The sequence below is a fragment of the Corapipo altera genome, unplaced genomic scaffold, assembly GCF_003945725.1.
Source record: "Corapipo altera isolate COAL_440 unplaced genomic scaffold, ASM394572v1 64, whole genome shotgun sequence".
NCBI lineage: Eukaryota > Metazoa > Chordata > Aves > Passeriformes > Pipridae > Corapipo > Corapipo altera.
In genome coordinates, this window is record NW_020884893.1 from 9,071,223 (window position 1) to 9,139,522 (window position 68,300).

Genomic DNA, 68,300 nt, shown 5'->3' on the forward strand with positions numbered 1-68,300 from the left:
TCCCTCTCCGTGTCGGCCCCGCCGGGCCCGGCCCGCGGGGGAGCCCCGGCCGCCTCCCGGGGATGGGGCGCGGGCCCCGGGGGGTGACAGGCCCGGGCAGTCGTGACAGCGGGGAGGGGCTGTGAGGGGACGCGGGTGGCTCGGCCGGGGCGGGAGGTGACAGGACAGAGGTCCCCGCGCCCCGGAGGTGACAGCGGCGCCGGGCAGAGCTCCTCACGCCCACTGACCCCCGGACAGGGGACACCCCGGTCCCCCCAGGCACGGCGAGGGTTCATTGTCTGCCAGGCACGTGCGGGTTCTTTTCCCTTCGTGTCAGTGCCCGGGAACACGGAGGAGACGGATGGGGTAACGTGCCTCGAACAGAAACTTTATACGCTCAAAAAGCCTCGTCTGCGCCTGGTCACAGCCATGTGCGGCAGGAGTGGCGGCTGCGGGTGAGGCGATTCCCTCCTGGAGAGCCTCGGGGTGTCAGTCGGTGTAGGTGATGGGGATGGGATGCACCGTGTCCCTCCGGAGCTGCCCGGCCGTCAGCAGTGCCCAGGGAGGCAGCGGCTGGCAGGGCTTCACCTGCCACGTGCTTCCCTCCCGGGGAAACCTCCAGCAAGGGTGATTCCTCTCCCTCCCTAGGAAGCCTCTCCCACTGCTTCCTTGTCTTTGTTCCCTGGAAGTTTTTCCCGGCGACTCCAGTTCTGCCTGGAGTTCATGGGAGAGAGTACAGCTCCTCTGACAGCAGCAGGAATGGCAGTGCCCTTTGGCATCCGTTGTCTGTGCTGGCCTCATTGCATCTCTGCTGGCACATGGCTTGTGCCAGGGCAGCAGCTCCCTTGTCTTTTGGCATTCCTTGCACTGGAGCTGTTGGTAAATTATTGATGATAAGTGGAGTGGACCGATGGGTGACCAGGCGGTTGGTGCGTGGCACGGTGCCTCTGTGGGGATGGGACTGGGGCAGGAGTCCCGGCCGGAGAACTTGCGGTCAGGACTCGTGGGTGACGTTCCCCCTGGCAGCCACAGGGATGTCGTGGGACTGTGAGAGGATGGCAGCCGTCTCTGGCTGCGTGCATGCTCCTGTGGGCCTGATCCGAAGGCAGGCATTTCTACATGGAATTATTTCCGCTTTCCCGCTTTATGCCCAATTTTCAGGCTGTGCCCAGCCCTCAAAGCCTGACAGTTCTGCAGGAGGGATTTGTCACAGTGGGAAAAAACCTGTTGGGACTGCCACTGGCTGGGATGTGGCTGTCCCTTGTCACATCCCACAGAGAAGCTCATGGCCATGCCGACCAGGCTGGGCTGCTGGTTGCTTTGGAACAGTGCCTTTGGTTCCCAGACTTCACTCCCCCTTCCCACAGCCATGGGTTTCCTCCTCACCCTTGCTCCTAGCAGTGCCAACTTGACCTCTACTCATCCTGCGCTGGCTTCTGTGTTGACAGAGGTTTTTTTATGTGGAGCTGGATTGGGATGCTTCAAAAATATTGCCACAAACTTCTAAAAAGTTACCTAAAAAGAGCTGGAGGCTTCGTAAGATGCTACCAGTCCCAACCTTCCCGCACCATATCCCAGCCCTGCTAATGGCTAGGATGTGCCAATACCTTCTCTTCCCATTACCAGCAAAAGGGTTCTCACTTTTGGTGAGAAAAACCTTAAGGAAAGCGTGGAAGGGCACGGGTTGTTGCCCATTTCAGTGTGTGTTACTCAAAAATGAGTGAGAAGTTTGGATATTACAAAAAAACCCCACAATGGCTTTTGCTGATTTTTGCTCTCTTGCTCTGAGACAATTCCTCTGTGATCCCTGGGGTCGTATCGGTGACCGGGGAGCAGAGTTTGGCTCTTGCTAAATGGTTTATAGGATTTTTATTTTTCATTTAATCAAAAAACGAGAAGGAGAAAAATTCAAAGAAGTATTTGATGTGGAAAAACAAAATATTCAGAACCCCTTAAGCTGGGCAGAGAGGGTCTCTTTGAGGGGATGGATGTTTTAAGGGGAATGAGAAGTGTCCAGCTGCTGGAGCTGGGCTGAGCTGGGCACTTTGGACATTTTGGGAAGGGATTGTTGGTGTGATGCTCAGTGGTGTGTGGTGCCACAGGGTGTTTGGGGTGCAGGAGGTGGGCCATCAGCAGGGTCTGCCCTACCTGTCACGTCTTGCGTGTCACCTTGAGCTGCCCAGCAAGGTGGGCACAGAGGTTTTGTGCTCCGTCACCCACTGCATTTTGGCACTAGGATAAAGGTGTCCCTGGATGCATAAAGGTGTCAGCCGTGCAGGTTTCCCCTCGGTTTTCACCTGTTTTGAGCACAGAGATCTTGTCTTCAGCTTTCAGTTCTCTGGTCTTTTGTGAGTCTCTTTTTTTCCCCTGTTTTCTTTGAGCAACTTGATTAAAGATTGCTCAGAGGTGCCAGGAGGCAACATGGGAAGGAAGGGGGCTGGCACATTTATCCCTGGAGAACTGGGGACAGTAGCAGTGCCCACATTAGTAGGAGTGGAGCAACAATTTGGGAAGGGGCTGCAGGGAACCCTCTCTTTGCCTGCTCCAGGAAGGAGCCGCTGACAGTCAGGCTGCAGCTCCTTCCCAGCTCTCCCACTGAAAGAGCCCAAATTAGCTGAATCAACGATGCCCATGTTCAGCACCAAATGCCACAGAACCTGTTGCCAAGGCTGGAATTTCTCACTTGATCGGATTAACCTTTTCGTCCATGCAACCAACCACATACGTGTCACCAGCTGAGCTTTTGCCAGTTCTCTTCTCAGAGCATGTGGGATGCGTACGATGTGCAGTCCCTGATCCCACACAGAAAGTCCCCGGGGGCACCTCAGAAAGAGCTGCTGGACCCTCATGTCCCACTTGTTGGTGGCATGGCTGGCAGCCTGGCTATGCAGGAGATGCTCCCCTATTCCTCTGGGCATGAGAACAGGTGGAATGAGTCTGGATGCTCTGGGAATCAACTCTGTTGAGTTAAATGACGCTGAACATGATCCTGTGGGAGGAACTGGGAGTGACGACTCAAATCCATGTTTTGAAAAAGCCTGTGGGTGAGCATCAGCATCACGTCCCAGCCAGGGTATCAAGGCTGTAGTGGTCTGGGCAATCGCTTCCCAAGGAGCTGATGCTCTCATTGTGAGGGTGTGGAGGAGTTCTTTCCCCCAAATCCTTATGTGGCATCTCCCGGTGCAGCCCCCATCCTCTGACATGTCTTTGCTTGTGCTGTCGGGAAGGGAAGACAGAACTTGAAGCCAGAGACAAAGGCAGTCATTCCATGGGCTTCTTCCTGGCCCCGCCAAACGGAGGGGTGTCTTGCTTCCTTCAGGAGCGAGAGTGGGCCTTCTGCGATAATTCCTGATGTTCATTATTTATAGAGAAGCCAAATTGAATTATTAATACAGAAAATTCAGATAACATTAACAATTCTCAGTTTATAACGGTTTCCCATTAATAAGGAAAATTGGAAATTTATCACTACATCTGTTCATTAAAACTCACTATTTTTTTTTTTTTTTTTGCTTTTGGTGTCTTAAATGAAAGCAGAGAAATAAACGAAGAGGGAAGGCCATTTATTCACTACTTCTCTTGGCAAAGTCAGCCCATAATTTTTAATAAAGTCTTTGCTGTTGTACGTGGAGGGGAAGCCAGGCTGTAATGAAAGCAGCTTTCCAGCCATGTCTGTGGCGTTCCTTGACCGTAGAACAAATACTCAGAAGCACGTCCCGTTTCTTCTCTTTGTGGGAATCTTCAAGCTGCGTGATAGTTTGCTTGTTTCCCTCCCTCCCCAGCAGCTCTCCTTGCTTTCACCATGTGTTGTTCCCGGCTCCGAGGAGTGAATTTTAACGCCTCCCCTGCTTCTTTCAGAGATGGCGGATTCCTATACCTGCAAAGGTGGAAGGAAAGCTGCAGGCTCTAACAAACCTGCTGCCAGCAAAGAAAGCAGGACGGAGACAAGGATAAACCCACCGGCAGAGCTGCCCAAGCTGGGTAAGGAACTGGTTTGTGCTTTCTATGGAGGCAGATGGGGCGGAGGGGATGAACCCAGTGGCAGGGGTTGGGGAGTGGCTGCCAAAACAAGGGGGTGTGGATGCACTGGGTCTTGGGGTGTCTCTGTTTCTCGCTTTAACCCACCAGCAAGAGCTGTGCTGGCCAAAAAAGCCCCAGGTCCTGGGATCTGCAGGGAGCTGATCCTTGGGAGCGGGAGAGGAGGGATGGAGGTGGTCTCTCCCTTCGGAGAGGCGTGTGTCTGGCTTAACGAGATGGGTGTCTCGCCGCCTATTTATCGTGTTGGTAGCTAAGTGTTACATCAAAGGATGGAAAGGCTTAAATGAGTTCAGACCATCTGCTGCCTCCCGTGTCGCGGCCCCCAGGATGGAGGCTTGCGAGCGTATGAGCCCCGGGGGACCCTCACGCTAAGGGCTGTCACGCTGATGGATGGCTGATTTCTCTATCCAGGAATCTCCAGGCTCAAGGAGATTTTTTTTCTTCTGTCTGTTTATTCTGGGCAGATCCCCTCTGCAAGAGGCTCTCACTGCCTTTACCTTGCTAACAGAAGCCCCAGACACCGAGGGGTGCCTGCACCGCAGGAGAGGGTTGGACCCCAGTGATGTATCTCAGACCAGGCTCCCAAAATCAGTGACCTTGTGGGGAAATGCATGTGCCCTAAATGTTTCCCAGATGCCACTTTTACCTTGAGGGGATTGAAGCCATAATTACTAGCAGAGGAGGATAATTTATTGCTAAGGGGAATGAACTCCAGCTGTCCGCAGCATGAACGCGCCTGTGTTCAGGAGAGCGTTTTTCCCTGCGCCACATCTTGTCAGGACTTCAGTTGCAGAGGAGCTGGACTTGCCTTCCAAAGGGGAATCTCCATCCTTGCCAGGGCAGGGAGTGGCAGCCCAGAGCTGAGGGAGCTGGGGCTGGGCACCAGGATTGCCAGGACAGCAGCTCCTCCAGCACGGCTGGTGATGTGTACTCCGTCTGTTTGCAGAAAATGCGACCAGTGACAAAACTGAAGGCAGGAAGAAAGGACGACCCAAGGCCGAGAATCAGGCACTGAAAGACATCCCTGTAAGACCCCTCCCCAACCCAGTGCCCTCCCTGCTTCACTCCCTCTGACTTGCCCTGCACTGCATGCTCCAGCCAGCCCCACTCTGGGGTTAAACCTGCCTTCCCGGTGGTTTAATCTTCAGAGCAGCCTTGTCTTGGGCTGAGCAAGATCTTGGCCCCTCAACCCGTCCATGCAGGCATCCTCCAAAACACTGGTTAGGGAATGGTACTTCCCTCCAGCGTCCCCTTCCCAGGGCCATGCCCAGATGAGCCACATCCTGTCACAGCCATGTCAGATTTGGCTAATGATCCAACAGCCATGGCAAAGGGGTGATTTATTCCCTGCAGGGTTGTGCAGTTTAATTCCTGCCCGTTAGCATGGACAACACACAGAGCAGTTTGTCATGAGAGCACGGGCATGGGGTGATTTACGGACTAGATGAAATGTGGGGTGATTAAATCACCCGGGCGACTTCAGGCCTGATTTATTCCCCCGCCTGGCAGGGAGTGTGTGTGTACTCTGGGAGGCACAGCAAGGTAAATCCCTGGGAGGAATCGTTAGCCTGTAGAGCCTGCAGCATCTATCCCAGCACCTCTCACTGGGAGCATCGCTGCACTGAAACACACCCCTGGGTCCACTTTGTGGCCGTGTTGTGGGAAGGGATTGGATGTGAATGGTCAGAGGTCCCATGTGCCCTCCAGGCCCCTTTGGGATACGCTGGTACACAGCTGAGCACACAGTGCTCTGAACTCAGCTGTCTCTTGTCTCTCCTGTTCCCAGCTCCCCCTGATGAATCAGTGGAAGGATGAATTCAAAGCCCACTCCAGGGTGAAATGTCCCAATTCAGGCTGCTGGCTGGAGTTCCCCAGCATTTATGGCTTGAAGTACCACTATCAACGCTGCCAAGGGGTAAGCAGACCAGAGAACTGCCTGTCCTTTCCAGTGACCAGCTCTTCCATTACCATCTGCAGGCCAAAGCCCCTCTCAGGCCTTAAAACCCAGGAGAAACGTGAGGTTAAAATGGGGAAACGGGGAGGGCAGAGATGGGCCAGGAGCAGTTCTTGAGGTATGTACAAGGACTAGGGTCCCTGCAGCTCAGCGTGAGGTCTGGCCCAGGGGGACTGTGGACCCTTGATAACTGTTTGGAGGGGCAGAAGGGTATTACACAGGGTTTGTGTTCGTGCCCATGCCAGAAAAAGCCTGTCTCTTTTATGGTCTAACATCCGTGCTCACCTGCCTCTCCCTGCTCCGCGCAGGGTGCGATCTCGGAGAAGCTGACCTACTCGTGCTCGTACTGTGAAGCTGCCTTCACCTCCAAAACCCAGCTGGAAAAGCATCGGCTCTGGAATCACTTGGACCGGCCAGTGCCAACCAGCAAAGCAGAAAACAAAGTGCCCAAGGCCATTGGGAAGAGCAGTGGAAAGAAAAGGTGCCAGGCTGTGGCTGGGCTGCATGGCAGTGGCATAGGGATGGCTGGGAGAAGGGGAACGTGCCTGCCTCCGTTCCTATGACCTGGGCTGGGAAGGGGGGAGAGGTGTCAGGACACTTACCTAACAACCCCTCTTTAAACAAGCCCTCTGTGCTTTGCCCTAGAGCTGCTGAGAGTTCAGCTTGCCCCACCATCCATCCCAAACAGCCAAAGACGGAAAAAGCTGTGGCCCAGGAGCACACGGAGAATGGCGAGTGCCTGGCGGAGAGCCGGGAGAGCAAGGAGTTCCAGATCGCGGCGGCCGAGGCGATGGCGGCCGCCACCCCCACGGCCAAGTCCTCGAGCGGGAAGGACGCCGGGCAGCAGCGGGGCAGCCAGGCCTCGCTGCAGGAGGAAGACCCTGAGAGGATGAAGCACAGTAAGATTAGAGCCCGGGGCTACGCTGGCTCAGGAGCCCAAAGAAGTGTCCCACAGGAAGGGGCTCTGCTCCTGCCAACACTGCTGCAAGTGTCTCTCTGAATCCAAGAGAGATCCAAGTCTTGATTTAACATCCTGATAGTTTCCCCTCACCTCAGCCCCAGTTTCCTGCAGTTTTACTAGGAGTTGAAACCTGGTTGTAGCTGTGGTAGAGATTATTCCTATAGGACCTGTGAGACTGGAAATGGATTGGTTTCCTGGCCATGTAGCAAGCTACCATGTCAGCCTGTCTGTCCTCACTGAGTGTGGTAGGTTAAAGCAGGATTGTTCTGATAAACCCATTTTCCTTGAAGGATTGGAACAGTGAGAGGAAGCTCACTCTGTCCATGGCCACTGCAGAACTGGCAGACAGGGCCATGGTTGTCCCCATCACGGCATGGGGTTCCACTGCTTGCAGCACCAAAGCAAACCACCACAGCCACTGTGGCTGCTGAGGTGTGGAAACTTTGGCTTTCAGCACTAGACAGAGCCACCACTTCCACTCATTGAACTAACCCTAAACAACACATTTATCCTGGTTTTGGGGGGGTGGGAAGCAGCAGCCTGTTGGTGTTTGGTGGGTGGGTGCTTCATCCTGATCCACTCCTGACACAGAGTGTGTGCTCACTCCACACCCTAGGGCTGATGAATCCCCTGGCAGTACAGTTATTTGACCAAATCTCTCTCTCTGCTTCTCTCTTTTGAGTCAGGAAGGAAACAGAAAACTCCTAAGAAGTTTACGGGGGAGCAGCCGTCCATCTCGGGGACATTTGGACTGAAAGGTAATACAGGGACAACTCTGGTCAGCTGTAGGGTTGTACCTTCTCCCTGGGGCATTGCAGGGAAGCCCCTTCTCCAAGAATCCTCCCTGTGGTGGAGCCAGACGGAGCCCGAGGATATCACACTGGGAGAGCTGGTGCTTTCTACCATAAGAGTGTCATAAAGAGAGTGGAAGGCAGCAGCAGAGCTGGGACTGATAACAACCCTGTCTGCTCTGTTCTGGAGACTGGCGCTGGGAAATGAGGCAAGAGAGAGGAAAGGATCCAGGAATGTTCAGCTGTAACACAAGAGTAACGAGCTGCTGACACAAGCGAGATATGAGAAACATCGTATCATCATCGTCCCACCATCCTGGGATGTCACAGTGTTTCCAGTGGCATAGGGAAGGATTTGTGCTGCGTAGAAAGGCTGGTGACGCACCCACCCCTCCGACACCATCCCCACTGCTGGTCGCCCACACTGAAGGGAATGAATCCAAGGGAGAAGAGATGTGTGTTGCCGGGATGTTTTCTGAGAGGGAGCTCAGGAATTTGCTGCTGCAGCCTGACAAAACAAGAGCAAGTGGGACTGTGGTCATGCTCCAGCGGGGCTGGGAAGGAGGGGGAAATCCTGGAGCATCCCTGCTACGAGAGCAACTGGATTTAGTCTGGCTATAAAATACGTTCAGTCGGGGAAATAAAAAGCGGATTTCCAGGCACTGTGGGAGGCAGCACCTTCCAGTACGAGGCACTCGGGGGAGAGGCACTAATGGCTTTGAAGGAATTAAACACCGACAAGCAGGCTGGATGTGGTCTCTGTGATTTCCTTTCCCCTGGCTCCTGGGAAGTCAGCTTGTTTCCCTTAACTTCCCCACAGAGGCACTGCCATAGATTGAAACGTCTGCGGTAGGTTCCTGGAGAACAAGGTGCCTCCGTGACCTGCTGCCTCAGGTGGAGAGCGAAGAAGGGGCATGTGTTTGCCTGTGTCTCCCATGTTAGATGTGACAGTCACTCCCCAAAGACAAGGGTGCCCCAGCCCATCATGGGGTGCTGTCTCCATTCAGACCCTGGGTTTTCAGGAGGACGTGGACCCTCGTGAGGCAAGTGTGGATCTGACCCTGGCACTCGCCACATTGCCTCCAGCACCTTCTGTGGAAGCACAGGCACAGGGCTGCACTGCACATGGATTTGGGGGGGGTGGATCCAGGGGAGTTAAACAGCTTTTCCAGTGCAGGAGCATCAGCAGGAGCATCACTTTTATATCCTGTATTTGCTGTTCTAGTTCCCCCCTTCAGTTACTTGCAAAACACCCTATTCCCTCCTCCCTGGCCTGTCTGCCTGGCTAGAGGCCTCCTACCTCACTTTGCCATGGTGTTTCCATAATTCATAAACTGACTGGGTTGGGGGAAATGATGCTGTTTATAAAACACCACGATCTGTGAGGATATTGCTTGTCATAATCATGGACCTGACCATGCAGCCTTGGCAGACCTACAGCCAGCTCAGTGTCCCTGGGTTAGAGGTAGAGATTTTTTACCTGATAAATGCAAGTTGCTCTGAAGGTATTAAAGCAAGTACTGAAGAAGCATCCTCTTTCTCTACAGGTCTTGTCAAAGCAGAGGACAAGGCAAAAGCCCATCGAGCCAAGAAGTTGGAGGGAAACACCAGTATGGAGGAGCTGAAAAAGAAATCTCCAGGAGTGGCTGTGAAGAAGGAAACTGCTGTGCACCTACCAGCAGGTGAGGCTGGAGGGTGCAAAGCACAGGCAGCAGCTCTGTGTGCAGCTTAGCTCTGCTCAGTCCCCACCTTCACCTGCAGCTCATGGTCCCTGCAACCCTCCTGGCCCAGCGGGTTGTTTGCTGGGCCAGTTTTCTAGCAGGTTTGCCAGGAGAAGCAGTACAAAATCAGAAGTAGGAGCACACTTTTGAAGCACAGCACAGATGTGGGAACGACCACTACTCCTAAAATGTTAATGCAGGCACAGTTTACATCCTGAGGGGCACCTTACCTTCGCTTTGCTGCCAGGTCAGTGCAATGGAAGTGCTGGGAGTTGAGAGCCGAGTTCCAGCTGGCTGCACTGTGACCACAGTTTGGGTCAGCATGTGGGATGATGGCATTTTTCTAACATCATCCCCATGAATGACACCAGTGCATAACTCTAGGAATGATTGCTCCTTCTTTGAGATGCAGCCTACATCCCAGGCACAGGTTGCTTGCTTTCCCTGGGAGCTCTGACAGCAGGAGGAACGCAGGATGTGCAAGATAAACACAGCTGCAGTGCCTTACACTGCTTTCAAATTCAAATAAACGACTCTCTGATCTCACAGCCGTGCAAGAGCATCCAAATAAACAGACTTGGTGGATTTTATTCAGCCCAGGCTTCCCTTGCTGGAAGCCCAGCGCTGTTCTGCTGAGAACGCGACGTGAACTCTGGACCTGGGAGCAGGTTTTGGCCTCATGAATCTCTTATTTTAAGCTTTTTTTAAGCTGGCCACAGTCATTCAAATAAACAGATGCCTGGAAGCCAGCAGTCCCCTAGCTACCTCCGTGTCTGCTGGGAAGAGGATTGCCAGGGAAGTTTTCCAGGCACACGTCCGGATGGAGCCGAGACGCTCACCTTTGTTTCGCTCCCGCTAATTGTTTCATTTGGCAGGGGGAAGTTATTGCAAGCAGGGCAAGATCAGGTGGCCAGGGGCATTATCCTTTTTTAACTCCCAGTGTGCAGGATACCAGCAGGGTTGGAAAGGTGAACCTCTTTTTCCTAGGTCAGCAGGTCTGGTAACTCCATGTGAAGTCACCCAGTGACCCAGTTTGCTCAGGCAGCTGCAGGAGTGTGGGGCAGGGAGAGCTTTTCAGCTTACCAAATCAAGGCTTAGACAGGGCAGTCCTCTGCCCAGCCACTGTTACACCTCTCTCCTCTCCATTTCCAGCAAACCCGGAGGACCAGTGGCAGCGGGAGATCAGCGAGAAGGGGGAAGTCTCCTGTCCAACCTGCAGTGTTATAACCAGGAAAACTATCGTGGGGCTCAAAAAGCACATGGATGTCTGCCAGAAAGTAAGGCCTTGCTTTATTCAATCAAACACATGGATTTTGGAGAGGAACGGATGTGTACACGTGCCACTCATAAATGTGCATTGCTGCTCCTAAAACCAGTTCAGGGCTGTGTTTGATAGAACGCTTGCTGGTCAAGTGCAGATTGCTGGCTGCCTTGCATCAATTCAGAGGGATTTGGACACTGATTCTCAGCAATCCTGAATCCTTCTGTGGTCTGGGCCCCTGGCCCCAGTGTCTCTAGCAGAGTTAGGTATTTCTAGTAGCTAAACAAATAGTTTTAAGGCTGGAGGGATTGTTGGGATTGTCTCTAATCTGGCCTCCTCCAGAGCTCTGGCTGTGGGGTTTCACTGTGTGCTGTGCAGGCCAGATAAATTGTGGTTCCATGAGAGCACGTCTCGGGGAGACTCCGAGCCTGGATGTGCTCAGGCAGGCTGTCAGGATGCAGGAGTTCAGTAATGATACAGTGAAAAATTGTGTCTCTGCCACACCACCATCAATCAGAGCACAGGATTACGTCTTCATCCGTCACCTGGTGCGGTGCAGAGCCGTCGCCACAGAAAGCCAACGTGGGATCGATGCCTCCTGCTTTGAAAATATGTGGCTGGGCTTTGATTCCACATTCATTTTCTGTAAATGCTTCCCCAGCCTTTGCTTCACTATTTATATAGCAGTGGGAGGCTGCTCTTCCTTTCAAACCCTGCACTACAGCGATGCTGGGCAGAATCCTGCCTGTTCTGATACGCTCCTGGCCTCAGCAGAGTGGGGATCTTGACTGTCACTGGTCACATCTCCTGCCCTGTGGAGCATCTCCCAAGCCAAGTTGGCTCCATGTGGGATGCATGGCTGGATGACCTGCTGAGCACGGCTCTGCTGGAGCAGTCAGTGGTGTCTTCCCTGCAAATAGACTAGTGGGTGTTCAGCCAAGGAATCAGGGCTCCAGCCCTTGGAGGGAGTGTTCTGTCACTCTCCTGGGAGGGACAGTCCTTGCTGGGGCTGGCTGTGCTGCTAAGGCAGCTGGGATGCTCTCAGAATCCCAGCCCAGGCAGGACAGTCCCCAAGCTTCAGGTGTGTAACCACAGGTCCAGCTTGAATCATTCCATCCCTGAAATGAACCTGTGGCATGTCCTTAGTGAGGCCACACTGCTACAGGCACGTGATCCCCACCAGAAGCCACCCTGGAGTGCAGGCATCCTCTGGGCTTGCTCTCTGCTTTAATGACTGGTAATGGGGAAAGGATGTGCAGGATCCCAAAACTCTTATAAAAAATGAAAATTGGTTTCTCTGTTGCTTGTCACCAAGCAGTGTCCACCTGTTTCCTTTGGTTTTGGAAAGGAAATAAAGGATGAGGAGGGTTGCAACATGCTTGGGCCTGAAGGAAACAAGGGCAGGTATATTCTCCTGGTGTCCTAGGTGTGAGGGCTTGTTGGAATGTGGACGTGGCATGTGCTAAATTGTTGACCAAAAGAGTAAACCCCAAATTGACTGTCATTGGCGTCTGATGGATCAAGGAGGTGTTAGTGTCCACCTTGTTAGGATCAAGTGCTTGGGTCTGGAACAAGATTGACTGCTGGGAGCACAGGTACCAGTGAGTCACTCCCAGCTGGCTGCAGTGAGTTTATTCTTCATTTCCCCAGAGCTCCAGGATTAGGAGGGATTTGCAGCTCTATCTTCATTCTCTCTTCAGCTTTCAGTCCAGGCTTCATTGAAAGGGAAGTGGTGAAGGTGAAGCACCAGGTGGGAGAAGCAGGAATGCCATCCAGACACTGGCTCCCTGTCATTCGCCTCCTCAGTCAGTAAATTCTGGTCCCTGCCCCAGCAAAAGTCAAGATCTGTTCATGCAGTCTGCAAGTGCCCCTTGTAGCTCGGGGTGTGCAGATAATGCATCTCTCCAGGCACTCAAGAGGCCAAGTTGGGTCAAACAGCAGAGCAGTATGAGGTAGGAAGGATTCTGCTCAGATTGTGTCCATCATTTCATGCAGCCCAGGCACCCAGAAAGTGCACTGCACACCAGCATCTGTCTTAGTTAACAGGGCTGCAGAGCACAGTCCGCTGACATATTGGTAGATCAAAGCTTCTTCTCTTTCCTAACCCTTTAACAGGAAGACCAAGACACCAGGTCCAGATGTTTCCAGCCAGTGAGGCTTTAAATCTACATCCAAAGTGGAATGTTTTCCAAAAATTGGGGCATATGGGTTTGATAACAATATGCAGGACAACAGAGAGAAAGCTTGGACCTGCAGGAAGGGATGGGGAGGCTGTGTTGGCTGCTGGGTCCCACCACTGGGTACTGCTGCAGCAACAGCCACCCACAGGGTTATTCACAGGCAGCAGCAGCCCTTGGAAGGATGAAGGGTGGGCTGTGGCCTCCCTGGTGACTTGTCTTTAATTCCTTCAGCTGCAGGATGCCTTGAAGTGTCAGCACTGCAAAAAGCAGTTCAAGTCTAAAGCTGGGCTGAATTACCACACCATGGCTGAACACGTCAGCAAGGTAAGGGAGGTGGGCTGTGCTTGTCTCGTGCCTTGTTTCTCCATGCAGATGCAGAAGATGAAGCCATTGGCAGTCCTATTTCCATGATCTTTGTAAAGGAGGCATCACAGCAATATCTTTGCAGCGTTTCACACACTGCTCAGCCCAGACAGCGGCCTTCCCCCTTCCCTGCCAAGCAAAGCTTTCCCTTCCCTGGTAGCAAGTTAGGCTCATGTTGATCTTGATAAGTAGAGCAGGAGACTGAAAAAATAAAACAGGATTTCAGATCCCAGCATGGGGGAAGATTCGGTGAGTACGGTGAGGCGGATTTTGAGTGGCAAAGCTCTGCCTCCAAAACCGTGCCCACAAATCTGGGACTGATGGGTTCTGCCTTGCACGAATCTCAAAATCTGGTCTCTAGCTCTCCACCATGCATGGGAGAAGCAGCCACAAAATTTATCATGAATAAAATTTTGCAGGCATCAGTTTAGATGCTGTTTTAAAAATCTGATCGTGTGCATCTCCGGGATACCAGGGCAAGGCATAACCACATATTTACATGTCCCATGCTTACCAGTTGTGACTTGTCTTTTACCTGTGCCTTAATTTCCTGCTCTTCAGTTTGGCTGGTGAATCCTCCATGCAGGAACTGCTTCTGGGTTTCTCAGCTGACCCTTTGGGTGTAAACACAGGAAAAGCAGGAGCAGATCCACCATATAACAGCAAAGCAGTGGGAGATCCAGCTCTCCTAAGGAGAGGTTCCCTCCGGCCCAGGGCAGCTCCTGAGAGGCAGGGGTTTACCACCCACTCCTGGCACAGAGGACATGAGTAAATGGTTGACTCTGTTGCTTCTGTTACTTCCTTGTTTCCAGCCTGTTCCTGTGGAAACCACTGGACTTGGTGAACAGGAGGAGCGGGAAAGGCTGAGGAAAGTGCTAAAGCAGATGGGAAAACTGAAATGCCCCAATGAGGTACAAGAAAGATTCCTTTTTCTCGTTCTTTGAGAAGGTGGAAGGAGTGAGTCCCGTGCAGAGGGGGACATGGCATTCTCCAGAGGGACATGTGCTCTCCAGGCATCCCTTGGCACGTGCTCGACGTTTCCACCTTAGCTCAGCCATCCCAGTCCCCATCCCCCTGGCTCTGTGTGCTCTGGCGACAGGCCAGCCTGGCAGGAGGAGGGTGGGCACAGGGCAGGCTGAGGAGCACTGGAGGGCAGGTTCTGCCTCCTGAAGTCAGGAAGGGGCACAGCCGGCACTGTCCCGGGCACAGCATAAAACCAAAGCAAACCACACCAAAACAATGCCAAGCCGGTTGTAGACAAGTCACCAACAGGTAAGGGGGGGTGTGTGGCAGAGGTTTGTCCCGTGGATGCTTTGCTCTCCATGCAGGCAGTGCCTCCCCAGTGCCTTCCCCTCCCTCTGCCCACCGTGTGTCTGTCTGGAGAGCTCTGTCCATGTGGTGGGGGCAGGGAGTGCCGGGGCAGAGGCTGCTTCCCCCATCCCTCCAGGGCACTGCTGTGTGTCTCTTTGGGGATTGTCAAATCCCCCATCACTCGGATGGGACAGGTTGGTGAATCTGCTCTGTGGAGTGGGCTCCTCAGGAATATTCCTTCCTGGAGCAACAGCATCCCAACCTTTCGGAAATGGGCACGTGAAGCCCCAGAACCTCCTTAACCTTTCCCTTCCCCCCATCTCCGTAGGGCTGCGTGGCCAGCTTCTCCAGCCTGATGGGTTACCAGTACCACCAGAAGCGGTGTGGGAAGCAGCTCACCGAGGCTGACAAGCCTGTTTTCAGCTGTCCACACTGCAGCAAGAAGTACAAATCCAAGGCTGGCCACGACTACCATGTGCGGTCAGAACACACGGCCTCGGTGAGCCCCCCGGATACTTCCGCAGCCCGAGGAGCCGGGCCACCTCCCCCTGGGGGGGACTGCAGAGCTGCTGCGGAGCCCGTGGGCAGGACAGAGCCGGGCAGGGCCGGGCCGGGCAAGGCAGGTGCAGACGTCGGGCTGATGTTGTTTTCTCCCTCACATCACCACACACGTGTGTTGTACCCTGCGGTGTTGGGGGGAACAGGCTGGAGGCCCCTCTGCCCCTCCGAAAAGGCAGGATGCTGTGTTTACAGGAGCGGAGCAATCGCCAGTGTTCCCTTTCCCCAGTGCCCACTGGGCTGTGCTCCAGCCCACCCTCCGTTCATGCTCTGCAGGGAAAAAAAACAGAGCTCAGGCCACTCCCTCACAAGCACCAGCTGCTTGCCAGCGCTGGGGTGGCAGGGTCTGTCCCTGGGGACCATCCCTTTCTGTTCTGTTGATCCCTCCTGACAGTGCATCCAATGCTAATCACTCCCTAACTCTAATAACTGGAGACATTTACACACGCGGGACACAGTCAGTCTGTCTCCTGGCTGGCTGCTGGGCTGAGGGGGTGGGTGCTCCCTTCATTCCAATGCTCTGGCGCAGAGACACAAAGCAGGTCTGGAAATACACAGCCCAAATCCCGGCAGCCCCATCCTGGGGCCGGAGAGCTCGCCTTTTCTCTTGTCATGCCCTTCCTGACTCTGTCTCTGTTGCAGCCTCCGGAGGAGCCAGAGGTGAAGCAGGAGCCTGCTCCCATAGAAGATTTCGAGAGGACCCCGAGCGGCCGCATCCGTCGGACGTCGGCCCAAGTGGCCGTGTTTCACCTCCAGGAGATAGCAGAGGATGAGCTCGCCAGGGATTGGACCAAGCGGAGGATGAAGGATGACCTGGTGCCTGAAACGAAGCGGGTGAGCAGCCTTTAGTTCTCTTGTTTGTACACGGAGATCCCGGGATGCTAGCCTGGCCCCAGCTGCACATGGAGATCCTGGGATGATTGCCTGGCCCCAGCTGTACACAGAGATCCCAGGATGATTGCCTCGCCCCAGATGGCTGAGGGCTCACGTGTCTCCCTTGCTGTGTCTTAAATTAATTAGCTGTGATGGCAGATTTATTGCTGAAGAGCCCACCCAGCACAGGCTGAGCCCCTGTGGTCTGGAGGCTCCCAGCTGCAGACAGCTTTGCCCTTTCCCACTGGGTGGAATGGAGCAAAGGGTGGTGCTTTGGGGAGTCCAGCCCAGAGGATGTTGTTTGTGGAGCAGGGTCAGTTCTGGTCCGTGCTGGCAGCCAAGAGGAGCATGTGAAGAGAGCAGAGATCAAACCTGAAATGATCTCTCTTACACTGTCAGAGAGCAAAGATGCTCCAGGCAGAATTCCCTCCCTTCATTTCTCTTCCTTAACTTCTGGGAGATGCTTTCCTGGAGGTAAAGGGCCTGCAGCATCCCAGAGCAGTGCTGCTGTGAGCAGAGGAAGGTGGAGAGTGGAGGCAGGGCTGAACCCTGCGGGCTCCAGCAGCGATGCACTCGTGGCCCAGTGCTGTGGGGTCTGCACGGGGCTCCAGGAGGTTTGAGCTTTGTGTAGGCATTGGTTAAACCAACCTCCCTCGTGGCTATGGGAAGAAGAGATTATTCCTGGGAGCATCCCAAAGCTGAAATTCCCTCCAGGTGCACTCCTTCTGGACTGTAAAAGAAATGAAGCAGCAGAAAATCGTAAGCCTTTTCAGTGTAAAAGAGGAAAAAAGAGAGGGAATCAGAGTATTTTCGTCTGCCAGAAATCAATGCAAAGCCATCCTGCAAGCCTCTGCTCGAGCTGCAGCCTGTTTCCTGAGCAGGCAACTCTGCAGTTGGGTGCCAGGTCTATTCCTTGCTCTGAACAGTTGGGTATCTCTTGTCCAGAGCTCCAAAATTCGCGCTGGGCAGAATATTGGGCACATTGCAAAGACGGGAGTGAGGATCAGAGGGCATCAGGAGAGCGTAGTCCTGCAGAGACCCAGAGGAGCTCAGCCTGGCTCAGATCCCAGTCTGCACGTGGCAGGCAGCTGGAAAACCAGCACAGAAACAAACCAGCAGCTTCTTTACCCACCTTGGCATCCTGGTGAGGCACTGGCACAGGAGGGGATCCAGCCACAACGCTGCCACACAGCAGAGCTGGGGGTTCTAGGGCCAGAACTGGTTGCAAAGTTTTTATTTCCCCACCGCTTGGTGTTACCATTGTTAGTTTCCAGATGACTTCAGCTGCGATGCATTTATAACATAAAAAAATCAAGCCCAAAGTAGCTGTTTCATTTCAAATACTGCATGAGGAGAGGTGTGCTGCTCTCTTCTCCCCCCTCCAGCCTCAGCTCTTATGTTCCTCTCTTTCCTTTTGGAATTGCTTCCCTTACTCATGACTTTGGATATTTTCTGTTTGAGTTGAAGGAGCAGCCAGGACCCCAGGCCTGGGCAGGGGACACATGTTCAGGCTGACATGCAAAGGAATCGTAAAGGTCTCAGCACTGCTGTAATTGCTCCATGAAATGCTGGTGGGGTTTTTTTATGAGACATCTCTTGTGTTCAGAGTCTAATTGTTTGAGTTTAACTGAGCCCCATCTTGGTGCTAAAAAGCAAGGAATTGCTGTGAGGTTGGCAGAAGCAGTTTTGCATTGAGGATGGGCAAGGGGGGAATTGGATCAGCTCCCAGGTGGCAAAACAAGGATCGGGACCTCAGGCCCTGCATGAAATCCTCCGTGGATTTTGGAGGAAATCAGTGCAGTGGGTGAATACGTTCGTAGCTCTGTGTGTGCCTGTGGGTATGTCTTGCAGTGGCTGTCACGTTCCCTTGACAACACTCCATAATCTGCTCAGTCTATGACATTTTTTCTCGATGAACGGTGCTGGAAGGAGGTGGGAGGCAGGTTCTGCCTGGGGAGGCTGGTGGGAACTTGCTGACTTCAGCACTCTCTGTGTTGCTCTGCTGAGCCGTATCATGTCGCTCAGGACCCCTCTGGGTTTACAAGTTGCTTCAGTTGAGGGCGTGGAGAAAACCTCCCAGCTGTAAGCGCCTCAAACGTGCCACTAAGTGCCCAGTCTGACCCTGTTACAGCCCCAAACAGCCCTTCCCTCAGAAGCCTTCAGCTGTGCTGGCAGGACAGCCCTGTGCCATGTCCCCATGCCACCGCCCCACCGAGCGTGTGTGGTGTCTGTCCCCAAGGGAGCTGACAGCCCACAGCCACCGGAGCAGCAGGAAGAAAAACACCAGTTCACCATGACCAGCATGGCAGGACTGATGGGAAATGGTGGAATTCCCAGAAGAGCTGCCACACCACCACCTCTTCTTCCCTCTGAGCCTTACCCAGCCATTGGGAGTGTGCTGCTGGGTCTGCAGACCCCCTCAGTGGACCTGGGGAGAGGTGGGATGTCAGGGATTGGCAGCAGATTTCAGCTGCTCCTGCCTCTTGTCAGCAAGCCCTGGGGATTTCCAGGATTCATGAGGGACAGATGAGTCCCAGCTCTGATCTGTAACCAGTGGTGGATGGATACACCCAAACAATGCAGCTCCATCCCTGAACTCTTTGAGTTCCACACCAGCAGTCTCAGCAGTCAACATGGATTCCAAGGAAGCTGATGAAGAAAGCCACCCCTCCTCTCCATCCCTTCTCCAGGCAGCAAAACTTTTTCCCAGGGGAAGGCACAGCTCCTCAGCAAGCCGATGGGATACAGAGGCTTACAGCCTTCAGCAGGCACAGCCCCACTGCAGCCCCTGTGCTGTGGCCACGTGGCAGCTGGTCCCAGCCGGGGAGAGGGACGCTGGGTCTGGATCCCGTTGGTGGCCCATGGTGGGATGCGTTCGCCTTTCCCCGGGAGAATGGATTCCTTCACACCAAAGCAATGGCATTAGAATAAACGATTGCTGCTCGATCCCAGGCCCTGCGCTGCCTTCGGTCTGCGCTAACCAAATCCAGCATTTCTAAATATACACTGGAGTCTTATTTTCTCGCTCCGATCTTTATTTGCCTCCGGATAAGCTGAAACAGATGGGGTGTTTCACAACAGCCGCTTGCTGGGCTTGTCAGATGGGGAAGGGCACACCCCTGCTGCTTTTCTGGGAAAAATCCCCTCTGCAGAAGCTCCGTGAAGATGCTGCCGACCCTCTGACCTTCCTCTGGCCTTTGCTGCCTGTGGGCAGCCTTGGGGCTGCCACAGAAGGGGTGAGAGGCTGCAGGGAACACCCAGCTTGGTGGCATAGGCAGGCAATGGTGGGCTCTGGGGATCTAGTGGGGGATGAGAAACAACCTCCTCAAGCAGAGGGAAGAGGCATCTGAGGGGCAAGAGGGGAGAAAATGCCATGGAAATCCCACTGTTTCATGGTGTGATGCCTTCCTGGTGGCGTTGCTTGCTTCAAGGTGCTGGAGATGGTGTTGGGCTCCTGCAGCCCAGGCAGCCACGATCCTGCACAGGCAGGGATGCAGAGCTCCTCTGTGGGATGCAAGAACTCCCCATTCACCTCTCCAGAGCTCAGGATGTGGTGCTGTTACAGGGCTGAGGGCAGCCGTGGATGCTGCACATCCCCATGGAGCCTGGATGCTGTGGGGTGCCAGGGGTTCAGAGCGAAGAACTGCCGTGGGCCAGTTGTAAAGCTAAAGGGGAAAAGTCGTCTCCAGGCTTGAGGTTTTATACTGGAACCAGGATAAATTCCGGAGCAGAAGAGTCTGGCTTGGGTTTATCCCCCAAAACAATGGCCCTGCGATCTGGGCGGGAGCCAGGCTGAGCCCTGTGGACTCGTGTCACTGGTGGGCCAAACCGGATCCCAGCTCCAGCTGCGGGGCTGAGTCCACCCTTCCTCCCCTTGCTCGGCAGCGCTGGCGTGATGTGACCCTCCTGTGGGACCTGGCTGCCATCCAGCACCCTTGGGTGCATTTTGGCTTCACCTCCAAGGCAGCATCACCCACAGCCTCCACGGGGCCCTGGGAGAGCCATGCCTCGTGCTTGAGACCTGGGTGAGGCTTCCAGGGGTGCTCCTTGGCTGAGACATCCCACATGGTTCTCATTTACTGCAATATATTTTGGGGAAGGGGAGAGCTGTCTAAGGAGCAGAGAGGATTGAAATATGAAAGTTAATTAAATAAAACCGTCAGTCAAAGAAAACAAACCTTCCCAGCCCAGCATCCTTCGACTGTTCAGAAGAGATGGGCTGCAGCCAAAACCAGTTGTAGTCGTTTAATGATTTGGCCATGAAGATTTTCACTTACAGGCTGTTTGAGGAAAATAAATGGAAAAGAAAAAAAATATAAAATATTCCATGCCTGGGGCTCCCTCTTAATAGAGACATAAAGATGACTTTGACATTCCCAGAACCGCAGCGCCCCGGGAAGACATGGGATTTGCATGTTATTGTGCAGGGCTGTTGGAGGAGAGCGGGGAGGGATTTTTCTCTGGAGTGGGAAAGCAGAGCAGCAGAGTCCACATCTCTGAACATCCCCCCTCGCCTCCTCCCCGGGGACGTGCGGAGGGAGAGGTTGTTGCTGGGGCTGTGTGCGGTTACCATTAATGTTTGCTCATTCATGGGATTGATTGGGTTTTAATTATGGAGGCCGTTTGGCATCCTGGCTCTCAGTATCAATGGCTGAAAGGGACTCCTGTGTTCTCCCCTGGAGGCGACATTGCCTCCCCCGGGTGGGGGACCAAGCTCTTGGTAGATGCACCATCCCAGAGCTTCAAAGAGCTCTGTTGGCCTCTCCCCCAGCCGCGAAGCACGACAGAATAGCAGCACGCTGGGGCTCGGGGGAGTTTTCCACATCCACATCCGTCTGTACCAGTGTTCGCGGCGCCGTTTCGCAAGGCCCTGTGCCCCTGCCCCTCACATGGAGCCCAGCACTCCACGGGCTCCCTGCTCCGGCCGTGCCCTGCCACGTGCCAAGGGGAAGGCAGCAGGGGCACATAGATCACTCCAGTTTGAGTGGAAATGAGCGGTTGGCATCTGAGCCCTCCACATCCCGAGCTTCCCTTTGCAGGGAGGTTTGGGAACAGCTGGGGGGAACCGGACAAAGGCAGATTTGCAACTTTATCAGCATGTTCAGGAAAAGTCACAGCTGGAAAAGAAATCCAGCCAGCTTCCCACTGCCTCTGAACCACCAGCCCTGGGTCCTCAGGGAATGTTTTAAAAACAGCTCCTGGGTTTGCACCTCTGCTAGCACTGTTTGGCTCTGCGTCCTCTCCATCCAGGGTTGCAGCCATGGCCCATGCTCGGAGGTGCCCATGGAGAGTGGCACGTGCTCAGGTACCTACACCTGCACCATGTCATCTGCGGGCTCACCCAGCCCTGCTCCCACTCGGGGCAAGTTTGGGGCTTGAGACCCAAACAACATCCATCGGCTCTGGCAGAACTCACCGGGGTGGGCTGGGAGTTGTGCTGGCATGGCTGTGCAGGGTGGTGTCCCCTGCAGACCTTGGCACGGTGGCACAGTGTCAGGCAGGGACCAACCCCACAGGTAGGGCCAGGCACAGCAGCCAGGAGGCCCAGAGATGCCCGGAGCTGCAGCCTTGACTTGTGCTGAACATGCAGAACTGGGGTTGGGAAGGCCGGCCCGCTATGCTAACCCTCAAAGTCGTTAGTAAAGTGGTAATTAAAAGCACTTGGAAGGAGCAGCCCTGCCAGAAGGAGAGGCAGAGGCACAAGAGCCTTTCATTGTTTGACGGGTTGTGCCCATTCATCCATGGAAGGCAGCCATGGAGGCTCCTGGCATCATCCCCTCTGCCCAGTGTGCAGGGTTGTTTGTTCCCCTGGTTATGAAACACGGCAGAAGGGCTGTGCCGACACCGTGTACCGAAAACGCCGGGTCTGGGCCTGGCCCTCGTGCCAGGCATGGACCTGAGAGCAGGAGCAGGAGCCTCCCCTCTCCTGTTTGCTTGGGACTCCTCACCGGTGGCACAGCAGTGGGCAGAGCCACCGCTATGGTCTGCAGTGCCCAGGGAGGGGAATGGCACCTCGGGGGGAAGCCTCACAAGTAGTTTTCAGCTCCGATTCACTTCGGGTGGGGACAAGACCTGTGTGAGGAGGCAGGACTCCACCACAGACCAGGCTGGGGTGTGCAGCTCTGCTAATCCTCTGCTATTGTTCACAGCTCAATTACACCCGACCAGGGCTTCCAAAGCTCAATCCCAGGCTGCTGGAAAACTGGAAGAACGAAGTGAAGGAGAAGGGCCGCATCAACTGTCCCAACAATGTAAGGACTGTCTCTGTTCTGCCACAGGCCAGCTGGTCTCATTCTGCAGGAGGAAGGGGGAGTTTTGAGGGCAGAAACCCACCAAAGCAGGTTCTCATTGAGCCTCAGATGACAGTGATGTTCAGGCACTCATTTCACCTCCTTTCCCTGGGCTTGCTGCCGTGTCTCGTTAAAGCACGTCCCACCTTTGGGATCCTCCTGGTGTGCTCACCCTTGGGGACTGGGCCATTCTTGGGCTGATGGTTCAGCATTGCCTAGTTCAGGCTCTGGAGCTGCCTTTGGAAAGCTCCTGAGATCCAGACGGGGCAAAGGCCTCCTGTGCTCAGGAGCCTTTTAATGCAGAGAACCTGCTTTTCCCAGAGTTAAGCTGGGCTGGATTTAAGCCAAGCTTTTTAAAGCCCTGCGACAGGCAGCAACCTCAGGGCATGGTGCAGGCACTTCATCTCTCTGTGAAACACAGTCTTGGCCTGAGCTGGCAGGGAGGTGAACCCCACCCTGGTGCTGGGCCTGGATTTATCATCCCAAACAAAGCCTTGCTAATGGGAGTTCTGAAGGAGGCTGTTCCCACAAGGCCGGGGGAGCCGGGCTGGCTAATTAATGTCATACACAGGCACTCGAAAAAGACGTTGCTCAGAAACTGGTCATGCTGCTGCCCGGGTGATTTGTCCTCTCTGTTAAGCCTCTGCTGTGGCTCCAAGAACTCCTGTAGCCCAGCAGGACCTCCCGACAGCTCACAAATGTACCGTTTTCCACGGAGACATTTAGGGGAGACGTTTTTCAGCCTGTTGCAGAGGGATGTGGCCACATGACTCCCATTAGCACTAATAGGAAACGTGTGACCAGAGCCCTCGGCGCCTCGCAGAGCATTAACCTCACACTGCTCAGCCTGGACCGGTGGCTGTGCTGGCTCAGCAGGCTCCTGGCCCTGGCTCAGAGGAAGGCAGATGAGGGGGATCGTGTCTAACCCTGCTTTGTTTCTTCCTGCAGTTCTGTGAAGCCATTTACTCCAGTGTCTCGGGGCTGAAAGCTCACCTGGCCAACTGCAACAAGGTGGGTCCCTCCTTTTACACTCTTGTCTCAGAGGTGTCTTTGGGGTTTGGTTTTCTCTTCCCCCCCAGCTGCTTTGGAAGGGACAGGCTAAGGGACAATGCACAGGTTGAAGGATGGTGGCCACTGGCAGGGCAGGCCAGGCAGTGCTGCTTGCAGTGAGTTGTCAGCAGGCAGATGGAGGCGGAGAGGCTCAAGCAGAGCAGATGGGATGGAGGGGATGTAGCTGCCATCCCAACTGTGAAACAGAGGTCCCATAACACAAACATCTCCCTCAAGAGCCCAGACCTCTAACACATGGAGTGTCTCAGGGACACAGCAGTGGGACCAAGCCATCCTGCCTCATGTCTCCCCATCCCTCAGTAGCCCTTGCCCAGCTGGTTCCTGCAGCCCCCAAATCATGAGCCCTCGACTACCCAACATGGCCAGCATCTCACAGAGCCACACATCAGCCCCAGCACCTCAGAGCCAAGGAGCTGGGGGTCAGAAACTGAATGTTCCCTGAGGCAGGTGGGAATCAGGAGTCTTCCTCCATTGATTTAGGCAGCCCTGCAACCCATCTGGAAGCACAGCTGAAGGGATCCTGTTGCAGTGCCTCCTGGGATGAGCTGAGGCTGGAAGAGGCGGCCAGTCCATGTAGAGTCCAGTGCTCTCCTGCCTGAGGGAGCAGCCCTGAGCTCCAGTGGCCTGCAGCTGCCACAGGGGAGGGATTGGGAGCTCAGTGTAGGTCCCTCAAATTGGAATCCAGTAAGAGCTGCTAAAGCTTTATACCCTGAAACATTTCCAGCTGCAGCTTCCATTGAATGGAGCTTCCAGGAGGCAGATCCAATCCATATCCCATGGTTATTAAAAACACCAACTTCTGCTCTCCTCCAGTGCTAGCTGGAACAGCAGCCCTTAATGAGATCATTTAGAAAATGGGCTGCAGAGATCCAGCAGGAGAAGCTGGATTTATGCAGAATAAAAGAGCAAACACGGGAGACTGGGGCAGCTCCTTTGCTGTCCAAGAGAAAATGGAGCTGGTTTCTGGCTGGTTCCATGCACAGGAAGCAGCCAGGATCTGCATGAGCATTTCCATGAACTACAGAGCTGCACACTCGGTATCTGGCACAGCTGGGGCTGGGTGCTGGGAGTCAGCACTGGGGGAATTGCTGCTCTGTGGCCCCCACACCGCCATCAGTTGGATTCTTCCCCTTACTGAGGATTTAGTTTGGATACATGTGCCACCAAATTGGGCATAAATAAATCACAACCCCTCCAGAGCTGGCCTGTGATTCCTACTGTAAAATCCTGCAGAACTGGTTGCAATATGTCAAGCCTTAGTGAGAATGGAGGCTGCTCCCAGGCAGCACCTCATCCTCAGTGGGGATTGATGCACCAAGATGATTTTGTATGAGTATTCCTGAAGCAAGTCTGTAGTGGGGCCAGCCCTGCCCTCTCCTGAAATGAGAGACCCATCTAACTCCAGATTTACAGCTACAGAGAAATTCCCAGGGAGGAAATATATTGCCTGGAGGGGCCCATCCATAACCCCCTCGTCAAGAGAGAGCACATTATCTCCCGCATGCCGTGACCTGCAGCAGAGCGGGGAGATCCATCATCCCACCAGGGCTCTGTTGACAGGAATCCAGCAGTCACTGTGGCTCTTTGACAGCGTAAAAGGAAAATTAGGTGAGTGTTGGGCATAAATCTGATGGTGGTTCAGTCCCGGGAGATCACAGATCTATTGACAGTGAGGACACAGGCAATGGCCCCATCAGCCCCGGGACACACCCGATGTCGTTGGTGTTGCTGGGGACACACAGGCTGCAGCACGGGCTGAAGATCAGAGAGAAGATGTGGCTGTGAGCTCCTGGCCTGGCACAGAGGCCAGCAGAGATCTGCTGCTTTAGACACGAGCGTTTATTTTGTGTCACTTTGAGGTCACAGGGGACTCAGGGCCAGGCTGAGGCTGGTGGGGCCACCCCTCTGGGCCGCTTTTGGCTCTGCAGGAGACTGCTCTGTCTTACAGGGAGACCACTTGGTGGGCAAGTACCGCTGCCTCCTGTGCCAGAAGGAGTTCAGCTCTGAGAGTGGCGTCAAGTACCACATCATCAAGGCTCACTCCGAGGTAAGGAAGCAGCTGGAGCTGGGCTGGGATGGTCCCTGCTCCGAAGTGCCCATCCTTGGGCTGTCCCTCTCCATCCATCCATACATCCCTCCGTCCATCCATCCATCCATCTATCCATCCATCCATCCATCCATGTCTGCCAAGAGCAGAGCTCGGCAGCAGCTCCCAGCAGCATCAGCAATGCTGTGACAGGCTGGGGGGGGGTCCTTCCTATCCCCCTTGGTGTCCCCAAAACCCCCAGGCTGAGCACTTTTGTCCTGGGGAGATGATGCCAGCGGGGTGTGGGGCGGCCCCGGCTCGGGTTCTGTGTGCTGGTGCCGGTGCCTGGCCCCTGGAGAGTCACTAACCCCCGTGTCACCCCATGGACACAGAACTGGTTCCGAACCTCCTCAGAGGCCAGCCGGAAAAAGAAAAACAGGGAACAGCTTTCTTCCAGCAAAGAGGAGAAAAAGAAAAGCACAAACGGGAAGAAAAGAGGGAGGAAACCCAAGGAGAGGCCTCCAGAAATGTCTCCAAAGGGCAAAGAAAGCGTGGCAGCAAAGACTAATCACAAGAAAACCCTCGAGCACTGGGAAGGCTCCCGGGGCAGCCCCGAGGGGGACGAGCATGTCACCAAGCCCCCCGGCCAGCGGAAGGGAGGAGCCAGCAAGATGCCTGAGAAATGAGCAGCTCAGAGACTCATGTCCAAGGATTCGTTTACAGCCCAGGGTAACAGGGTGGGGGTCTCTCCCGGTTTTATGTCCTCTCCTTCCCATCCCACCTCCCTTCCCCCCACCCTCCTCTCACCCTCTTTTTACAAAAAGAAAGGAAAAAAAGAAAAAAAAAAAGACAGAAAATACCAATTAACCACTTTAAACAAGTCACGGACCTTGTTTCACACTGGAAAACAAACAGGATCAAGGAAGCTGGACCGTTCTCCACCCCCTGCCTCTGTACATACCCCTCGGTGGGACCCCGCTGCCTCCCCCAGCCCCTGATTCCCCTCCCCTGCGCCAAACTGGTGACGCTTGAGTGAAAGAGAAGTGCAATAGCAGCGGGTCCCGTGGATGGGGACCCTCCGCCAGCAGCTGCGTGCCGGGACAGGTTGCTGCCCGCCTGCCTGGCAGCCTCCAGCGGGCCCCAGCCTTCCAGCTCCAGGGCAATGTTTCCAAAGATGTTTGACCTGGTCGGGCAGAGGGTCCAGCAGCGGATGCCGGGGTGGTCGGCAGCACTTTCCCCGCTGCCTCAGGTCGAGGGTGAATGCGTTTGGCAGGGATCGGCTCCATGGGGTGTCGGCTTTGCAGGGTTTGTCTCAGCGGCAGAGGAGGGAACAGGGAACGCGGGCACGGAGTGTGACCAGGGCTGGGGGTGCAGGAGGTGAGAGCGGGAGGTGGGACTGTTCGGGTTGGAGGGTTTAATGGAAGGTTGGGGGAATGTTGTGGGCACCGTGGAGTGTGGCAGTGCGGCCAAGGACGGGGCGCAATGAGGGAGCTGTGCTCGGATTGTATTTGCAAACGCAGCTGGCAGTGCCGGGGTCAGGGGGAGATGGCAGCCATCAACCTGCCCCCCCAGCCTGGAGGGGCATCCAAGGGTGGTTGAGAGTCCCTTTGTGCTCTATCCAGTCACAGTGAAGGGAGGAATGGGGTCTCGGTTCCCCAGTTGCAGCCGTGGGAGGTGTGTGATGGGGACAGGGACAGCATCAAGTGACAATCACGGGTCCTGCTTTGGGGCGAGCCCAGCCGCTGCCCAGGCACCTCCCGCTCCCCTCGTCCCTCGGGGCCGGGACCCGCTGTGGAGGTAGTTCCTGCTCCCAAAGATGCATCTGAGCCCCCGATCATCCCCCTCAGGATGGGAGGTCCCTATGGTGCCGTCCCTGCTTGTGCTTTTCCCCCGGCCTCTTCTTTGCACCTGTGCTGACACGGTCATCACACCTCGCTCCAGCCCGGAGGGAACCCTCCCTGGACCAGGACATATCCGTCTCCAGACAAAACCAGGCTACCTCGGTCCTTGGGAAACAGGCACGTTTCCTCTCGGTAACAGAACAGAAAACCTTAATTCGATTTTTTCCCTATGCAGAGCCAGGAAAGTGGCATCGGAGGGAGAGCTTCTGCTTTTGCTTTAATCAGTTCAAATCTCAATCCTCTCTATCGCAGGAGTTGCTGCTCCTTGCTGCCCGCTAGAGGCTTGGTATCATTCCCTGGCTTCGAGCAGCGTCTCAGTCATAATTAACATCCTCCACTGGCAGGTTATTCCAGCCGGGCAGGGAGGGGGGGTGGTGGTGGCTGAAGCCAGGGCTTCCCGGGGAGCGAGGTCTCCTGCTCTGTCCACGGCTCCGGCCCCTGGATCCACGCTCTGCATTGCCCAGCGAGCTGGGCACGTGCCTGTGGGTGAGGGAACGTGCTGGAGCACTGCTGGCTGTGCTGGGCCTCGAGGCAATTAGTGACAAAGCTTAATTAGTCACTGCAGCCTGGTCACTGCTTGCTCTTCATTGGATCTGTGTTTGGATGCTGTCACCGGGGCAGATCCTGCCTCCCCAGGGAAGGGGGAGAGCTCCAGGAGGTGTAGGATGTGCACGCTTGGAGCTGCTCATTCTTTGTCACGACAGGGACGTTGGGGGCACTGTCCTGGCAGTGGTGTTCTCTGGTGCTGAGCCCGTGTGCCCTCATCAAAGCCACAATGGCTGGGAGGGCAGTGACCCCCCACCCCAAGAGGGTGTTTGGGGGGCACACTGGGGCTGCTGGGGAGGCCAGCAGCAGCAGGAGGGGGACAGCAGGCAGAGATGGGGACCTGGCACTGAAATCTCTGCAGAGGGGCAGAGGGAGCCGCTGCATCCCAAAATCATGTCCCACCACCGAAGAAAGCCCTTGGGAAAGCTTCATGTCCTGACGCAGGGAGGGGTAACCCAGGTGGCCCAGGCTGCTGGCTTGGATGGTCACCACACAATTCCCACTGCCTCCCCCTGGGCAGAGCCCGGGGCTCCATTCTCATTAATGTGCAGTTAATTAAGATTGATTAAATTAAGAGGCAGCACTGTGCTGCATGTGGGGGGAGCCCTGGGAGCTGCTCAGAGCAGGGGAGACCCAGGGAAAGGCCAGCTTGGGGAGTTGTCAGGGAGTCCACATCAAAACCCGACGTCTGCTTCCTTAACGAGAGTCTCTGCAAAGGAGCATCCTGAGAGGAGCAGGGACAGCTGTGGTGACCTCACAGAGTGACACCAGCCTGGAGGGGACCCCAGGGACCATCTGGGATCTTAGGGTCAGCAGCAGGAGCAGCAGTCCTGGTGCTGTCCCTGTCACCCTCAGACCTGGGAAATGTGCACAGCCCCAGTGAGGGCAGCACTGTGGTCAATTGGGAATTTCCATGAGAAAATGACATCTTCAAGGGTTTTTTTTTTTCCCCGAAAAGGTGTTTTCCCCACTAGTCATCACTCAGAGAGGAACATGTTCCTCCACTTTCTCCATGAGACATCCTTAACTCTCCTGCTTGTCCGGGGAAGGTTCCAGAGCGATGCCGGGACTCCAGCAGCTGCCAGCGAGTGGGCAGGGCTGAGTGACACCACAGTGGCATTGCTGGGGCCGGCGGGTTGTGCCCCTTCAGGTGCTCCCAGTGAGGCAGTGCCAGCTGGGAAACCACCTTGATCCAGAGGGATGGGCAGAGGCTGCAGGACCAGATAGGGGGACAAGGTGTCCTGTCCCCTTCCATCCCCTCATCTGCACGGTTTGGGAGTTTTGTCACTCTAGGGACAGTGACACTGTGGTCCCACACCTCCACTGTTGGGGAAACCCACCCTCCCGTCACCCATGTCCCCAAGGAAAGGGCTAAACCTCTGTGGGAGCAGGGATGGACTGCAACTCCATGGGAAGACCTCATGGAAAGCTTCAGTCACGGGGGGCTGCTGTGGCTGAGGAACCCCTGGCACTGACACCACACCCCGGTGAGGGTGGCTGTGCTGTGCTGGCTCCGGGTGGGAAGCGAGGGCCAAATCCAGCCACAGTGGATGGAGCTGCCTGGGCCTGGAGCATCTCTCACACCCAGGAACCTTGGGAGCATTTTGTTCTTTTCTTTCTCTCCTCGTGACACCCATCCCACGGCATATCCGAATGTTTCTCGTCGATGCCAGTTATTAGTGCATAAGTGTATTTTGGGGAAAAAATGAAAACAATAAAAAAAAAATAGGAAAAAAAAAAGAATTTTCAATTTATCACTTGTAACCATATATATAAATATATAAATATATATATTAAAAAGTGTTTATTTGCAAAAAATAAAATTGTTTTAACGGTAAACTATCTTATAATAAACTCCCGATTTGTGACGATCTGTTCTTTTGTTAATCATTGACAAATCCTCAGTTGGAGAGTACTGTCTGAGCAGCTCCGAGCAGCTGAGCCCCTGCGGAGGCGCTCCCTGTACTGTATGTATGAAACAGCTGTATCGAATAAATGGTTATTGATTTTTTATTAGCACTGCTCTCATCGTTATTTGGCAGTTCGGAGGGAGGGTTGGGCATGGGATCCGATGGGTTTGGATTTGTCCTTCCTGAGGGGACCTCCCCGTCCACTGGGGATTGAGCGTGTGGTCCCTGGCTCAGGGGTGCGCTCAAAACCAGAATGGAGAGGCTGGAGGGAGTGAGGACTAGGGATGCTTCCTGCACCAGCACTTGGCACAGCTGGCAATCCTGGTGATCTCCAGGAGGATCTCCAGAGCCAGAGGATCTCCAGAGCCCACAGCCCAGTGCCCAGCTGCCACAACTCCCCTATTTTAGGAGTAGAAATCCCCCTAAAGCTGCTCCCAGTCCACCCATGCCATCAGCAGATCCAGTGTCTCCCAGCGCCAGGGGCTGCATCCAGCCCAGGACCTCTCCTCCCTAGAGAGCTCTGCAGGACCCGGGCCCCACCTCCCGGTCCTCCCAGCGTGGGAATAAATCCTCTTCTGCTCCCTAATGGTTTTATTGGCACCGAACCCAAGTCAGGGACAGATTTAGACTGATCTCCCTGCTGGCTGAGAATCCAGCCTTTCCCCACAGATGCTCTCGGCTCCCCAAAGGCAGGATGGGGACCCCAGAAGCAGCACTTGCCTTGGCCCCTCCAAACACGTGGTACCACAAACCTCTGCCTTGGGGGACCCCAGACACGAGATGGGAGCACAATGCCAAGGAAAACCAGCGCCCTGGGACCCCCACAGGGCTGGGGTCCCCCCAGCTTCTCCACTCCCCTGTGACCAGTGACCAGGTCAGGGCCTGGGACTACCCAAATCCTGCTGCCCCCAGTTCTTCTGGCAGCAGTAAGGGGTGGGGGGAAAGGGGAGAGGGGTTTGCTTGGGCATGGGGTGCAGAGCTGCCCCACAGCACTCACCCATGATAACAGCACTTATTGCATCCCACAGCACCCACCCATGCCCAAAACACCCACCTGCACCCACTCGTGCCCACAGCAGCCATTTGTACCCAAAGCACCCACCCTCCTCACTCCATGGCACCTACCTGTCCCCAAAGCACCCACCCCAAAGCACCCCACAAAACCCCCTTTGTGCCCTACAGCGCCCAGCCACGCTGCGATCACCCTGCAGTGCTCACCTGCACCCCACAGCTCCCACCCATGACCAGGGCACCCACCTGTGCTCCAACACTCACCTGCATCCCACAGTGCCCCCCCCCCCCCCCCCAGCACCCACTCGTGCCCAGAGCACCCACCCACACTCCGCATCATCCACCTCTACCCCACGCTACCCACCTACCCCCCACAGCACCCACCCGTGCTCCCACCACCGCGCATCACCCCAAATCACTCCCCACGCCCCCCTTACCGCTCCCTCCCGGTCCCGCACTACAATTCCCGGGCATCCCCGCGCCAGCACCGCCCCCGCCGCTCCCCGCCCGCTCCCGCCTCTCCCCGCAGCACCATGGCCGCGGCCCCGGTGCCCGAGGGGGCTCCGGTGGAACCGCACGACAGGTAAGATCCCGCATTCTTTTCCCCGGGATAATCCCTCCGGAAAGGACCGGCACCGCAGTGCCCCGGAGCCGCCGGTTCCCCGTTCCCGCCGCGTCCGGGGCGTTGCGGTGCCGGTCCCGTCCCCCACGATGCCACTTCCGCGAGTGGGGCCTCCCCGAGCCCATCGCACCATTAAAACCCTTCGCCTTTCCCACCAACCACTATTTTTTCCCACCCCCACCTTATACCTTGTTTATTTTCGTCCCCCCTTTTTTTTTTCCTTCACATGATCACCTTTCTCCTTATTTCCCTTATTTTATGGTTTTTGCCCTAAATTTCCCAGCAGATAAACCACAGCTCCCATTTTCCAAGCTTGCTGGTACATGCATCCCCTCCATCAAGCACGAGGAGTGGGACAACCTAAACTTTTACACCCAAAAACCCCATCCAGGGCAATTCTGACAACACACACTCTCTCTCTCTCATGTTTTCCCTCCATTTCCCACCCCCTTTTCCAGCTCAATCCTCAGGGGTTGAGGAGAGTGGCTGCTCCCAAACATCAAATGTCTGGCAATTGGATTTGGAGCATCATCGGAGTGCTGATGATGTGGCAAAGCTTATAGGGATGGAATATCCCTGCATCCCTAGTTGTAGGGTACCAACACCCCACCACACCGACCGACTGACCCCAGAGTGAGTGCCAAACCATCCCGCGTGTTCCAGGAGCTAAATCCGCTGCTGGCAGCTGCCTGTGCCTTTCCTGTGAGTCAATGGTGGGTAGCAGGGAGGATGAGGATGAGGATGAGAGGAAGGAGCCTCCTGGAGTCATGCCAACCAAGCGAGGGATGAGTAACGGGGTTGTGTAACAGAGCCCCTTCCACCGCGGCTCCCGCTCGGTATAAATAGCAGCGGATAATTGAGTTTGAAGAGGGAAATGTTTGTCCTTTTGTGGTGAGGGAGCAGAGACCATAATGGAGCTGGAAGGAAGCGTGTGTGTGTGTGGAGTTGCTGGGATGAACCATCTGGCTCTGGGTGGCTCTGGCCAGGGCAGAGGTTGGTACAAGGCCAGGTAAACTGGGAGTGATGTGATGGGTTTGCAGGATGTGCATGGATATGGCACGGCATGGGCACGGCACGGCGTGACCACCAGGCAGTGTCTTGGTGCCCCTGGATCCCCACTGGCAGTGGGGTGGCAGCCAGGTTCCTCCATCCCATGACCGGGTTCCTCCATCCCTTGTGCAAGTCCCTCCATCCTCTGGGCAGGCTCCTCCATCCCACGGCTGAGGTCCTCCATCCCTCCGGCAGGTTTCTCCATCCCTTGGGTGGGTTTCTCCATCACGTGGGCGGGTTCCTCCATCCCCTGGGATGGTTCCCCAGACAGGCAAGGCCCATCCAAGGGCTGACACACATAGATCCAGCCCAACAAAGCCCAGCTCAGTGATGGAGGAAGCAGATTTGGCCTCCACGCTCCTGCAGGTGCTGCTTGCAGGGTGGGATCTGGGAGCAGGACCCTCTCCCAGGAACAGACATCCCTCTGTTTTGGGCTTGGTGTGTCCACATCTCTTCCACCTATCCAGTGACAATATGCATGACCAAACCAGGAAAAGCCACGTGCAATCCAGCTTCCATCTTTAAATTCTGTGGGAAACCCATTGCTGGGAGGGAAAGGGGATCCTGGCCTTTGTGTCTGGTTTCCTCTTCCTCACAATTTTAAGTCCAGCTCTTGGAGGCTGATTAGAGGAGGGATTTGTGCTTAAAAATCGTCTAGAAGGAAAAAAGGCCAAAACCAGGGACTTTTGGCCTGTGTGAGAGCTCAGCAACCGTGAAGGGACTTGGGAAGCAGAGAGATTTGCAGAGGAGCGTGTGCCAGGAGGAAGGCTCCGTTGCTGCTGAGGTTTGGAGGCAGTGCGGGCGATTCCTGTCCCACCTGGGAATCTGGCGGGGATGTTGAGTGGGATGCTGGGAGAGTTGCTCCTGTCACTTGGACATTTTAACAAAGGCAGGAAAAGTGGCAGCAGGAGCAATGCGATAAGGAACAATATCCCTGGGCAAGGGCTCCTCGTCCCGCGTCCCTTTGCTTTTTTGCTTCTTTAATGAGAAGGAACAGAAATGGCTCCGGAAGAGAATTTTATTTTTAAACTTCTGAGAGAGCTTTTACAGCAAGAGGAGAGTCTGGGCAGAGATCAGAGGTGGAAAAGTTCCTTTGATCATCGCTCACTTCCCTGATGTCAGGGCAGCAGCTGCGGCTCACACTGGGGACAGGTTACCCCAAAACCCTCCTGTCCCTGTCCCCTGCTTCAGGACCAGCCCCTCATCCCTGGTTCCTATCAGGTCTCCATCTTTTGGAGCGATGATCTCCTCTGCAGGTCCTGTTGGTGAGCAGGAGCAGGAGGGGGCTGATGCCCCCCTTGTTCAGGAGGGGTTTGCTGAGGATGGCAGGATGCAGTGTGTGACCCCTGCCTCTGGCATAGCCCTGATGGCTCCAGAAGATGGAGGAGGGGGAAAGAGTCCTCTTCCACTTCTGGCCCCATCTCCAGGTGTTGGTGCTAAGCAAGAGGGAGCACCCACCCCAGACCCCCTCAGCTTAGAGTCCGAGCTCCCATCTCGGGAGGCTGGAGTCTTACTTGGTGACCATGGAATATCATTGGGATGCTCCATGTCCCTGGCAGAGCCTGGCTGCCCTCAAGGTGCCCTCTGCCACCTTCTTCCTTCCTCAGCAGCCAGGGGCTGTGGGGTGGGGGCTGCTCTGCCCCAGCCCCTGCACCCCAGGGCTGGCTGGGATCCCCCTGCTGTGGTGCCCAACATCTCCCACCCTTGGCATGTGTCCTGCCTGTCAGTGGCTGCCTGGCTTCCCGCAGGATACCCAGGCTCCCTGCCCTCCCTGGTGAGCCTGACGCTGGGAGAGGAGCCGGCCGGCCTGGGGGGGGGCAAGGGGCAGCTGGCAGGGGGTGCTGAGGGAGCGGATGGCTGGGCACAGCAGCCAGCAGGACGTTATTCTTAGCTGCCTACAGCTCTGGGGTGTTGAGTTTCACCCACTTGTTTACTTCAGGGCTGAGGGGACAGTGAGGGGCAGCTCTCGGGGAGCTGAGTGACTGGGGAGGGGGGAACTCACAGCTGGACCCCCACCGATGGGAGCTCAGGGAAGGGGATGAGTCCTGCACCAAAAAGCCAGGCACAGCCAGCAGCCCCCTGGCCCTGAGCCCCAGCTGCTCCACCAGCTGCACGTGGGGTACTGTCTGGGTACCCCCTCCATCCCTGCCCAGGGGTCATCCCCTCCTGCCCCCCTGCAGACCCCTCCCCACCAGTGTCAGGAGCCCACTGGGGACTCACCAGTGCCCGTGGATGTGGATGTCACTCACCAGGTGCCCTCCCTGCTGAGCCCCCTCGTCCAGGGCAGTCAGACACCCCCGGTCCTGGGGAGCAGAGGCGCCGGGGGCTGGTGTTTATTGCGTGTGCTGGGGGCGGTGAGGGGAGGTGTCACTTCATCCCCGACCCCCCCGCTTTTTTTTTAATCAAGCCAGTGCTATTAATATCAGGTAATGAACGTAATCTGGAGGTTAAGCTATCCTCTTATGCTGCTGACCGCTGCGCAGCTCCCAGACGCAGACACTCCCCCGGCTCCGCTCGCTTCTCCTGCCTCCATCTTCCAGCCCCCTGGATCTGCCGGGGGTCTGTGTCAGCCCGGCCTCTCAGGACCCTGCAGCCCCAGTGCCGGGGGGGTTGGTCCGTGCATGGCTCCGAGCCCCGAGGCTCGCCCGGCTGCCTTCCCACCCTGGTAGTGCCAGAGATTGGGGACAGGAGCCGAGGTGCGGGCAGGGACAGGGAGTGACACCCTCTGTCCAGGACCACCCCCAGCTCAGCGGTGGGGGGAGATGAGCAGCCCCCCAGCCTTCTCCAGCGTCCGCATCTCGGGCTGCTGGGCCCTCGGGCCGGATGGCGGGTGAGTTTTGCCTCATTTTTGAGTACATTTTACTGGTTTTCACCTGTTTGCTTGCTGGAGCGAACCCTCGGTGGCCGCAGTCCCAGTCTCCCAGCTCCAGTTCCTGTCTTCTAGATGGCTGAGGGCTATGAGAGTGCAGGCAGCAGCCTGGAAAAGATCAGTTTCCCATGGGACACGGCTGTGGCCAGCCAGGCACCTCGGCAGGCTCAGGGGGCTGCTGGGGGGCCCTGAGGGCTGGGAGCTCGGTCAGTGGGTTGTTTACAGGGTGCAGAGCCCAGGACATGCTCTCCTGTCCACTGCCAAGTTCAGGTTTGGGGCTGTGCCATCTTTCCTTGCTGCTGTAGGCGCTGCTGGGACCTGCTGCCTTTCTCAGCCTGGCCCACCAGGGATCCAGGGTGGTCAGGGGTCTCTGAAGGCAGCAGAATGCAGAGAGCTGAGCACAGGGCACAGGGCTGGGGATGGGAGCGCAGTGGGGAAGGAGAGAGGTACCTCTCACACCTCGGTAAATCCATGCTTGGACTAAGCAGGAGCAAAATGCTTCCTTCATTAGCACGGCACGGCAGCAGGGCTGGAGAGCCCTTGTGGGGAGCAGACCCCCTCCACCAGGCTTCCTTGAGGAGGCTCCAACGAGGATGCACCAGCTACAGGGAAGGCAGAGCATCCCCAAAAGCTGGGGACAGCCTGTGGAGAGGCCTTCCAGGTAGGTTTGGCAGGAGAGGGGTTACCAAGCCAGGGTGGTGTTTCCTTTCCTATTTGCCTGGGTGTGGTACTGAGCTGTTAAACCCCACCAATCCACGGCGCTGAAGAGGGTCCATGTGGGACAAGGAATGGCATGGACTCCAGCTCTAAACAGAGTCCCATTCTCTCAGGGCTCTGCAGGTCGGACATTGTGGGAGCTTCATCACTGCTACAGGGAATTTTAAAAAGGGATAGGGAAGAACGACCAGCGGAGATGGCTTGGATCAGCCATCCCTTTGGAGCTGGGAAGAGCCCCTTTCTGGCAAAGGCAGAAGTGGAAAACATCTACAAATCTTGAAGTGTAACACTAGGAGAAAAGGCATGACCTTTGGAGAGCTCTGGGACAGCCCCGCAGACCGCCCCACAGCCCTCCTTCTCCCACGTAAATCATGGGAAACGTGGATTTGAGAGGTGTAGAATATCTGCCTCCTGTACAGGCACCAACAGTGTAGATGATATCGATAGAAATGTGTAGAATTTTGGTGAAAACCCAGAAATATTTGGATGAGACAAGGCAAAGCACCAACTCTTGGAACAGGATTAAAGTGCTGCATTCCAGAGTAGCCCCAGGTGTGTGTGAGGGGCTCTGCTCCTTTCCCAGGGGTGCATGTCCCTACATCCCACAGGAATGTCCCTTCTGTGCCAACACCCTGGGTGTGCTGTGGGCACCCAGGAGAGCAGAGGGGAGGGGTGACACTTGGGAAGGCAGGACAGAGCTGTGGCCATTACCTGTAATTCTGGGCACTGCCAGAGCCATCAGGGTCCAAACCTCCCTGTCCCTGCCAGGAGCTGGATGATGTCGATGCTGGTCAGAGGCAGCCTTGCTCTGAAAAACAGAGCTTTGCCCAACTCGGAGTCACTTTGGGAATGATGGCCTAGGTCAGGATCTGCGATCTGGCAGAGCAGAACTTGTCAGTGTGTGACCCCAAGGAGCAGAGCATCCCAACAGGCTCGCCTGTCGCATGGAGACCGGCGTGCATTCCCAGAGGAAAACCAACCGAGCAGCCCACGGCGCAGCGCCAGTGGCAGAGCTCTGGAGTAACCACGGTCCCAGGAGAGGGACCGGGATGCGGATGAAAGGAACTGCTTTATTTTTCTGGTAAACAACTGTGGTTTTGTCATCTCTGCTTTTATCAAGCCAAAGTGACTTTGTTCATGCACCAGCACCGCCGACTGCTTGTCAGCCCCACTCTGGGAATAGCACCATTGGGAGAGGAGACCCATATATCCCATCAGGGTTTGCTGCTCCTGGTGGACAGAACCATTTTGGTAGACACCCCAGAAGGTTTCCTGATGGGTCTCACTTCCTGAGATTGCTTTTTAAAAGTGATAGTTGGGGTGTTCCTGGCTCCTGGTTGGAGCTGGCCATGTGTGCTGATTGCCTCTGGCAGGGGATGGGGAATTGATGGCTTGAGGCTCTTGTGGGGCACTCTGTGGGTGCACACCTTCAGGTGGGCATCGGTGGGAGAGGTCCTGGCACAGGAAGCTGCAGCCTGCCTTTTGTTAGCAGGAGTTCAGCAAAGTCAGGCAAATCCCTGTCTCCTTGCCCACTCCACAGGGATGTGCTGGTGCAGGAGGTAGGGATGGTTTCCTGGGGGGATCCTGCTGTGCCCAGGGGGTTTGCCAGGGCGATCCCCACTGTGCCCGGCAGGTTTGCCATGTCACTTCATGCACAGATGGCCAGTCTGAAATTTTGATCTTTATCTAACATTGTTCTAAAAGGGGCTCAGGGAGGGAAGGGAATTAACCTTCATACCAAAACAGCTTAAAATCAACCCAAAATCTGTAAAGCCCTGCAGTTTAAGCCCTTTCAAAAGCAAACCGTAACAGAGCGGCAGCAAAGCCCCCCTGGCTCAGCTGGGCTGTACCAGATAGTGCTGGTTTTCAGCCATTGGTGCCCAGATCTCTTGGTTTCCCTTCCAACCCAGTCATGGCTGGAGAGAAGAGCAGCCTGAGCAGGGAGGAGCCCTTTGCACCTTCTCCCAGGGAACAGACATCCCTCTGAGGTAGCAGAGCACAAGCAAGGAGGAGAGGGCACTGGTATAAATAATCCTCCCTGTGCCTGTGCTGGCTGGGCAGTGGCTGTAGCTTATCTCCTGGCCAGAGGCCACTTATCATTTCCCAGCCACTGCTCTCCCACTGCCAAGCTGGAAAGGGCTCAGGAGGGTGTGTTGTTCCTCTCCCTCCCCGGGGCTGCAGTGGGAGGGTAGATAAGGGAGAGGAGCCTGCTCCAGGGCTTCAGGTGAGCTCCGAGCTTGCCCAGCTCCCAAGGCAAAGCTGATGCCAACATCTTGGCAGTCCCACTGCCTGGCTCTGCCCAGCTCACAGGCTTGTCCCCAGGGGCTTCAGGACAAAGGAGTGGGAGAACTAGAGGTTGAGTTGGAGTGCAGTGCTCAGAGTGGGGAGAGGAATGGAATTGGGGGTGGAGGGGATGAGGACAGTTTAGCTGTAGCCAACATGTTTGACTTCTATCCCCAGGAAAGGTCCCTTGGCACATCAGAATGGGTTGTTGTTCCCTGTAACACACCCCTCCATGTTTTGAGAGCTCACTGGGCAGTTTATTTCACACAGACCTTCCCCAGGCAGCAGGACTTTAGGGAGGGAGGTTTGCATTGCCCCTGTTCCAGCTTAAAACTGCTCCTGTGTAAGAGTTCCTCAGGGTTGGCCATGGCCCGGTGTCACAGAGGTGTGGGTGCTGGTAGTGCTGCAGCAGGGCTGTGGCTGCCTCTCCCCCTCTTCCATTGCATCCCTCATCCATGTGGTGTGGGATCCCCTCAGGACCCTGCTCCCACACACCGGGAACATGTGTCCTTCCCTGCTCCCAGTAACTGCTCTCCTTCCTCTCACCATCCCCAGTAACAGCAGTGCTGAATCCCTGGACCGGCTGTATCCCACAGTGGGCTCCACCAAGCCCCCCCGGAAGCGGACCACCAGCCAGTGCAAGTCTGAGCCCCCACTGCTGCGGACCAGCAAGAGGACCATCTACACGGCGGGCCGGCCACCGTGGTACAACGAGCACGGGACACAGTCCAAGGAGGCCTTTGTCATAGGTAGGACATCTCTACACTGCCCAGGCAGCATCACTGCCACCTGCCCTGTGGGTTTTCAGGAGATCGTGGGGGGATTCCTGCCACATTGCCTCCTTGGAATTTTGGGGTTGGCTCCAGCCCAAACAGGAGCAGGGAGAGTCCCCTTGGTTAGCCCAGCACTGACTGGATGGGCTGAAACCAAGAGTGTGCAGAGGGGCTGGTGGATTGTAGCAGACCAGAGTCTTTGTTGTTCCCTCAACTCCTGTTGCCTGGGCTGTCACGAGTTCCCAGGGATTTAGCCTGGGCTGGTTCCCATGCCAGCTCTCACCGTGTTACACAACCATCTAGTGAAGGGTTTCCCAGCTTTTGCTGGGCATGTTGCTGGCAGTTCCAGTACATGCCACTTGACTTTTTCAAGGATAATCTCTTGGAGTGCCTATGATTTCCCTCTTTGAAGGTTCCTCCAGCTTAGTGCAACAGTGCAGGACCTGGGCTCCAGCCTGTGGTGGGAAAGGCTGTGCCCGGGGTTGATGACTCCATTCCCTTTTCCCTGGCAGGCCTGGGAGGAGGCAGCGCCTCTGGGAAGACCACAGTGGCCACCATGATCATTGAGGCTCTTGATGTCCCATGGGTGGTTCTGCTGTCCATGGACTCTTTCTACAAGGTGAGGCTGCACATGGCCCTGGCCAGGCTCCTCAGGCTGCCGTGGCCCTTGGGATAACCCTTGGGTGATGGGGCCCTGACACAGGTTGCCCAGAGAAACTGTGGCTGCCCCATCTCTGGAAGCATCCAAGGGAAGAGGTGACTGGGCACAGCACTGGGGAGGGAAGTGCACAGCCACATGCCCTAAGCTCTGCTCTGTGGCAGGTGCTGACCAAGCAGCAGCAGGAGCAGGCAGCCAGCAATGACTTCAACTTTGACCACCCCGACGCCTTTGACTTTGACCTCATCATTGCCACTCTCAAGAAGCTGAAGCAAGGCAAGAGTGTCAAGATCCCCATCTATGACTTTACCACCCACAGCCGCAAGAAGGAATGGGTATGGGACACTGAGGGGGGTGGGACATGGTGGGGGACGGCCAAGGCAGGGGAGAGGGAGCCAACTGGACCCCTCCAGCCCCTGCCTTTTGCAGTCAGATCTGTGCTGTCACCCTCTGCCCTGTGCCTGGCTCAGGGCACGTTTTTGGGTGAGCTGTCGCAGTCACTCACAATCCAGAGAGGTTCCCTGGGATGAGGCATCTCTGAACAGATGTTCTGTGCTTAACCACATCCATTTTGACTCCACAGAAAACCCTGTATGGCGCCAATGTGATTATCTTTGAAGGCATCATGGCATTCGCAGACAAGGAGCTCCTGAAGGTGAGGAAGGGTTTCTAAGCAGTTCTGGCAGGAGATGGTGGGAGGATGCTTTCTCCTGAGGTCCAGCAACAGGGAGGTATAACCTTCCAGGTTATACCAGCTCCTATAGAACTTCCCTGTGCAGGAGAAACAGGCTTTGACTCTGCAGCAGCAGGGGAAGAGCCCTGGCAGAGGTCAAATGTTTCAGTAAATACCTCGATCTCAGCTATTTGTGCCCAGGAACCAGGAGCTGTGCTGAGTGGTGACCTGGTTCCTGGCAGTGCTGATGCATAAATACAACTAGAAATAGCTCACCTCCACACTGCTGCAGCTTGCATAGCCAGAGGCAAAGTCTGCTGAACTTGTAGTGCACAAACCTGGTGTTCCTATCACGGACTCATCCAGCAGTTCAGGCTTTCTTGGGAATTATTTGGACACATCACAGAATGGTTTAGGTTGGAAGGAACGTTAAAAGAACATGCAGTTCCACCCCCCTGCCATAGGCAGGGACACCTTTCACTAGACCAAGTTGATCCAAGCCCCATCCAACCTGGTCTTGAACACTTCCGAGCATGAGGCAGTCACAGCTTCTTCTTTGGCAACCTGTGTCAGCACCTCACTACCCTCACAGAGAAGAATTTCCTCCTAATCTCTAATGTAACCCTGCCTTCTGTCAGTTTGAAGCCATTCCCCCTTGTCCTGTCACTCCAGGTCCTTGTCCAAAGTCCCTCTTCAGCTCTCTTGGACCCTCTTTAGGCACTGAAAAGAGCTCTAAGGTCTCCTCAGAGCCTTCTTTTCTCCAGACTGAACAGCCCCAGCTCTCAGCCTGTCTCCATAGCAGAGGTGCTCCAACCCTCAAAGCATCTTCACAGCCCTGACAAATGCTCCATCAGACAGTGAGCCATGCACAGACTTAGCCAAATTCTGTTTAAAAAGTTCTCTCCCCTGCCAAACAAGCACTTGGGTTGCACTTTTCTGGAGCAAGGATGACCTCCAGTGGACAGCTGAGTGAATCCCCCAGGAAACTTTCCTCAGCATCCCTGCTCCTGCCTCTTGAAAGTAAGGGCAGAGTCATGTGCTGGCCTGCTGTGCTGGGCTCCTTTCCAGTGTTAATTCCTTGCCTATAGAAAGGGCTTGGAATGAGATGATCTGTAAGGTTCCTTCCAACCTAAACCGTCCCAGGATTCTATGTTTAAGAAGCCAGTGCTCCTGGGTGGACCCTGTTGGTCAGTGTTGTGGACAGTAACTCCTTTTGTCTCCTTGCTCCTAAATAAGATCCAACCAATGTGTTGGAGCTGGTCAGTAGTGGGGACAGGGTTTGGAGCAGGACAGGTCTCAGAGGGCACAGGAGTAACAGGCAGATGGCAGCAAGGGACTCACTGCAGCACCAGCCACCTTCCAAGGAAAAGCTCCTCCAAAGCTGGAGCAGAGCTGGGCGCTGTTAAACGGGAGCTGTGCTGAGCACGGGGGGAAGGTGGGTTGAGTCACACACCTGACCCGGTGGGGTTTGTTCCCTCCCCTCCCACTTCAGCTGCTGGATCTGAAGATCTTCGTGGACACAGACTCGGACATCCGCCTGGTGCGCCGCCTGCGCAGGGACATCAGCGAGCGCGGCCGGGACATCGAGGGTGTCATCAAACAGTACAACAAGTTTGTCAAACCCGCCTTCGACCAGTACATCCAGCCCACCATGCGCCTCGCGGACATCGTCGTCCCCCGAGGTACCTGCCCAGGGCTGGCCTGACGGGCAATCCCTCAGAGACCCCGTCCCTCTGCCCTCAGCTCTGCTGGCCAGTCCACCCCCCTCCAGCTGGCAAGGACAGAGTGGCTGTCCCATGCCAAAGCAAAGGTCCCTCCAGCCAAGTGTCTCCAAACACTGGCCAAACACAGGTTCCATGGGGAAAGTCTGGACTTTTCCCTCAGCCAGCCTCCTGCCCTGCCACGTCCTGGCAGCACAGCGATTGAAGAGCTGGAGGTGACTTGTAGATATCCAGTAACAGATTATTGAATAAGGGTTTAATAAAAGCAGGAATGTCTCCTGCTTTGCTAGGAAAGGGCTCTTTGGGGAAGCAGGGGTACAGTGTGGTTTTGAGCACAGTGGGGAATTTGAGGAAGAAACGTGGAAGAAAATTGGTCCTGACCAAGGTGACTCTCCTTTTTCTGGTATTAAATGACAAGACAAATGGAAAGGACCTCAAGTTGAACCAGAGGAGTTTCAGATTGGGTATCAGGGAAAATTTCTTCACCAAAAGTGCTGTTAAGCCCTGGCACAGGCTTCCCAGGGCAGTGGTGGAGTCACCATCCCTGGAGGGATTTAAAAGATGTGTAGTTTTGGCACTCGGGGACATAATTTAATGGTGGGCTTGGCAGTGCTGAGGGAGCGGTTAGACTCGATGACCTTAGAGAGCTTTTCCAACCTTCACAATTCTGTGATTCTATAATTCTTTTGCTTTTGGTTCACTCCAGGGAGTGGAAACACCGTGGCCATCGACCTGATTGTTCAGCACGTCCACAGCCAGCTGGAAGAGGTAAGAGCTGCTGCGTGGTGAGGAAGGTTCACAGCCTTGCCTGGCAGCGGTGGCGTTGCTGGGAGCTGTGCTCTGGGTGCCCAGGTGGGAATGGCCTGGCTTCCTTTGTGCTCCAGGTGTGGGAGTCTCTGTGAGCTCCTCCCAGCCCTCTCCCTCACTCCAGTGAAGGAAACTGCCTTGTCTCTGTTTTCTGATTAGTCATGGCTCCTCTGCCAGCTGTGTCCAGCAGCAAATTTCTTCCCTACCTGGGAGAGCACATCATCAGGGGACAAATCAACCATCCTTCTGTGATCCAAGGGATGTGCCCCCTTGCCTGCAGCCCTCCTGGGGCAGCATCGCCCCAAACTCTCCACTCCTTCAGCTCTTGGGCTTCTCCTCTTCCCCCCTGTGCAGGTGCTGCTGCACAAGTCTTTCCAGTCAGGAGTCCACTTTTCCACTTCCGTGTTGAGTGCAGGCCCTGGATTTCAAAACCCCAAGTCTTATCAGTGTTTGAGCCCTGATCCAGGCACGTGCTCCATCACTTCCCCACCACTGGCATTAACAAGTCTTCTCCCGTGTATCCCAGGCCAGTCCTGACTGGTGGTTTGTGACCCTGTGATCAGCTGATGCTGTTGTGTGTTGCTGTCATCGAGCAGCACAGCCTCCTCCCACCCCACAGCTGTAGCTTAAGTGATGTTTCAGTCATGGAGTTGCTCAGAGCGATCTCCTGGGAGGTGGAAGAAGCATGACCTGGAGATGGATGCACCTCAAAGTAAAGGGCTTGATTCCTTCGAGTCTTTTGGAGGTCTCAGATGGCAGGAGCTGCTTGGCCTTGGGATGGGAGCTGGCACACCACAGCATCCTGCTTCCCATGCCTGCTCGGGAGGGACCACTCTTGAGCAAAGGTGTCTTGGCAAGTTCCCTCTCCCAGAGCACCTGACTGCCTGGATTCCCAGCACTATGCTCTGGGAGGTTGGGAATGTGGTTTCTAAATCCTTGGTCACAGGAGGAAGGATCAGAGCCCTGGCATTGGTGCTAACACCAGGCTGAAGAGCTCACCCAGCCATGGGACACAGTCCAGGGGAGGGGAATATCTGTTTTTCCCTAGCCCCTGAGATCCAGCCAAGGAGTATCATGGCAAACCCAGCAGCTCCCCTGGGTGCTGCTGCGAGCCAGACAAAGGGTTGGCTTGGGGGAGGCTTTTGCAGACTTGGGGAGGGGAAGAAGGGTAAAAGGCTACATGTGAATGAAGGAAAATATTCCTATTTTTCCTTTTTTTTTGTCTTGAAACGACCCTGGTGTTGACAATGCTTAATACCGGTTGCATTGTGTCTTTGTGTTGCTGCCGCAGCGTGAACTCAGTGTCAGGTAAGAGCCCTCACTCTGTCCTGTCTGTGCAGCCGAGGCATTTCCAATGCCAGGCACTGCTTGGCCTCACCCCGACCTGCAGCGGGACTGACAGCTCGTGTAGCACACGGCCTTGTCACGCTCAGAGGTGACAAAAGGCCACCTTGTCCTTGGCTTTGGGATGGCAGGGACGGGGCTGCTCCCCAGGGATGTACCACCAGCTGGAGTGCAGACCCCTGAAGCTGGGGCAGGGCCAGGTTTGTAGCTGGGGACCCCCAGTCTCTGTGAGAAGGGAGGCTTTGCACCCTGAGATTCTCTTTTATTTCTCTTCATCCTCTAAGATGAACGGTTTTCAGAGCAACTCTCCAGCCCTGATGATTAAACATCATTATATACATAAATTATTAGATTAACCAAAGCATCTTGAAAATGAATAAAAAAATGGGTGGAGAGTGACATTTTACTTGGGCAGATAGTGATAGGACAAGGGGAACAGTTGTAAGCTAAAGGATGAGAGACTTAGATTGGATATTAGGAAGAAATTCTTCCCTGTGAGGGTAGTGAGGCCCTGGCACAGGTTGCCCAGAGAAGCTTTGGCTGCCCCAGCCCTGGAAGTGTCCAGTGCCAGTTGGACAGGGCTTGGAGCAACCTGGGCTAGTGGAAGGTCTGGGGGTTAGAATGAGATGAGCTTTAAGGTTCCTTCCAACCCAAACCATTCTGTGATCTTGAGGGTGGTGGGACCCCTCACCACACACAGGTGCTGTGCCTGATGGCACCCAAAGGAGCATAGCAGCTCCACATCACCAGAGGTACCCCCTTTCCCACTGCATCCAGAGGCTGCACAGCCATTGCTGGAGGACTGAGAAAATCCTCCTGCCCAACTCCAGCAGGATTTCTGATTTCTAGGTATCTGCAGGTAGACGTTATAACATATATGTTGATTTATTTAACCTCTTCAGCATGTGCCTCCAGATGGGACTTTGGCTCTCTTCCTTCCATTAAGGCTTTCAGGTATTTTTGTAGGAAGCAGAGGGAATGCATTACTGCAAATGGGTTTCCATTTAGATCTCCATCATTGTATGGAGATGCATAACTCAAGTAGCCCTAAAATTTACCTTTGGCATACAATGAGCTTTTAAAATACCTGAGATGAACAGGGAAGAGGCCCTGCCTTACTTATTTCTGCTTCAGCCAGTCATTTCTAGACTAGGGCAAGTGGATGTTTTATTTTATTTCTCTTTGCTTGTTTAATACCCTGGGGCCTGACATTTCCATACAGACACCTAAGCTTCCCTCTGTGTCTGGAGGTCCAGGTGGGAAGATGCTGTTTAGTATGGAGAGAAATCTGTTACTTTAAAATATGGCAGGAATAACATTAGCAAAAGCACTAATGTATGGGGGTGGTGGTGTATATGTGTATGTATATATATACATATAAAATTATATGTATATATACATATAAAATTTATATATATATATATATACACATACATATACACACATAAAATTTCCCTTCTCTCCAGGGAAAGGGGCACTCAGTACAGGTGATCTTTTTCTGCACCTTCAAAATCAGGTATTTAATATATCCATAAGGTATTAATAGTTTTATGATAGCAAGTTTGGAAAGGTAACCCTGACCTCCAGAAACACCTCTGTGATCATGACAGCCACAGCCGGTTTTATGTTCCGTTTGAGGCTCATGGTTTCCATTTATGTCTTTGACGTAAAATCTGGAAAAAATTTCCTGCAAGAGCCCAAATATGTTCCTCTGCTGGAGCCTCAGTGCTTTACTGCCACTGCTGTTTCCCCCAGCCCCTCTGTGGCTCTGCAAGAGGAACCAGGTGGATGGAGAGACACAACAAGCAAGATGTGCCTGGCGAATATGGGCTTTTCATCACAAACAATTCCCCATCCTCTTGTCTGGAATGGCTTCTTCTAAATGTCACGGTTGTTGTTCTGATGTCACCACTGTTTGCTGGCGGTGGGGACGCAGGGAGGGCTTTGTACTGGGAGGATAAAACCTGGATGCTCAGATCTGGCCCCAGTCCGAGGTGCTTCTGGAGGCTGTGCTCCAGGGATGCCTTTTCTGACTGAGGGGCTGGCTGGGACAGGCGGGGAGCGCCTTTCCCTGATGAGATCGGTGAATTCTGGGGAGTTTAAAGGAAGTGGTGCCTTCCTTGGACCTACAAGGCTTGTTTTCATCCTATAACTGCTGGCTGCTGAGGAGCTTCACTGCCTTCCCAGTTATTCCCTCAGAATACAGGTCAGACCTTAGCATCCTTGCTGCTGGGATATTTCTTGTCCAGCTTCCCCTGTGGAACTGTGCATGTGCTGGAGATGTAATTCCATACCAGCACTCCCATTCTATTCGTGCCCAGGTGGGTGTTTCTCCTGCAGCCTGGTAGCAGGATTTGGAGCAGCCAGCCCATGCCCTCCAAGGCACAGTGCTCCCAGACCAGCCTGTTCTCCATCCCTCCTGCCACACTCTCAGCATCCAGCCCTGTTCCCAGATCCAGCACTCTTTCCAGCTGATTCCCCTCGCCAATCAATATTCCCCACCCCCAAGGTCCCGATCAGCTTGGCGTGCCCTTTGCCAATTGTGTCTTTAAATATCAACCCGTGGCGCAGTTTAATAGCCCTTGTTTGAAATGTCAGCCCTGAAAGGCAGCCGTGTACGTGTTTGAAATGCCTTGACTGCATCAGCTCCTTTGTAGCTGGATGTCTCTTGTCTGCTTCCTGCTCGATAGCATGTTCCACAAAGAGCTGAGGATGTTCCCTGAAGCCTTCCTGGGAGATGGTCACCCCTTTCTCTCTCTCTCTTTCTTTCTTTTTCTTTCCGTTTTTTTTTTTCCCCTTTAAAGCTTTTGTTCTGAGGGGGAAAAATTGTTTCCAAAATAAGACATTTTCTTGACGTGCTCATGGCTGCTCGTCTGGATGTTCCGTCACAGTCCTGCCAGGCAGGAAGGGGCAGGAGGCATCAACACTCCCTCCTTCCCTCCTGGGATGGGCAGGGGGTGGCATGGCAGTGGTGGGGTGGCTACCAGAGGGGCTGAGCTCTCCCCTCAGCCTGCAGCCCTTCTCCAGGCATGGTGAGCCCAGGGCAGGTCCAGGTGAGCCCCAGGGAAGGAAGATCTTCCCAGCGGGCAGTGATGTTCAGTTCAGAGATGGGTTTCTCCCCATGTTCCCGGTGCTCTTGGCTTTCCAGGCTCTCCAAGGCTTGAGCAGATAATCTCTTCAGCATGCAGGAGGGGGACACCCCTGTGAGCCCACAAGCAGTTTGCCTGGGAGCAGGGCAGGTTGGATGAAGGTTTTGCAGGTTGGACAGAGGTTTTTGGTTTTGAGTGCCTGCACTTGCTCTGAGATTGCAGCGAAGCCCTGGGTGAGGGCTGGGCATGAGCCCTGGAAATGTTCAAGGCCAGGCTGGATGGGGCTTGGAGCAGCCTGGTCTAGTGGACCTGCCCATGGCAGGGAGGATGGAACAAGATTATCTTTAAGGTCCCTTCCCACTCAAGTCATTCTAGGATTCTATGGTTCTATGCCCCTCCGGGCTCCAAGAGCTTCTGTTGCAGTGTGGTATTACCCAGGACAGAAGTGGGACAGTGTCCTACCATGTCTCTGGAGCAGTGGAGCCGGTGCTGTGGAGAGCAGCGGTGACATGACTTGGTCATGAAGGGAGGAGCACTGGTTCTGCACAGTGATGGCCTGGGCACCAGGCAGGTCCAAGAGTCATTGATCAATTAGGGGATTTTTTCCCCCTTTGACTAATGAGAGTGCTTTCTCCTCTGTTTCATGTCCTGTTTGTCCCTCTCCCCTTAAACTCTTGTGTCTCCTGTCTTGTCTCCCCTGAACATCCCTCCCACCGGGTGACCAGAGGAAGCTGCGCTGGGATATGTGAGGAGACAAACGCTTATGGCAGTGTTTTGGTTGTGACACTAATGGCGGGGAGTGGGCAAGGGCTGTGCAGGGTGAGCTGCCTCACTAACCCGGGCTGGGGGTCTTGGGGCAGACAGCTCATAGGGTCCCGCTTTGCTGGGGCTGTGTGGACCAAACAGGGGTGGAGGCACTTGAGAGAGCAGCTTTATCCCAAAAATGGGACCTGTTCCCCCAGAAAGTACTATAGGGACCCCCGCAGCACTGAGTGGCTTTCAAGCAGGATGGCATCCAGACCTCCCTGTCCCTGCACTGCGTGGGTGTCACAGGAAGGTGCAGAAAACTCAGTGACAGAATGCTGACAGCATTTCCTGGGGGCCTGTTGACAGCTCAGAGTTCAGGGGCGGTGTTCCCACCGCTCACGGAACTTGGAGCACTCACTGGTATCTGCAGCAGGGAGCAGGAGCTGGGCTCACACCAGGGCAGGAAAGGGGCTGCCTGTCCCACTGGCATGGCAGGATGCTGGTACATAGACCTGGCAGTGATGGAGGGGAGAGGTGCAAGCTCATTCCTGTGCCCCTGGGTGGGCTCTGGTGGATGGAAGATGACCCCAACAGCTCCTCTGGTTTGGGCAGCAGCAGTTTGTCACCTGGGCAAACCCAGTGGGGGCCATAAACAGGTGTGTGGCTGTTTGTTGAGGGTCCCATCTCTGCCCCCCTAAAGCAGGCAAACAGGCAGCCCCTGTGCAGGCACCATCTGCCCAAAGCAGGGCTCATGCCCTCACCCACTGCGTGGGCACCCTGGGGGGCAGGAGGGGTTTAGGCAGGGCTTTGCCCCCAGGATCTGTTCCCAGACCAGGTCTGGCAGGAGGAGGGAAGGGAGGACTGTGGGGGCAGAGCTGTGGGTGCTGCTGGCAGCACAGCTCTGGTGTGGGAGTGGCTCTGACAGCAGCTGATCCGCGGGGCAGCGACTAACGGGGTGAGCTCGCTTCACTGACAGCAGGCCCGGGGCCTTGAGGGCTGCTTGTCCCAAACCAGTGATGGGCTCTGCAGGCAGCAGGTGAGCCCACGATGGGACTGCAACCCATCCGTGCTCCCCACATGGCTGCCAGCTGTCCTGGCTCTCCCGAGCATTCTCTGCATGGGGGCTCCTGGCTGCTACACAGGACTGGAGCTGGCAAAAGCAAGAAGGAGCCCTTAAGTACCCACAGGCCTTGGGAATGTCTCGTTTGGTGTTGGTTGGCCAAGACCAAGAGATGGCTTTGTGGATGGAGGCCTCAAGTTGCCTAGCTCTGCCCTCCTCCATGCCTACCCATCTTCTCTGTCCTTCTCTCTGCTTGCGTGCCTCTGTGTGCCATTAATCCAGGTTTCTGCTTGATTTCAAATCTTAATCATGCGGTGCTTTCATTTGCTCTCTTCTCCACCTCCCCAACATCTCTCTGACTGGGATGCAGCTGCTGGCACGTGTGTGATCTGACGTGTGGTTTTCGGACCCCAGCCCTCCTCCCAGACAAAGTTACTTGTCCATCCTGCCCAGCCTTGTGGAAACCAAATGTGTCCTTCCTCTCATTATTGCTGCTCTCACAGGGAGAGGTGACTAATGGGGCTCCATTGTGCACTTCCCCAGGAATGGTGTTCCCTTGATCCAAGAATAGCTCCCAGCCCTGTTTGTTATGTGGAATGAGTCACACAGAGCCATTCCTGTCCAGCCATAAAATCTTGAAGCTGTTCCCACTTTGGAATGGACCAGGTACTCTCTAAAATAGTCACGTTCCAGCCATGTGCCAGTGCAACACCTGGCCCTTGTAGGACAGAGACAACCACAAGAGCCCCTCCTCACCCCATGAGTCCAGGATCCATCACCAAATAAGACTCCAGAACAGGAAAAGGTTTAGAGGTTATTTTCTACTTTCTTCCCAACCAGTGAAAATCAAGATGGGCCAACCACCTTCAGAGAAGCTGTGGCTGCCCCATACCTGGAAGTGTTCAAGGCCAGGTTGGACAGGGCTTGGAGCAATCTGTTCCAGTGGAAAGTGTTCCTGCCCATGGCAGGAGGCTGGAACGAGATGGTTTTTAAAGTCCCTTCCAACTCAAACCATTCTATCAACCATGGGTCAGCTGCCCAGCAGGTCCTTGGGCTGCAAGGTCCCACTAACTCCAGTGCTCCCCGTTCATGGGAGCAGGTCCCTTTGCCATGGCAGGGGACCAGGCAGGGCTGGCTGCTCACTCGGCTCAGCTGGATGGGCTTGGTGTGTGTTTGCAGTGTGAGATGATGACATCTGGGAGGATGGCTCTGGCCGTGTGCTGTGCTCCAGCCTTCGGGCAGCCTTCCCCAGACCTTCTGACCGTGTGTTTGGTTTTCAGGGCCGCCCTGGCCTCTGCCCACCAGTGCCACCCCCTTCCTCAGACCCTCAGTGTGCTGAAGAGCACCCCTCAGGTGAGGGGCATGCACACCATCATCAGGTAAAGCTCCTGCCACGGCTCCCAGGGTGAGATGGGGCTCGGCTGCCACTGGGGTGGGCTTGGTTGTCTTTGGGCTCCCCAGTCCTACTCCTGCCTGTCCTCACAGCCTGGGGACACAAGGCAGGGGTGGTGGCCTCTGCATCGAGGAGCTGTGCAGTTAGTGCTCAGTGGTCTTGCCAACAATTTTATGCTTTTTACCTTAAAACCGACACCACAGTTCCAGGCTCAGATGGTGCAAATAAGCCAGAGAGGGGCAGAGGCTACCTCTGAACTCTGCCAGCATCTCATGGGGCACACTTTGGTCCACAGCTTGCGTGCTGTTACCTTTCCCTTCCCTCTAGAAACAAGGAGACCAGCAGAGACGAGTTCATTTTCTACTCCAAGAGGCTGATGCGGTTGCTGATTGAGCATGCACTCTCCCTGCTCCCATTCCAGGTGGGTTCAGGGCTATAGATGCTGGGTTTCCTCTCTAGTTTCTAACCCAAAACTGCTGGGGAGCCAGGACAGCTCTGGCAGTGCTCCTCCAACCTTCCCCATGGATCAGCCCTTTCCCCTGGATTAAAAAGCACCAGGGCTCCCTGAAGCTGTGCAGTGATGGTGTGGCCATGGGTGACAGCTCTTTGTCCTGCCTTGGTGTCCAAGGGTCCAGCCCAGCCTGTGGCTGGGTGACTCCAGGGCTCCTCTGAGAGCTGTGTCAGAGCTGCTGGTAACACTTCTCACGTGGTTTTTGTAGAGTTGCACAGTCCAGACCCCTCAGGGACACGACTACGAAGGGAGGACATACAGCGGGAAGCAGGTAAGTGGAAGCCAAAGCACTATTGAGACCTGCCCTATGGGGGTGCACTGGAAGGTACAGGGAAGGAGCCCCCTGGCTGCCATTAGGCTGGGTTTGGTGCCTGATGTCATGAGTGTGACACCCTGGACCATTAGGTCAGGCATGTCAGTGACCAAGAGTGCCATCAGCACTGTGCCACTTGTGCCCTCCCAATGGGAGGCAGCCTGGACTGGGAGCAGCACAGCCCTCTTGGAAGGGATGTGCTTTGGAGTTACCCATTAGAGTCTCCTGCTGCCAAGACCCAGTGCCATGTGGGGTGGTGGCAGTTCCTACACCATGTGACCACCCCGGCTGTGTGCTGCAGATCACTGGAGTGTCCATCCTGCGCGCGGGAGAGACCATGGAGCCGGCGCTGCGCGCGGTGTGCAAGGACGTCCGCATCGGCACCATCCTCATCCAGACCAACTGCAACACGGGCGAGCCAGAGGTAGAGCCTGGGGCTGCCCAGGACATCTGGTGTTAACCTGCACGTGCTGGGTGACTCAGGTGTTTTCTGAGAGCTCTTCAGTGACCCAGGAGTCGATCTTGGCAGGGGCTGAGTGCTTTGAAAGCTGCTCAGGTGGGCTTTGCCAGCAGGCTTGTGCACACAGGGGCTGCTTCGCTGCCCGAGCGTTTGCGCTGGCTCCAAGCTGACAGCCTGGGTCCCGGGGATAGAGATGAATGAGGGATCGAGAGAAGTGCTTGGGTTACTCCACTCACGTGCAGCCTCTAAGCTGCTCTCTTGTCCTCTGCCCAGCTTCACTACCTGCGTCTGCCGAAGGATATCAGCGAAGACCACGTCATCCTGATGGACTGCACGGTCTCCACGGGCGCTGCAGCCATGATGGCAGTGCGGGTGCTGCTGGTATGCAGGGGGGTGGGCGGGTGGCTGGCTCCAGAACAACCTGCAAAACACCAGCTGAGGGGCTGTGTCTGGAACTGGCTCCTCCGTGGGAAGGATGGTGTCAGGGCACACAGCACAGGCTGAGGTGACTCTGACCCTGAGCTGTCCCTGTGCATTTCCTGTAGGATCATGATGTCCCAGAGGACAAGATCTTCCTCCTCTCCCTGCTTATGGCAGAGATGGGTGTCCACTCGGTTGCCTATGCGTTCCCCCGGGTGAAGATCATCACCACAGCTGTGGACAAGAAGGTGAATGACCTTTTCCGGATAATCCCTGGCATTGGTGAGTATCTGGGTAGGAATAACCTGTGGCAGGGGGATTTTTGGTGCTTCTGGTAGGGAGAGGTGAAGCCCTGGTTGTCAGCAGCAGTTTAGGTCTGGCCTTATTTTACCTGGGAATCCACTGCCCTTCCTGGGCCCTGCTGCCACATGGGTGGGATTGACATGCTGGCTCTGAGAGCTGCCAAGCAGCCATTCCCTTTTAAGCATCGGGTGCCATACCACATAGCATGAGCCTCCTCCAGCCCCAGGTGGAGAAGTCTGGCTGGGACAGCTGGAGCAGCCTTGTGGCACCTCCTTCCCTAAGCTGCCACCTTCTGCAAGTTCACCCAAAACAAGCTCAGCGTGTTCTTCTGTCCTCACCTCTGCTGTGCCAGGAAACACCCTTCCACCGGGTGCTAAACCAGCCTCCAGGCTGCTCCAGTTTTGCTGCCACTCAAGTTTCCGTGCTGTTCAAGCTGTCAGATAAACCTGCTTCTGTCCCCTTGCCTGCTGGGATGAGGACAGGCAGGAGGATGGGTCCCAGGGCTCCTGCAGTGCTGCCCTCTGACTCTCTCTCTCCCCACAGGGAATTTTGGCGATCGGTACTTTGGGACAGATGCTCCTCCCGACTGGAGCGACGATGAGGATGCTCTTAGCACTTAGCTGGATGTGGAGGTGCCACTGGCACCAGGCAGCTTCAGCACCGCACCTTAACCCCTCTGTCCAGTGCAGATTTCTCCTTCCTCTCACCAAGCATAGATATTTTTTTCAAATCTTACATCGGAGATCTAGGGCATATTTTTTCAAAGAAACATAAATCCTAGTTTGACTTTATGGACAGTCGTGTGTCCCAGCATAGAGCAGAGTTAATTTATTTTAATTTAAATATTTGCCTATATAACTTATTGGAGATATTTTATAAAGGACAATAATAAATTTTTTCTCTGGTTTTCTTGAACAGAGCCATTCTTTGTCACTTCCCATGGGCCCCCAATAGGATTTGTGACCCTCTGGGACTACTGTCCTGAGAGGGGAAGATGCCATGAGGAGTGGTGCGAGGTCGAGAATACCACACTCTTGATCCAAGGAAAGACTTGGTGGCGGAAGAGAGGGAATTCCTACTGTCTGCAAGGAGACTGAAGGCTGGATATTAGGAAACAGTTCTTCCCCCAGAGGGTGGGGAGCAGGTCACGTATCGGTCCCAGCACTCTCTGAGCAGAGCTGGGTGACCCTGGTGGAAGGGGAGCAGACCAGCCCCATGAGGGGGGTTCAACCTGAGGAGGCTATGACCCCTCCAGAGCATTTTTCTTTCCTGCAGGATTCAAAGTACCCATGCAACATCTTTGTGCAGGAGATAAATGTGCCAAGAGGAGGAAACCTAATTCTCATCTGAGCATCCCATGCCCAGAGCTGGCTTCTGAGGATCAGGGAAGGCAGCCAGGTGCTGCTGGCACCGCAGGTCTAGGAGGGAGATGGTCAGCCAGGCCCTCACCAAAATGGAGAGTCACCTGGTGATCACTCAGTGTGGGCTTGGGTGTGATGAGCCTGAAATAACCGCCACTGTTCTGCGGCACATTCTGTAAATTCTCAGCTAGATTTAAAAGAAAACACACACCCGAGTTCCTGCCAGCACTTGGTGAAAGAAGGAGCCCCCAGCTAAAAGCCACACTCAGAGCCAGCACTGACACTTGATTAATGTCTTCTAAAAATAGGTCCTTGTGTGGGTGGAAGGAGAGCTCGTGAGCACAAACACGGGAGGACAGGCAGGCATGGGGTGGTTTTGGCTGGGTCAGCAAGTGAGCAGTGGTGGGACAAGGCACGGCAATGTCACCATGTCCATGGAGGAACATATCTGAACCCAGAGTCCTTTGGGCTGCAGCTGCCAGTGCAGGAGCTCGGTGCTGGAGGAGCCTGGTGGCATCTTTCTAGACCATGCTCAATGCCATGAACGAATGCCACTGTCATCCTTTGTACATAAAGCTACAGTAGACCTTGTTTGAGCAGAACTGTGGGTGTCCTTCAGGAAGACAGGAGCATGTGTGGATGTAGAGCTTGGTTTGTCCCCAAAGTCCACTCTTGGGGTGTAGATCGTGGAATCCCAAAATAGTTTGAGTTGGAAGGGACCTTAAAGCTCATCTCATTCCAACCCCCTGCCGTGGAAAGGGACACCTTCCACTAGACCAGGCTGCTCCAAGCCACATCCAACCTGGCCTTGAACACTTCCAGGAATGAGGGAGCCACATGTCACTTACTGGTGGGGGGGATTGCCCCTCTCGTCCCCCAGCGTGGTGAGTCTCTTCCCCCAGATAACAAACAACAGGACAAGAGAAAGCAATTGCACCAGGGAAGGTTTAGGTTGGACATCAAGGAAAATTTCTTCACCTAGAGGATGCTCAGGCATTGGAACAGGCTGTCCAGGGAAGTGGTGGAGTCACTATTTTTCCTTAGCAGATCCCTGTTTTGCCTCAGATGAACACTTTCCCCCAAGAGAGACACATTTTTCCTCAGATCTGCACTTCCTCCTCATCAAATGTGCATTTTTCCTTAGTAGGTCCCTATTTTGCCTCAGAAGATCTGCACTTTCCCTTTCCCTCAGTAGGTTGACATTTTTCCTCAGATCTACACTTTCCCCCCAGCAGATCCCCATTTTCCCTCAGCACATCCCCATTTCACCCCTCAAACCCCATTTTCCCTCAGCACATCCCCATTTCACCCCTCAAACCCAGGTTTGCCACCACTCAGCCTGAGCTCAAGATGGGTTTGGACAAGGCTCTCAGGCACATGGTGGGCTTCTTGGGGTGTCCTGTGCATGGCCAGGGGTTGGACTCTGTTCCTGATAAGCCCCTTCCAACTCAGTGTATTCTATGATTATTTTACCTCATTATTTTACCTCAGCAAACCAACTCCATGCCCATGCCAATGCCTCCCCCAGGGTGGCTGCTCCCACCACTGGCAAACATGGCACCTTCCCTCCCCTCCCGCCCCGTGGGCTGCTCCTGCCACTGGAAAACATGGAGCCATCCCTCCCTTCCTGCCCTGCTCGAAGGAGCCATGGCTGATTCATCAGCAAATGCTGTGGCTGGTGGCTTCCACCTCGGGCGGCCGCCTCGCTGCCACCCTTGCCCTCACGCCATGGCGCCATCTTGGATCCATCACCCTCCCTGTCAGCCCGCCATGTTCCTCTCCCTCACCCCGCCATTACCAGCGCTAACAGACTGAATTTATTTTGTTTGCAACAAACTGCTGGTAGCAAACGCCACGTCGGAAACAGTGTGTGGGTGGTGGGCGGCTCCCTCCCTCCCTCCCTCCCTCCCTCCACCTGTGCCTCGCTGCCCCCTCAGCTGGAGGCAGCGTTCCACCCCCAGGCATGCCGGCCATGGGCTGGGGCGGTGAAATAGAACAAAAAACGCTCTTTTTTTTTTTTTCCAAGATATTGATCTAAGATGTTCTGAGAAGTACAGGCCATGAGGCTGTGCCACAACGGGGTGGGGGATGCAGCTCCTCATCAGCCCAAACCGCCTCGCAAGGGTCACGCTATGATTTAAGTGGAAAAAAGGGAAAAAGTGGTGGGTTTTGAGCCCAGCCAAGCCCAGCGCTCCGCAGACCCTGACCAGGACAGACACATACTGCTCCAGATCCCACCTGCTGCTGACCAGCCCAACCAGGAGCATGTGGCACACAGGGACACCATACAGGGACACCATGGTCACCCTCCCCACTGCCTCCTTCATAACGTGGGGACACTGGGGAAAGGGGCTAAAAAAAAGAGAAAAATCCCTTTTTTCTCATTGCAAACCACACTTCCATCTGTCAAATTAAAGCAGTCCCCCCCAAAAAAATATCCCAAAAGTATTTGATTTATTGCTATCACAGGGATCCCATGGGCTCAGATGCATCCCCCTGCCATCGCTGGGGTCCCACCTCCCATGGCAGGACCCCTGCTCTCAGCAACACCTACAGCTCCCAACCATCATTAGGGTCCCACCCTAGGACCCCCACTCTCAGCAGCCCCCTGCCATCATTGGGGTCCCGCATCCCCCAGCAGGACCCCCACTCTCGACAGCATCAGGACTGCCTGTGCTTGATTTCCTACCTGGCATGCAGAGTGACCCAAACCCTGACTGGTCTGACCCATGACAGAGCCTCTTGAGCACCATCCCCTCATCACCAAAAATAGATCTGAGCAGTTAAAAAAAAAAAAAAAAAAAAAACTAACAAAAAAACAACAGACAAAAAGGGCGAACAATGTCTGCTTGACCATCAAAGAGCAACCACAGTCATTTCGAGGTAGGAACATCTGAGAAGAGGACTTTCGGGTTCTGTTTTCTCTTTCTGCAGCAGATGGGCTGAGTTTTCTCTGAAACAGATGAAATCTCTCCTTGCCCAAGGTAACTGTACAAGGAGCTTCAGTGCTGGCAGCTGCTCCACTTGTGGGCTTGGTGGGGCTGGAAAGAAGCCCAAGGATCAATGGGGCAGAAGAAACGACTCATTTTCCTTTTGAACTTGTTACCTGCTTGTTTCTCAAGGGTAAGAGAAACAAGGGGCAGAAAGAGGTAAAACTTGTGGGCTGAAACCTGGGTGCTCACCCCAATACTCATCCGAGAACTCGGCAATTCATTGCAGGAGTGGACTGTGCTGTCAAGGCCACCTCCTTGACCTGAGTTTGTGTGAGCAACATGCTGCAGCTCTCTGGACCTGGCATCTCCAGCCCACAGCTCTGTAGGAAACAATCTTAGCCAATTGTTAAAATAATGCTGAATTTCCATATATTATAAACAAGAAGACTTTTTGCGAAGAGTGGCTGTTGGCATCAAACACCCTGCTCTGCTCACAGAGGCAGATTTTCAGAAGTCAGTATTGAAACAGGGATGGAAAACAGGGTATTTTGAAGCTGTTGTATGAGGAGTGTCATGCACAGTGATCATGCAAGCTGATATATCCAACACGCTACACACAAACGTGTTTACCTGGTGCTACTGGAAAATTTTTCAGCAGCACCTTCGTACTGTCTGCTACTTAGAGAGATCCTTGGCCAAGCTCACTCACCAAAGAGGCATTTATAAACACCCAAGACATTTAAAAGACTTTATTGGACCTCAGTGCCTTTGGACAAGGGCCTGGAGTGACAGGACAAGTGAGAACAGCTCCAAACTGACAGAGGGTAGAGTTAGGTGGGATATTGGGAAGACATTCTTCCCTGTGCAGGTGGTGAGGCCCTGGCACAGACTGCCCAGAGAAGCTGTGGCTGTCCCATCCCTGGAAGTGTTCAAGACCAGGTTGGACAGGGCTCAGGGCAACCTGGGATAGTAGAAGGTACCCCTCCCCATGACAATAAATTTCCAGTTAACATTTGTTGAATCACAGAATCTGAAAATGGTTTGGGTTGGAAGGGACCTTTAAGCTCATCTAATTCCAACCCTCTGCCATGGGGCTGTGCCCCTCCAGACCAAGAGACATCACTTCAGCTGGACCTGGATCCTTTGAAAGCACCTGTATTTTCACAGCAGGCAGTTTTCCACCTTTTTCTTTGCTCTCCTCTGTTCTACAGCCAGAATAACTCTTCTGCACACACCAAGGATAACGAAAGATAAAAATAAATGGCTCCCCTCCAGATCTGCTCTCTTGAAACCATGAGACAGGGAGCTGCTCTCCTGTCTGGGCTTGGCCACACTGGAGGATCTGCTGTCTGAGCTGGAGTGGCTTTAGGGTGGAATTGGATGCAGACAACTCCACAGCTCCTTTTCAGGACAGGATGGAGCTTTGCCTTGTAACTCCGTTCAGAGAAGCAGCATTTAGAAAACACTTTTTTGATGGGTGGGTGGGAAGGAGGGTCTTCTTGTTGAACTGAGGAGCAGGACCTCTCCATCCCTCAGGGACAGGGAGAGGGAAGCCAGAGCAGCTGGACTGGGCCCTGGAGGATGGTCTGCAGCTCCCACACCCAGGGCATCCCTCCTCACCTCCCTCTCCATCTAACAGCACTTTCTCATTTTCAAACGAGTCAAGAGAACCACTAAAACACAGAGTAGTGTTGGGGTTTCTTTCTTTGCCTCACTTCTCTCTGCCGCCCTGCCTGTCCAGCGTGTAATGGAAATTTTACCACAGTCGCTTGATGAGCAAACAGGAAGCCAGCAGAGAGCGTGGCAGCTCGCTGTGGCCCAGCTCAGCTCAGCAGGGTGACAAGGAAGGCCATAAAAACCAGCAGGGGGGTGGCAGCAGGATGGAGAGTGAGCCAGAGGGGCCAAGGTTGGCAGCAGAGCAGGGGAGCTGGTTCTGGGTTCGCAGGTAAGGCAGGCACTGCCCTGCACCTTCTTTTTCTCCCTTCTGTAAATGATTCCTGATTATTCTGGGGAGTACTTTCTACTGTTTGCTTGGGGCCAGTTGGGAGGATTCTACCACTACCTTATTCTCTGTCCCAAACTTACTAAAATTTCACCTTACTCTGAGAAACTAATTCTATTTGGGGTTTTCCTCTTCTTTTTCATCTTTGCAAGCCCATAATACAAAGCTTAAAACTCCCCAAAGCCACTCAGATTTCCAGTGGAGGTATTGGAGAAGGTAAAGCTGGGCTGTAGTCACACAAAACTCACACTCCTGCCAGAAATATTTTTCTTCCCTTTGCTCCCAGGAAAATCCAGAGTCACTCCACTGAATAGTCATGGCACTGTGGGGGTTACCCAGAGCTGCATCTGGCTCAGTGCACACCACACACGTGGGTGTTAGGACCCAAATGAAGCAAGAAATCCGGAAAGGGACTGAAAATTGATCACAGTTTTCCTTCCTCTGTATCTTTTGCTGACAGCTTTCCAGGCTGGCTCACTCCTTGCATGTGGCTTGTCAGTGACGAACTGGGAAAACCTTTCCTTTTGATTTTCTACTTAGTGCACTCATTTTGATTGATGAGCTTTTAACACTCATTTTTCCATACAACTGCCTGAAAGGAGGTTGTAGCCAGGTGGGGGTCGGTGTCTTCTCCAGGGAAAAAAGTGACAGGACAAGAAGAAACAGCCTCAAATCCCACCTGCCAAGGTTTAGCTTGGATATTACAGACATTTCTTCACCAAAACAGTTGTCCAACACTGGAAGAGGGCTGGACCTGCCCAGGGCAGTGGTGGGGTCACCATCCCTAGAGGGATTTAAAAGTGTGGATGTGGCACTTTAGGACATGATTTAGTGGTGGGCTTGGCGGTGCTGGGGGAATGGTTGAACTCAGTGATCTTAAAGGGCTTTTCCAACCCAAAGGGTTCTGTGATTCCATGATTCCATGGGAGCATGCAGGGCAATATGAGGAGGATTGGAGATAACCCCACCATAAAACCAGAGTCAAGGGGCTGCTTCTCTGCTGTCTCCTCCAAATCCCTCAGAGATTGGGAGGTCTGGGCGCAAGTACACAGTGCGGGGTACAAGGCACACAGCTGGGGGTTTGGCGGCTGCCTCGGTGAGGGGCACCTCGAGGACTGTCTAACCTGAGAATGGTGAAACATCAGGGTCAATCTCAGGTTCGTCAGCCCATGAGATGCCTTCTCCAGAGCGGGACGGGCAGCGCCGGCCCCCACCGGCCCCGTGGCTGCTCATGGGGAAGCACATGTGGAAGCGCAGCGGGGAGCAGGGAGGCACCAGAGCTTCGTCTGCACCCTGGCACAGCTGTTTGTGAGGATGGGGAAGGACCGGGGCGCGTGTCAGCTCCCCAGGGAGAAAAGGGAGGAAAGTGGCCAGCAAATCCCACCTGTTCCTCAGGAAAAACTGCTGGAAGCTCGGCCACATGTTAGTGCCAAAGCTGTCACAGTCAGCGACACAGCAGCTGCCACATGCGTGTTGCTGTTCATGAGAGAGAAGGCTCCGAGTATTAAAAATACCTAATTAGGAACCTCTCTGATTCCCACCCCGATCTGTGCCTCTGTGCGCCAGTGAGCACAGCCCAGGGGTGAGTTTGGCATCCCTGAAAGCATCATTAACACGTCGCCCCTCTCACTCCTGACTAGAGGAAGAGACAGTTACAGCCCCAAAAGTGACGATAATGAATCCCCAGGCAGCACGCAGGGCCTGTCAGCGCTGGATGTGTCAGTAATTTATGAAGGGAGCACAAAAATATAGCTTTTTTTTTTTAATTTTCCAAGTTGAGCTTCCTAAATAAAACACGAGTACAAGACACACTTGTCGCAATCAGTCTTTCCTGCAATGAAATGACTAATCCTGAAGATAAACGGTCTAAAGAGTTACCAGCCCCAGTGCAGGCCATGGGGTAAGGGATGAACTGAGCTGCCTCCCTCTGTGTCTGCTCCTGGCCATGTAGATGCCAGTGCAGGAGCAGCAATCCCTGCCTAGAGCCACTGGCTCACTCCTTTCAAACCACGGTGGCCCCCAAAGCCCCACAGGTGATTCCAGGCAGAGGAGCACCAGCACCCACCAAGTCCTGACCTGACTTCAAGGCGATTCAAAACCATTCCAGGAGCCCCCATGAGCAGCTGGGTAGCACAGGGAAGGCAGTTCCATTCCCCTGCACTAGGATCCAGCCACTGGCGGAGCCTTCTCCTGGAGTTCCTTCTCCTTCTGGGATTTTGGGGGTCTCCTTTGCCCTCAGCCCCCAGCAGTCTGGGGGATGCCCTGGGAGCTGCAGGCAGGGCCCCTGGCAGGAGAGCAGGGCCAGGCTCAGCACCAGTGTCAGGGTGGGGGGCAGCACGGGGTCAGGTGTGAGGGGCAGGGGGGAGAAGCGGGCTCAGGTGGAACACTGGAAATGGCAGCGGATCTCAATGATTCAGTGAAGAAAAGGACTGACAAAGCTCACAAAGCTCACAAAGCCAGCGGGAGGCAGCTGCTCCCCCACCCCCTTCCCTCCCAGCGCTCACTCTGCTGCTGCTGGGAGTTATTCTGCAATTGGGGGGGCACAGGAGACCCCCCCACTTGTCACATCCACAGAGCTCCTGAGTCCTTCCCAGTGACCCTCAGAACGCAGTAGAACCCTTGTTTTTTTGGGTGGCTCCTGCCATGGAGAAGGATGGGGGTGTTCTTACCATTCATTCAAGTTCTACTTAATGTGGGTTGGTTTGGTTTTTTTCCCCTTCTCTTGAAATGTTTGTTCCTCATAAGGGGATTTTAATTTTAGAGACAGCAGCGCTTCTGCAAAGTGAAATGATTTCTGAGATCCGAGGGCCAGGTGATGGAGGTGCCGTCAGGGAGGGAGGGAAAGGCAAATGAATCCCTTGTGTAGTTCCCTTGGATTCTGGGAGGCATCCCAAAGTGTGTGTCTGTGACGGGATCAGGCTAGGGGAAGAACATGCCTTTGTGCTGTGCCAAAGAGGGGCAATTGTGCTCCAGAAGTGCATTTCACTTCTGCAGTGAAGTTTTCATCCCTGTGAGAGCTGGAGAAGGATCACTGGGAGGAGTCAGGAAGGAGTCAGAGCTGCCTTTCCCAAACAACTGCCAGAGGAGCCATCAGGAAAACTTTCCCTGCGACATGAAAGGCTGTAGAGCTCAAGGCCGAGTCCACACACACGGCTGTGCCCCAGCGTGCCCCTCTGCCCTGGGTACACGTGGCCCTGAGGGGACCGGGGGTCTCCATGGGGGTGTCCAGGGCCCAAGTGCCAGGAAACACATCCTGGTGCGATGTGGGAGCGTGGGGCTCAGCCAGCTGGTCCTGCTGCACCCCCAGTCACCCCTGTCACACACAGAGGGTCTGTCACGCACACACATGTACTCACACACATAACCCCCCACCTCTCCCACGCCCCCGGGCTCCCCTCCCACCTCCCAAACCCCCCCCTACCACCAACACACACAGCAACACCCCTCAGACCATTTGTGCCCTCTTGCATGCACACCCCTGCACACCCCACACACCCGCACGGCCCCCAAAACACTCACCCCACACACCCCCAGACTCACACCCCCATGAACGCCTGAGTCCCCCTCCCAGACTCTCCTTCTCTTCATCCCACATATCCCCGTGTCCCCCCAGACTCTCACCCCCACGCACTCCTGTGTACCCCCAACTGCTCCCCCAGACTCTCCGCCCCTCCACCCCCCCGTATCCCCGACTGTCCCCCCGTGTCCCCCCGACTGTCCCCCCGTTCAGCACCGCGGACAGATCCCGGCCCCGCTCCCATCACGTGGCTCCCACCGCCCCTATATAGCGCGGGTGCGGGCGGCGCAGAGCGGCGCGTCCTGCGGGAGGAGCGGAGCGGAGGAGAGCGGTGAGACACGCACCGGGAACCGGGACAGCCACCGCCCCGAGAGCCCCGGCCCGAGGAGGAGGGTCCCGACCCCGGGAATGTCCGGTCCCGGGGAGAGGACGGTCCCATCCCGGGGTGGGAGAGGGTGTCCCGTTACAGGGGGTTCGCAGGTCCTGGGGGTCCCGTCCCAGCTGCCGCGCGTGTCTTATGCCCGGAGGGGTGTCCCATCTGGGGAGAAAGGGTGTCCCGTCCCCGGGTGGGTGGGCTCCAGCCTGCGTGGGGGTCCTGTCCCCAGAAGGGTCCTGTCCCAGCGACGGGGGGTGGAGTTCCCGTCGCGGGGGGTGGGGGTCCCGTCCCGGGGGGCTCCATCCCCAGGGGATCTCATCCCTGGGGCGGGGGTCCCCCATGGGGTGAAGCCCCTGGAGTGACCCCTAACCGCAGCAGGGGGATGTGGGGGTCCGGGGTGTGGGGGGGCTGCCCTTACAGGCACCTGGCCCCGGAGTGGCTGCGATGCGGGTCAGGATGATTTCGGCTGCCTCCGTCCTCGTCCTGCTCTTCCTGCCCTCGGAGACCTGCTCACCCCTGCAGTGGCCCCGGGGTCCATCCCGCAGGCTGACCCTGGCCCCCCAAGCCACCTGGGAGCCCTGGATGGGCGCCCCGCGACCCTCGGTCCCTGCCGCCCATCCCCTGCCTCAAAGACTGTGCCAGCTCCACGGGGCAGAGCCCACCCCGGCCCCCCGAGCCCCGCGGGCGCTGCAAACCGGCAAGAGGCGAGACGGCAAACCCAATTCGTTGGATCTCACCTTCCACCTCCTGCGCGAGTTCCTGGAGATGTCCCGGGAGGAGAGACTGGCCCAGAAGGCACTCAGCAATAAGCTCTTGCTGCAGAGTATAGGAAAATGAGGGACGGTCGCTGAAGGGGGAAATGAAGGAGATCGACCCCACAGCGAGACGCCACGGCACAGCAGAGAACGGGGGGAATGCCGGGGGCTGCAGCCGTGCCCAGGGAGCCCCCACCTTGCCTGGCAGGGTCCCTGTCACTGCGTCCCGCGTGTCACTGTTGTGCATTAAAGTCACCCTCGTACCTGCCCTGCTGTTGTACTTTTATGCATCCTCCCCCCGTCATGAACCTATCACCAAACCAGGTCTCCCCCCAAACACCGGAGCAATCCCAGATGTTATCCCTGGGTGAAAAGCAACAGCATAAAGAGCTCTGAGCGGTGCAGCCTGTGCCTCCTCGGCTGGGAGCTGCACCCCGGGACCCAGCCAGGGCTTCTCCTCCTCCAGTATACCTGTGAACGGCTCAGAGAGCCGCCGCTTCCCGGCTTCGCAGCAAGTCTGCACCTTGCTGTGTCGCAGCTGGGAATTTGGGACAAGGTCTGAGGTTGGCAGCGCTCAGAGGAAGATGAGTATCCATGTAAAAGAATCGGCAGCAAGAGCATTGCAGGCCCCCCAAGGGGTCCTTGTCCCCTCCCTCCCCACTCTGTGTCCTCTCTGGGGCACGGAATCCCCCCCCCCCCGCAGCTCAATCCCCCTCCTGCAATCACAGCCCCGTGCTCAGAGTTGCTGCTCCCACCCCAGCCTGTGCAGGGTCTGCTGCTGGGCACGACGGGGCTGAAGGGGGTCTGGGAGGGCTCCCAGGCACTGACCGTCACTGTGGAAGGAGGGAAAGTGTCCTGGGGCCCTCTGCAAACTGGGGGTAGCTCGACATCCCCTCACCACGGCCAGCTCGGCCACCCCAGCCCTGGCTGACTTACTGGGGTGGGCACAGGGATGCACAGGACCTCTGCCACCCTCGGGGTATTGGAGAGGGGACAGTGAGGGAGTGGAGACTTGTGGGGTTAGGACAGAAATCATGACAAGGATCAGACCATGCCAAGATGGGAGCACAGGGAAGCGGGAAGGAGCACGTGCCTAAGTTGAGCAGCTTGGGCTTGGCTTTGTGACACCAACCTGGTGTGATCCTGCACCCCACACCTGCCTCTCCAGAGGGGCTGCTCTGCCCCAGCACCTTTTCCAAATGAGGCCACAGCAGCTCACAGCCAATGAGCCAAACGCTGGCTGGACCGCTCCAGCATCCTCCACCCACTGCATCATGCACTTCCTTAGCACCTCCAGGTGACATTTTGCTCCCATGATCCCCAAGAGCACAATGTCACAGAATCCCAGAATGGTTTGGGTTGGAAAGAACCTTAAAGCTCATTTCATTCCATCACCCTGCCATGGAACCCTCCACTAGACCCATCTGACCAGACAACCTCAAACCTAAACAGGACGATTTTTTGCTCACCTCCATCAAACACGGAACTCATCTTTCCAAAATGAACAATTGTAGGGAAGCTGTGCAGGTCAGAACAGATGCTGGTGCCACCCCCAGCAGGAGCAGCCCTGCATTCCCCCAGGCCTGGGTGGCTGGATGGGTCTGTGCTGCCCTGGCTCCCACCTTGGCTTCCATCAGTCTTGTAGCACCCTCAGCACATCTTCCGCTCATCTTTGCTTCAGTCTCTCTGCTGGCGACACCAGGAGCAAAACCACTGTCCAATAACCTGAGCTTCTCCAAAAAAGGGTATTTTTACTGCAGTCAGTCAGACATCTCCTGCCCCCTTCCCCAGCCCTGAAACAATTTCCCACCCCACCTGACAACTCTAACCTGCACTTACACGCCAAATACCTGCCAGACTCTGGCACCACAGGAAGATCTTTGGCCTTTAAGGCTCAGAACCAGCTGGGACCCTATGGCAGGTGCAGGAGGGGCAGAGGGGAGCAACTGCACTCCCTGCCTGGGGGACCCTGCATCCAACCCCACACAATGTGCCCGTCCCAGGGACAGGTGACCTCTCCCATCTCCCCCCAGCCCCTCCGTGTCCCACAGTCTCTCGCACCAACTTCCAGGGTGCAGATCTGGAAAGAAAAAGCCGGTGGGCATTTCTGCATTGAAAACATTTATTTTACAACAGTGGTTTCCGATAACTTAGCAATCTTTATTTTAGTTTATATTCGGACATACAAGACACAAATTACCATGCTAAAACAGAAAATAATTCCTTCTGCCGTCGCTGCGGGTATGTACAGGAGCTCAGTAGTATCGAGTGTTACAATCCACAAAGTTCAGACAGCCACGTCTACTTACAGACAACTCAAAGTATGGTCCTTTAGTAACATAACAAAATAGATATATGTCTATATTATAATTGCTTCTCAGATGCATTTATACTTCGATTGTGGTGGGTTTGGGGTTTTTTTTATTTTTTTATTTTTTTTTTTTTACTATTTTTTCCTTTTTTAAAGATGGGCTCCCCCCTACCCCCACCCCCCACCCGAGTTGAAGTGCAGTGCAAACGCAAACGCGCCTCTCCCGGCGCCCTCAGCTCCCGCCAGCTCCGTAAGGAGGCCGGGACAACCAAACCCCATGAGGAATTACACAGTTCAGGGCCTTGCTCACATGCAAAATGAACATAAACCGCCTGGGATGTCAGCAGTGACACCAACCAACCCATCCACACCCCGCCCCAGCCTGGCGGGCGACAGTGGGATGAGAGGGAGGAAGGAATGACAGCGACTGGCTCAGCATCCAGCAAGGAAACAGCGCGTTTGGAATTGGCAAACTCGGAGTTCATCAACCATGATGGACACAAACAGAACTTCAGAGGTGCCAGCAGTAAAAATCTCCCCAGTATTCCCCCATTTCTGCTGTGAAGCAGGAACCCCCGGTGTGCTGCATGTCAGGAACAGCCCCTGGAAGGATCGGCCTGAGGAGGAGGGCGGCAGCAGCTCCACCCAGCATGTGTAGAGGGGACGTGGTGGGACTCACACGTACATTGGCCACAACTGTTGTGCCTTCACATGGATCACTGCCAGCTTCAGGTTTAGGAATTTCAGTAACTCCAAGTCCTTACAGAACCAATGTGCAAGCAGAGGGACTGCGCCCGGCCGTGCAAACACCACACTGCTCACGTGGGAACTCACCCGAGCAGAGCGTGGGGAGCAGAAGGTGCTTCCCCCACTTGTGTGACCCATTTATTTATACAACAGGCTCCGTGTCCTCAGCAGTCCCTTGACCCTATGGGTCTGGTTTGGGTTTTCCTGCAGCTGAGAGGAAAGAAGCACAAAAGAGGAACACACCTTCCACTTGTCTGGCTGAGTTCAGAGCAGTACTTTGAGCCAAATTTCACGTTTTTATCACCAAATTAAAACCAGCAGCAAGTCCTAGGTGCACACCTGTTGTATAAATATATACATATGTGCATATATACATACATACACACGCGTGATGCTGCAGCCCACAGCCCTCAGCACAGGGTGGACCTTGCTCTGTGAGCTCACCCAGCCCCACTCCGGGGAGTCCAACGTGGTGAAAACTAGGGAAAAACCCCAAATCAATGTGTTCTATCACAGCTCCAGTGATGAGCACATCGACCACATCTGAACACCCCACGGACCAGCTGCACGAGTCCAAGTCACTCCAGAGCTGCCCCTGTGCCCTCTGCCGGGTCTCCCTTCTCTCCTCCAAAGGAAAGCTGGAGCAGGCAGAGGGGGCCAGGACAAGGGGCAGCTCATGGAATTCAAGTAGACTGTTAAATTTTTGGAATGGTTTGACAAGCAACCGCTCACAGACTGCAAGAGCACACCCACAGGGCTGGCTGTGGGGAGAGGGAGCAGAGAAGACAATGGCACTCGGGAATGAACAGCCAGTTTATATAAGAGCTTCCTCTATACATATACATATATATATATATATAACCACCAGAAATTTCCAGCATCTATCCTTTTAATACCAAAATCAACTGTGCATGTAACATTGGCATAATGAAAGTTTGTCTTCCAGATTTCTGGCATTTGGCTTGTGCAAACATCAAGGACAGCCAGGTTCCCTCCCGCGGCTTCTCCTCGTAAAGAAAGCGTCTTCTTAGAAGGACACGGGAATTGCAGTCTTGCCGAGTCCCAGATAGTCCCAGTAAGTCTCCCAAGGTAGTTCATGGAGCAGACAACGGATCTTGTGGGAGCTGAACACTGACAAATTTCCTGCCACCTGGTGAGCTACCGGTTATGATTCTTTCGAGAGATTTTAAGCAGCTGTTGGTGCAATGAGACACTACAAACTAGATGATTTCCACTAGAACACAGAGAAGCGGCACCAGATGATGAAGCATGTGAAGTTTATACCAACCTGACACTACAAACACGAGTACTGGGGGGTTACAGCTCAGTGCTCCGAGATTAACGCGCATTTAAACACCATCCAGAATTATTAACACGAGGTGGGGGCTGCAAACACCGCCCTGACCACCCTGCCAGGGTCACCTGTTAAACATGATGCCAAGATACAGGTACACTGGGTACAAAAAACCTGCAGCACAAATCTCCTAAATTATCCAGAAATGGCAAAAGACTGAAGGGCGCAGGGACAGATGAAGGGCACAAAGTAGGTGAGAGAAGCAGGTGCCTCTCTCACGGAGTGTGTGTGGTACGAACGCCCTGGTACAGCCCCCCAAAGTGCACTGGTGTCCCGCCACACCACACAACCGCCTCGTGGATGGGACAGGAATAGCTTTTCCATCAGGCTCCTGCCCTGGTTACACCCGTGTGAGGGTGTTTCCAGGCTGACAGGAAAGGGGTGGG

At 54.9% G+C, this 68,300-nt stretch overlaps 4 protein-coding genes across 16 annotated transcripts in view; 3 read left to right on the forward strand and 1 right to left on the reverse strand.

The window, feature by feature from the left end:
* Positions 1 to 553: 553 nt before the first annotated feature.
* Positions 554 to 29,840, forward strand: ZNF512B (zinc finger protein 512B). 4 transcript variants are annotated; one of them, XM_027645989.1, is made up of 16 exons: positions 554 to 3,960; positions 4,964 to 5,043; positions 5,804 to 5,932; positions 6,280 to 6,452; positions 6,617 to 6,870; positions 7,613 to 7,690; positions 9,271 to 9,405; positions 10,597 to 10,721; positions 13,117 to 13,209; positions 14,061 to 14,159; positions 14,888 to 15,178; positions 15,760 to 15,951; positions 22,140 to 22,241; positions 23,229 to 23,291; positions 25,300 to 25,398; positions 25,770 to 29,840. In XM_027645989.1, exons 1-16 carry the CDS (start codon positions 3,840 to 3,842, stop codon positions 26,061 to 26,063), a joined length of 2,328 nt encoding a protein of 775 aa, XP_027501790.1. In that variant the 5' UTR covers positions 554 to 3,839; the 3' UTR covers positions 26,064 to 29,840. The 4 variants fall into 4 exon arrangements, with proteins under 4 accessions (XP_027501790.1, XP_027501792.1, XP_027501791.1 ...); XM_027645991.1 differs by having other exon boundaries at positions 14,888 to 15,058; XM_027645990.1 differs by having other exon boundaries at positions 556 to 3,960; positions 7,619 to 7,690.
* A 1,412-nt stretch (positions 29,841 to 31,252) lies between these two features.
* UCKL1 (uridine-cytidine kinase 1 like 1) lies at positions 31,253 to 53,473 on the forward strand. Of its 3 annotated transcripts, none has more exons than XM_027645945.1 (15): positions 31,253 to 31,328; positions 38,842 to 39,035; positions 39,572 to 39,678; positions 39,882 to 40,052; positions 40,301 to 40,372; positions 41,883 to 42,072; positions 42,818 to 42,879; positions 48,077 to 48,096; positions 50,439 to 50,537; positions 50,879 to 50,972; positions 51,271 to 51,333; positions 51,677 to 51,799; positions 52,109 to 52,216; positions 52,381 to 52,537; positions 53,102 to 53,473. In XM_027645945.1, the coding sequence occupies exons 1-15, from the start codon at positions 31,279 to 31,281 to the stop codon at positions 53,176 to 53,178; spliced, it is 1,587 nt and encodes a 528-aa protein (XP_027501746.1). In that variant the 5' UTR covers positions 31,253 to 31,278; the 3' UTR covers positions 53,179 to 53,473. The 3 variants fall into 3 exon arrangements, with proteins under 3 accessions (XP_027501746.1, XP_027501744.1, XP_027501745.1); XM_027645943.1 differs by lacking the exon at positions 31,253 to 31,328 and adding an exon at positions 34,893 to 35,247; XM_027645944.1 differs by lacking the exons at positions 31,253 to 31,328; positions 48,077 to 48,096 and adding exons at positions 34,894 to 35,247; positions 44,210 to 44,226.
* A 9,200-nt stretch (positions 53,474 to 62,673) lies between these two features.
* LOC113948538 (corticoliberin-like) lies at positions 62,674 to 63,770 on the forward strand. Its single transcript, XM_027646209.1, has 2 exons — positions 62,674 to 62,702; positions 63,168 to 63,770. The coding sequence occupies exon 2, from the start codon at positions 63,192 to 63,194 to the stop codon at positions 63,582 to 63,584; it is 393 nt and encodes a 130-aa protein (XP_027502010.1). The 5' UTR covers positions 62,674 to 62,702; positions 63,168 to 63,191; the 3' UTR covers positions 63,585 to 63,770.
* Positions 63,771 to 65,606: 1,836 nt separating this feature from the next.
* Positions 65,607 to 68,300, reverse strand: part of DNAJC5 (DnaJ heat shock protein family (Hsp40) member C5) — a 31,526-nt gene continuing 28,832 nt past the window's right edge. For all 8 annotated transcript variants that reach the window (XM_027645862.1, XM_027645868.1, XM_027645863.1 and 5 more), the window contains one exon: positions 65,607 to 68,300. This exon is cut by the window's right edge and continues 4,139 nt beyond it. The gene's annotated coding sequence lies outside the window, so the exon portion shown is untranslated.

Coding starts and splice junctions, on each gene's coding strand:
- ZNF512B (XM_027645989.1), top strand. CDS start 3,840: ATGGCGGATTCCTATACCTGCAAAGGTGGAAGGAAAGCTGCAGGCTCT. Junction 13,210..14,060: donor TGGCTGAACACGTCAGCAAG/GTAAGGGAGGTG, acceptor CCTTGTTTCCAG/CCTGTTCCTGTGGAAACCAC. Junction 25,399..25,769: donor TCATCAAGGCTCACTCCGAG/GTAAGGAAGCAG, acceptor CCATGGACACAG/AACTGGTTCCGAACCTCCTC.
- UCKL1 (XM_027645943.1), top strand. CDS start 35,180: ATGAGCAGCCCCCCAGCCTTCTCCAGCGTCCGCATCTCGGGCTGCTGG. Junction 42,880..48,076: donor TCCACAGCCAGCTGGAAGAG/GTAAGAGCTGCT, acceptor CCGGGTGACCAG/AGGAAGCTGCGCTGGGATAT. Junction 51,334..51,676: donor GGACATACAGCGGGAAGCAG/GTAAGTGGAAGC, acceptor TGTGTGCTGCAG/ATCACTGGAGTGTCCATCCT.
- LOC113948538 (XM_027646209.1), top strand. CDS start 63,192: ATGCGGGTCAGGATGATTTCGGCTGCCTCCGTCCTCGTCCTGCTCTTC.